The sequence below is a fragment of the Prunus mume genome, linkage group LG1 (assembly GCF_029339155.1).
Source record: "Prunus mume cultivar Tortuosa linkage group LG1, ASM2933915v1, whole genome shotgun sequence".
In the NCBI taxonomy this organism is placed as follows: domain Eukaryota; kingdom Viridiplantae; phylum Streptophyta; class Magnoliopsida; order Rosales; family Rosaceae; genus Prunus; species Prunus mume.
The window spans coordinates 7,918,724-7,988,140 of record NC_142698.1 but is presented as its reverse complement, the minus strand read 5'-3'; the positions used below and the strand labels follow the sequence as shown (position 1 = coordinate 7,988,140).

Below are 69,417 nucleotides of genomic sequence, written 5' to 3'. Positions count from 1 at the left end.
GAGTGCTCTGTTTTCAGTCCAGACATAGATTGGAAAATGAAAGCAGAGGCTGTGACATTGTTGTTGGTGAACCTAGCAAGTATTATGCAGAGAGCTGACGAGTCGTTGTTGCCAGGGGTGTACAAAGAGGTGGGGGCCAGTCTGCACACCGACCCAACTGGGTTGGGCTCACTCACTCTGTTCAGATCCATTGTCCAGTCTGCCTGCTACCCACTTGCGGCTTACCTTGCTATGCGCCACAACCGAGCCCATGTCATTGCTCTTGGTGCCTTTCTCTGGGCTGCTGCCACCTTCCTTGTTGGCTTTTCATCCACTTTCCTTCAGGTCTCTCTGTCTCTCTCTCTCTCTCTCTGGTTTCTTATTTTCTATGGTGTTTTCAACTTGCAACTTTCTTTTCGAAAATGAAATATAGTGTAATATGGAATAATTATTTTGGTCATCTTTGAGGATCTAAGAGAACCCATGATTTGGATTGGTTAGTTTAGTTAGGCAAGTGATTTTGTTAGTGTTTTATGTTGAGTTGATTCTCAAATGGGCAATACAAAATGCTGTTTCATGTCTTGTCAAATTATGTTTTTGGGCAACTGTGGAGTTCAATCTTTATTGGTGGCTCAATGGACAGGGATTTTATTGGTATCAATCAATGCTTCAAATTAAGGATTTGGGGGGAAAATCATTGAACTCGGCAAACTTTCAAGTTCTCGTTCAAATGGATTTCCTGTTTTGCAATAATGGGGATTCTGGATAGTTTACAATTAGAAAAGTTTTGAGGAATCAAGCACATTGATGTACGAGAGCATATAAAAGTAGGACACTTTTAAGGAATTCAAAGCAACAATCTAAATGGAAGATGATGCCATTGAAGATATAAGTTTGAAGATGTGTATACGTAACACTATGAACTTTAAGATATCTTAGGAAAAATGAAGAAGGATACAAGGTTAACATTGAAGTTGTCAATGTTCTCTTCCTGTTTTACATCAAAAGTCTAAAGTCACAAATGCAGTTGTCCTAAAACAGTAAGTTTAATGATAGTGCTTGACAACCCAGCTGTTTCTTTCCTTTTTAGCAAAATTTAATTTTTGCCCATCCATGACTTCTGAAGCTCATGCTGCATATTCATACCAATCAAATGTTGCTGCACATTTCATTGTTTTCAAGAGAAGTAATTGGTTCATGACTCATAAATTCAAAGCTATACTAAGATGCTGTGCTTGTCGTGGTGAGGAGGAAAGAGATGAGTGCATGTTTTATCATGAAGCTCGTAAGTCTTGATACGAGATAATAAGGCTTAAACAAATTAAAAAACATTTTTAACATAAACTTATAAGGTGTAATTGAAAATTGTAGGTAACAAATTCTTCCTGTGCAGTGAATTTCGTTGATTTGCAGTTTGACTTACCAGATTACAATTCAACACTTAGTTGTCTGATTTGGTTGATTAGGTGGCTGTTTCAAGAGGATTAAATGGAATTGGACTTGCCATTGTCACTCCTGCTATTCAGTCTCTTGTTGCGGACTCAACTGATGAGAGCAACCGGGGTACAGCGTTTGGATGGTTACAACTAACAGGAAACCTTGGCTCCATAATTGGTGGTCTTTGTTCTGTACTAATAGCGTCCACTACATTCATGGGTATACCTGGCTGGAGAATAGCATTCCATTTGGTTGGACTCATAAGTGTCATAGTCGGTATATTGGTTCGCCTCTTTGCCAATGATCCGCACTACTTAGAGAGCAATGGTAGAGCTAAAGATATAACTTCACATAAGCCTTTTTCATCAGAAGTGAAAGACCTGATTATAGAAGCAAAGTCAGTTATTAGAATCCCGTCTTTTCAAATACTAATTGCTCAGGGTGTCTTTGGATCATTCCCCTGGTCAGGTTTGTCATTTGCTCCATTGTGGTTAGAACTTATTGGTTTCTCCCACAAAGAAACGGCAGTTCTTTGGACCATATTTATAATTGGTGGCTCACTTGGAAGTGTCTTCGGAGGAATCATGGGCGATGTTCTTGCAAAACCCTTTCCCAATGCTGGGAGGATAGTTCTTTCACAGATAAGCGCAGGTTCAGCCATTCCTTTCGCTGCTATTTTGCTTCTGGTGTTGCCTGATGACCCATCCACAGGATTCGTGCATGGGCTGGTCTTGTTCATTATGGGATGGTTCACTTCCTGGAACGCTCCTGCAACTAACAAGTATGTATCCTTTCCCACTTTGTCCTTTTTCCTTGTCTTCTAGAGCTAACTAGGCAGAGTTATATATATATAACTTTCCTTGTGTTCTGGTGGGGTGGGGAAGAGGTTATTTGATACAATTGAATTGAAGATTGGATTGGTTGCTTTTCCTAGGATTGTCCGATGAAAGTTTCATACTTCTCTGAGTAACCAATTTATTTAGATTTGTCCTTGTTCACACATTCACACACTAATTAATAATTATTGGAGTCTCAAATAGCTTTCTTCAAGTCTTTCTCACATATGAAACTTGCAGAGGATATTTCTTTTCTGATAATGGGTCAGCTTTATATTGTTCCATTCACGTATGAACTCATGTAGTCCGTTAGATTTGGCCCTATGCTAGTTTGGTTAGTTCCTTCTGTATGTTCTCTAGTTTTCAGAGGTACTCTTGATTTCTTGATAATTAGTCAGCTTTAGAAAGTAACATTCAAAATCTTCTCAACTCATTTAGTTAGTCTGAATTGAGTCCTTAAGTTAGTTTGATTAGTTCTATATATGCGTTCGCTCGTCTGATAGGTTTGAACAAATACAAAGCTACCATGTCCCATCTTCGACTTAATTATTAATCTTTGACCTTTGCTTTCACTGTTTTTTTTCTCCTTTCCAACAAACAAAAACACACCCTTCAGTGCACCAACTTTGCATGACCAAGTAAGTTTCCACAATTTATGGTTGGTTAATTATGTCGACTAGAGTTACTTCATGAAGGGGTGATTCCTTTCCTACTATGAGTTATGGTTGGTGAGTCATCCTGACCAATGTTGCATGTTGTCAGTTCTCTGGTGCGATTAAACCTAAATTACTGGTAACGAAAGTTTCATATACATCAACCTTCTTGGAACTCTTCAATATGTAAACTTGTTCACAGTCCAATATTTGCAGAGATAGTGCCTGAGAGGTCTCGTACAAGCATCTATGCTCTGGATCAATCTTTCGAATCCATCCTATCATCATTTGCTCCACCGATAGTTGGGATTTTGGCTCAGCATGTTTATGGCTTTAAGCCAATTCCTAAAGGATCATCAAATTCTGTACAGATTGAAACAGATAGAGAAAATGCTGCATCACTTGCCAAGGCACTATACACAGCTTTGGGCATTCCGATGACACTCTGTGTCTTAATCTACTCCTTCCTTTACTGCACATACCCTAGAGACAGGGACCGGGCGAGAATGCAAGCTTTAGCTGAATCAGAAATGCAAGAGCTGGAAACAGATTGTTCCCATTTTTCAGGAGAAGAATACTCCAAAGTTCGTGTTTCAGAATCGAAAGTGCTGAATGGAAGTGAGAAAAGCAAAATTGACATAGAATATGGATTGGAGGAGAGCATTGACTTGGATGATAATGACGAGAAGTCCCTGCTTTCCTGTCAGCAGCCGTCGAATCTGAGAGAATAGAAGACCTATGAAGCAGAAGCTAGATTTTGTTCATTTGCTTCCTTTAAACCAACACAAATACAAAAAAGAAAGCTTCATCTGCTTGCTTCGGTAAAGACTGGATGCTCGTGAAGTCTCTTTTACTTTAACCCCAAGACAATGTTTGCAACACTGGCGGAGCCAATACATGCCTAGTGTGGGCAGGTTTCTTCACCCATCTAGCCAAACACTTTGCCAATAAAAATTAGACACTAGGCTAATATTTTGCATGCAAAATCCCCACTCAGCACCCTAAATAAGTCTTCAAAGTTTTAGCCCAAAACCTCTTCTATATTGAAAATATCAAGGCTCAAGACTTAATAAACGTATGGTAAAGCCTTAGATTTTGGCCCAAAATCATGTATTAAAAATTTATTTTAGATTTTGGCCCAAAATCATGTATTAAAAATTTATTGAAATAGATTATGTGTTATAATATAATATATATCGCATTGCTATGAAAACCTAGATTTTGTAGGAGTCAGCTGTGAAATTGTTTTTTATGCCCCCAGATGGAAAAAAAGTCTGGGTCCGCCACTGGTTTGCAATACCACATTTTGTTACTAATATGCATGATTTTACTTGTGAGACTTTCCACGACTACAGAGCAACTATATTGTAAGGTTACATATTGATTCTTGTTGTAATCGCAATTGTTCATTCTTGTATTAATAACAATATTGTAGTTAGCGGATTTATATAAGTTCCCCTTTTAGAAATGTGGCTGCAGTTATTTATGCAAATTTCTCGTACGTGAAAACCCCAACTTAGAAGTTTGGATGGGGCTTAGTTTGTCTGGGCCGCAACTAAAAGATTGATGGTTTCTTGCAAAGGTCTTAAGCCTATGCCCAGTCCTCAGAGAGTCGGCATATGATATCAGCCTCTAAAGTCTCAGAATTATAGTTTATGATGATTAAACACTAAGATTATGATGATAATTAAATGGTTAATCAATTTCCAATCTTGATTTTGATTTTGATATATATAAGTGATTTGTATCGTATTAAGTTACATGCTAATATGTATTTGAAAATTGATATGATTTTCAATTACATTCGTGTCAAAGCATCAAGGCAATTCTTCCATCATTCTTTTCTATTACATGGTTTGTGGTAATACACTAAACTTACACACAAAACACGGATACTAGGGCTTAAACCCAAAACCTTGCATAGTGAAGCAATTACTCCAAACCACTACACTAGTTACCCTTCTTACAAACAGTTATTTGTTAACTCTATCATTCCCTGCCTTATAGCCTACCACTCTTTTCTTTTTCCTAAATTTGTTTTTTAATCAAAAAATAATAATAATGATCATTCCATGCCTATTTATTTGATATTTAATATAAACCACAACAGAAAATAAGCATAAGCGTAACATATTAACCAATCAGCTCTAAATTATTTGCTGATCATCTGTTAACTTTGTATTGAGTAGAATCCAACCGGTCATCCATTTGGGCCCTTTGTGGTTCCTTCTCATCATGCTTGGGCCCTCCTTTGTTTTGGAACAAGGAGGAATAACAAACAAACTAAACGGGAAGAAAATGAGATGAGGGCAAGAAAACAAATTTTAAAAAAACCAAATTTAAACTAATTACTTGTATCAAATTCCAAGAACTCAAAAGTCTACTTCTCATCCGAAAACAATCATGACAATTGGCCCTTAGCTGCAACCTAGGTGTTTTATTTCCACTTTCTTTTTTGTGGGAGGGGTAGAGGGAATGGGGGCCCTGATTTAGCTTAGCCAGCTTTGTAGCTTATTGTCTGTGAATTTTTATTTTATTTATCATACGAGTGATATTCTAAATTAATTTAATTTACGAGAAAGTGAATTCGAATTTAAATGTAAAAAGACGAATTTACTGTCTTAATTAATTGACCTAACTCGCAATTTGTTTTCATTTTTGTTTTCTTTTTGGGTAGCGAGGTAGGGACATAGCTGAGTCAGTTGGCATGATTAATATGGGCTCAGGGAATTAGAATCATGAAGAGGGAGCAACCATGATGGAACAAAGGACGGTTGTATTTGGCAAAGGGCCCACACTCTATGCCATCTCTTTCTCTGTCTCCCTCTCTCTCTCATCGCTTTATCATGACTTGCTTTGTCCTTGTGCTTGTGCTTGTGCTTGTGCAGTGCATATTCTCGATGTCAATGGGCTTCTCTCTCTCTCTCTCTGCCTTGTGTTCCTGTCTGCGTGTATTTATCTTCTCTGAGCTTTTACTGGGGGGAGACAGTTGACAAATCTAATCAAAATTGATGGTGCACCAAACCAAGCTAAAAGTAGTGCCTGCTTCTGCTTCACTGCTTCAGCTGCTTTGGGCTTCAACCTTTGCCTTGCATGCCGCCAGTGCATCATCCGCGTGTGCTGCTCTCTTCTGTACGTACGTGCATCTAGGCAAAAGCTTGAGAGCCACATAATTGCCACTGACTTAACTATAATCAAAACCAATCCAATACAAAACACAAATAATTCCTCACGCCATTTAATTAATTAATTTTTTTTTAAAGAGAGGTAACCACATGCCATTTCAGTAGTGATGATCATTCCTCGTAAAAAAATAAATAAATAAATAAAAAAGAAGCGGAAGGTATATGATGGTATGTAACGACATGTCTTTGTGTAATAACTTTATTAGGGTTCTAGTTTATGAGTTTGAGGACGGCGAGTTGCTTTTAATCTTGAGAAATTATAATCAGGCCAATACATCGCAAATAGTCCTTCCATAATTATTTAGCTTTTATTGTGGGATAAAGGAAGCCATCAAAGTCTAATTATTTTGATTGTTGAAGATTTGGATGCTCGTGGGTAGTGAACAAAATTGTTATGGTTAAAGTCCAAAAGAGTAGGTAACTTTTGAGATCATGGTGAGGCAGCATTGATAAGTGGATATGCAGTCACAATCCCGATAATTTATTTTCCAATTGGTCCAGAAATTTATTGTAGAAATGAACAAATTATTCATTACTTTATAATCAAATTTGGAAAATTAAAGATGAATAAGATTCGAGAGAGGCTATTTCCACTTGATAAACTAAACCCTAAAGAATGAAAAGAAAAAAGAAAAAAAAAAGAAAAAAAAAAGAAATCTATGCTGAACTGTTGCAGCATGAGTGCCTCTGTGGGTTGTATTTTTCAGTACCTGTAAGAGTTTGTGGGAACTGGAGACATCATAATTTGAGGAGCTGGATGTTAGTAAATAATGGTGTTGGCAGACAATGTAGGGTTAATGAAAATCACCTCTGACCCACTAAAGCAGACACGAGATAATGTGAAAAATCTTATTATAAGCACTACTAGTACTGAAGTAGGAATTCTGCAACCAATCTCTATTACTTTCTGAAAATAGTTTACAGTGATTAGGCAATAATTTTTTTTGTTTAAAACTATTGAAGGACGATCCAAGGGAAAGAGGTGGAGGTGATGGTAGTGGAAGTGGTTGGAGGATGATAGTGGAAGTGGTTGGAGGTGGAGGTGATGGTAGTGGTGGTGGTGGTGGTGATGGAGGTGGAGGTGATGGTGGTGGTGGTAATGGTGGTGGAAGAGGTGATGGTAGGGGTGGAGATGGTGGTGGTGGTGGTGGTAAACGATGTCATTTAAAAAAATTAATGATTGTATTATACGAATTGAAAAAATACATCAAAGGCTTTTATCTGCTTCTTGTGAAAGCAACTTTCAAAATTAACATAGAGGTTCTTGTTAGGAGGCCATTGCTTTTAAAATATTCAAGATATTTTATTTTTACAAAACATCTTAAACTACTTAAGGTGCCTTTTTTTTCTCTAGCTGAACCTTCATGGTACGAGGATAAATTTTATTAAATAAAAATCAACGAGGGAGTCATAAAACCAAAATCTCGCAAGAAAAGAGAACCTGAAATAAAAGGACAACAATTAACGAAATCGATAATAAGTAAATGAAGAAATATCCTAAACGTAAGCATTGGCAGCACATGAAGGAACTTGTGACCAAAAATAATAAGCATCATGAGTCGCACCAAAATTAGCCAATGCATCAATCGTACAACCTCATGAAAAATATGGGAGAAAAAAAAAATTTCATCTTATGAAGTTTCCATAAACAATTATTCCAAGCAACCCGCAAAAACCAAGGAACATCTAAAGGAGATGAAAGATAATGAAGCACCAAATTAGTTGTGTTTGGGTTTTTTTTTTTTTTTTGGGTGAGAAATTCTAGGATTACATTCATAATTCAGCTAAAAAAAGCCACTAGCCACGAAGGGCTAATACAAACTAGCCACAAAGGGCTATTACAATACAAAGCGATCTAACATCAAATTTAAGACAATCTGGGGCATCTCGACTAAGAGTGCAAACTCAAAACAACCAAAATAGATAAAGCTCTTGAAAAAACCAAGTTATAACAATACAAATAAAACTATCACAAAGGAGAGGTGGAAATTTTTCACAAAGGATAGGTGAAAAACTCTCATAAAAGGAGAGGTGAAACCTACACAGAAAACTCAAAGAGTCTCTGTGACTTATTCCAAACATGAAGAAACCGCAAAAAAGATGGTGGTAGATATCTGACACTAAAACACAAGTGGAGATCCGATGCTGAGAAGCGGGTGGTATATTCCAAACAATGCTTTTATAGGTTGTTTCCCGTTTTACTTTCCTCATATGTGGGATTCATGGTATACGATAACATGGTGTCTTTTGTGTAACACCCCAGGTTTTGCTAGTGTGTTGAATCCCACATTGATAAACTACTGGGTCTATTTGTGCAAATATCTCTTGGGGGAATATTAGCGGATGAAACTTTTCTCACTTGATCGTCCTTCTTTTAGATTCCCTGCAAGATAAAAAAACAATTGGAAAACCACCGTTGTGGTTTTAGCCAATGGCCCTTTGATGCCTAAGTCAGTAAATAACATGGGATATTTTTTTAAGATATAGAGTTTTCTCTACGGGAGAGATGAGTGGCAGCATGAGAGCCAAGAGAGGGGGAGAGGCGGTAGCAACTAGGGTGGCCGGCCTCAAGTGTGAGTGGGAGAGAGTGAAGGTTGGCTAAGAGGGGGAGAGAGAGAGAGAGAGAGAGAGAGAGAGAGATTATGAAAAATTACCTTCTTTGTGTCTCCATTTAGCTTAAATAGCTTTCCCATTTTGTAACCTTCTCTTGTCCAATTAAGGAGGGAATAATTCTCTTTTATGGGAATTATTCATTTCCTTAAGTAATTGGGTGAAGAGGATCAAAGGGATTTAGTGCAATTCACTCCCTTGTCTAAATAAAATAACTCTTCTATTAATTATATTAATAAACCAGATTAATTGGTTTAACTAATATAATTTAGGGCAACCTTATTTTCCACATGGCTTCGCCGGATTGGACGTCGAATACTTTCGCTCCCACAGGGTCGATCTAGGCTCACAAGTTATGGCATGGAGCCTCATTAGTGACTAGTCCTTTTAGGATATAGCGCCGAGGTGGAATGCGTTTCCCCGAGTCGTGACAGATGATATCATACCAACCCCGTGGGTTGCATGAGGACACCAAGCATTTAAGTGGAAGAGAATGTAACACCACAAGTTCTACTAGCATGTTGAGTCTCATATCGGTAAAATACTCAATCGATTTGAGCATCAACCTCATCAGTGACTAATCATTTTGAAATAAAATACCCGATGTGGCGTGCTCTTCTTGAGTCATGACATTTTGAGTGGTTGGTTTCTAACCATTCAAAGTCTAGCAGATGCCTAGAACCAAATCACATTCATGTCCAAAAAAAACCTCTCACTTTTTAAACCCTGTTAGAAATTGTAAGAATCTCCTCCAAAATCTCATAACATGATTATTCTATATAGCAATATGATTATTCTATAAATACTAAACTTTTTGTCTTCATCTAGTGTTTGGCACTTGAATATATGCTTTCCAAGTGAGGGAATGGTTTCAAAGTAGAGAAAAGGGGGAAATGGTGCCAGCCTTTTGGTGCAGGGGATGCCAAAAGTTGAATATCTTTTTGAGTTTACAGGCTCAAAAATGTAGGGCAGTATTATTATAGAGTGAGAGATAACTTTTCCAGTTTGCCTTACTGTTTCTGCGTTTGACATTTCTTCCCTATGGGCTGAGATGAAACAAACAGCCATCATTGCAAATGAGCAAAGGTTTTATTCACAAGCATGGGCCACCATGATGCCAAAACAAGTGTCACCCTTTTCTCTCTCGAACGGCCTGGTCTGGCCCTTCAAAATCTCTCCAAAATCCCATGCCTAATCATTTTATGTTTATTTACTGCATTTATTTTGAAAATAAAAAAGATTTGATTTGTGAAAGAGAGTGAGAAAAGAGGAACCCCTTTTGAAAAGAGAGAATTCGAAATTTTTTGAAAGCGGTTTTGCATATCCCCCTCTCATCATTCCAAATTTAAACCAAGGGTGAAAAAACGATGCATAATTGAAGTGAAAAAGATCATGATCTATCAATCAACAAATGAAAAAAGATTATCGACTTTCACATGGATCACCGTTTCATGTTATCTTAATCATAACAATTCCAGAGGAGTGATTGAAAGTACTTCAACTTTTTCCCAATCCATAAATTTCAAAATTGAAGCACTCTTTTGGTCGGTTTTCAAATGTAAAGACAACCCTTTTGGCGGGAGATTAGGGAAATCTTTTGCCATAATACTGTTTGACAAAAAGTGTACCCGAACCAACCAATGAGAGTTGGCTTAGTTGGTAAGGTCTCTGCATTGTGTGTAGCCCCACTAATGTTCGAGTCCCACTGCCAGTAGTTCTCAATGGTGCACGATCTATAATTTCCTACATAAATCTATATCAATGGCAGTTAGCAATTGGGTGCCACGCTTAAGTCTAGCACTTGGGTGTCACGTGTAAGTCATTCCGGTTCGAGGTTGTGGGTATGCCCTGACGCTGGTAGTAGTGAGAGTAGCCAATCTCCCCCTAAACTTTTTTTCATTAAAAAAAATAAAATGTACACAACCCCCATTTACTATTTTACTATACGCTTGAGCAAGGAAGATTTGTTATATGAAAGACAAGGAGAGCTGAGACAAAAGAAGAAGAAAAAATAGTGTATGGGAGAGTTACAACGATGCATGGCTCGTACTATATATGAATTTTTTTGCACGTATTTGTGCAAAGCAAGATCTCACTAATATTCTTGATCACTGTGGTTGAAACGTTTCTAATCTTTCGAAAAAATAACTTTTAAAAATACGAAAATATTTACTAGATAGTAAATTTTATGTTTCTGTTTGATGGCGATTTTGGGTACTTTTATCAATTTTCAGTGGCTTAAATTTGTAGAATCACATTGCTATCACGTATGCATATCCCCAACTAAAGATGAAACTAATTGGATAATTATTAGATACAAGCGATAGTCTAAAATTACAAGGAGAACATGAATTTCTTATAATCTTTATTTAAGTAATGCAAAGATTTAAACTTGAAACAACTCGTCTGCAAGTCAAAGTTCTTCTTCAGAGCTGTTTGCAATTGCTTGGGTACTTTTTTGTTTTTAGCATGTGATGTGTAGCTCAGATTAGTTCAATGATGTCAGCACACATGCCCCATATATGTAATAAAATCTTTTGATTAAAAAGTAAAAATAGAGAGTTGAAAGTAACGTATATATACCCAAGGGAAAAACAAAAAGGTCACATATTTTTATGGTGTAATAATCTTAGGGTATGAAAAAGAAACTGCAAAACTTGGTGAATTTGCAATTAATTTTTGTGGTTGTACAAAAGAGACAATAATCGGAATTTGTGTGGCTACCTTGTCCCAGAAGTACATGCATCAAGTGTTTTATCGCATTTCTTTTTTCTTACTGTTTGAGTAAAAGCATGAAGACATTTACGTATGAAATGAACAAAAGTATTATGCGCATTCATGATTATCTAATGGGGTGCAACGTATGGACGATCCTCTATGGTTCTGTACAACGGGCATCTACAAGTAATTTATGTATGTTCCGAGCTGGTGTATCATCCAATACACACATAATATGTATTGGATGGTACACCACCAACTAATGCAGCCGGAAAATACAAAAATTTATTGGCATCTATATATCTCTTTAATTTAATAAAAATGAAAAGAACAAAAAAAGTTTGGAAACACAAGCACATGAAAGATATTTGATTCGTATAATAAGAGATTGCGGCGGCTAACTATACCCCAAATCTCGCCACCAATCACTCCTAGACATGATATAAAATATTCAGAAAAAAATTAAAAAAAATAAAAATGTTTGAAAGAATATTATGAAAATGGAGGGGTGGAGAATAATAAAGCAAGCAAGCAAGCAGACAAACCTCTCAGACCATTTGGTAGATTTTTCTTCTTTCTTCTTCTTCTTCTTCTTCTTCGTTTCAGATAAGATTGAAATCACATGGCACAAAAAAGAGAAGGTACGAGGAAAACTATTAAGCTGTTTATGGTTGGTGGGCTTATAATAAATATTCTATCTGAACCATCATAAATCGATCCAGAGATTCTGGTTTACACAGGACTTGAATTCAGACTTCGATGACATATATATATATATATATATAATCAAACTAACAGCATTTTAATTACTGTTCGAACCACAAATTGACAAAAGAAAAAACCCAAGATGGTTCGTGTATGGAAGTGTATGAAAATATATGAAAAAAGAAAGAGAGAGAGAGAGAGAGAGAGAGAGAGAGTCTATTATTTACATACAAATATTAACTAGAAAAGGAGAAACAAAAAAGAGAAGGAAGAAAAAAAAAAAAAAAGTGTTCAATTATGTTGGTCGTGGTCATGGTTAAGACAAACACAAAGATTCTGTGAAACTTTTCTCATGATTTGGGGTGTAAAAGCCTAATCTGAGGAGCAAATCCATGATTCTACCATACCTTCACTTCTTGCAGCAGCAGCAGCCACATTCTGATCCTGCGCCTTATCGCCATGGATAATATTATTGGACGAAGAACCAGCAGAGTAGTTTAGCTTCCCGTTGCCGTAATTCCCATTGATGGATCTCATCAGACCTTGATGATCAACATTGTTGTTGTCAATGTTGGTCTTGTTGTGGTTGCTGGGCCCTGTTCCGTTACCCCAGTTGGAATTACTGTCGTGCCTCGAGAGCGCGGCATCCGAGGAGGATACGATGTTGTTGGGAAGCACATTGAGCTGCTGCTGGGTCAAGCCAAAATGGTCCAAAGAGCCTTGGTGATGGTGGTGGTGAGGTGTCTTGGAGGCAAGGAGATCATTCGGAGAATTAATGGGCAGTGAGTATTTAGGCTGCTGCTGCTGATGTTGGGGTTGAAAGAGGGACTGGAAATTAAGAACTGAGGAGGAGGAGGGTGATGGGTTTTGCTGCATATTGAGGAGATTATTGTGGTGGTTAGTGGCACTTGAATTAGTTGAGGGTAAGTTTGGATGATCAAGAATGGAAGAAGAAGACGGTGGTTGGTGAGAGGCTTTGTGAGCAAAAGGCCTCAAAAGGTAAGAAGGAGGTGAAGGCTCCAAACCCAAACCCCCTCCTCCTCCTCCTCCTCCTCCTCCTCCTCCAGCTGATCTCATGAGGGCAGAGGCGGCAGCAGCTGAGCTAAAGAGATCCAGTCTGCTTCTCGGGAAAGGCGAGGAGGATGTAAATGGAGGAGCAGGGATACCTGTAAATTCCTGAACCATGGCTCTGAAATTTGTGGTGTCTGTTGTCAACACAGTCGTCGGTGCGCGCCTCGACGCTCTCGACCTCTTCTTCGGGTTCCGAACGACTCCGTTGCTGTTGCTGTTGCTGTTGTTGCTGTTATTGTTGATGTTGTGGGTTTGGTTGTTTGGAGCCGAAGAAGAAGCCGAAACGTTTTGGTGATCATGCGGGATCTGAAGAGCCGCAAAAGTAGACGAGCCGCCTCCGCCGCCGCCACCGCCTCTGCTTTGTCCTAATTGATTAATATTGGGGTTGGTCAAAAAGGGTTGGCTTAGGCCACCGAGATCGGTGGGATTCGGGTCGGATCTTAGGGTTTTGGACCACGCCATGTCGAAATTGAGAAGCGGGTTCGGGTTCGTGAGCCTGGAGGATAATGGATCGAACAGGTTTGATAGAGGGTCTAGGTGGTGATGGGTTTGTTGGTGGTGGTGGTGATGTGGCGGTGCGTGGCTAGACATGTGGCCGAGTTGACTCGGTGGGTTACTCAGTAGAGCGGAGATTGACTCGGCCCGCGAGTCGTACTCGTCATCGCCGCCGCTGGAGGACTGCATACTCCCACTGCCAGAATCCATGAGAGAGAGAGAGAGAGAGAGAGAGAGAGAGAAATGGAAAGACGTGAAGGGGGACAAAGATATGGAGGAGGTGAGAGATATTTGGTTACTTAAAATACAAAGCTCAATTAAGAAGAGGAGAGAGAGAGAGAGCTGAAACTGTGAGGTAAGCTGATGAGAAAGTACCAACTATGAGAAGCCATATATGAAAGCTAGCTCTGTGAGATCTGCAAAGCAAAGGAGTACAGTGGTTTGGTTTGCTTCTTGTGCTTTATCTGGGAGCTGCAAAAGGGTATGCGTGAAGAAGAGAATAAACAGCCTACGGAAATTAATGGTTGCAGAAAGAGACTGTTTCAAAAATACATATGAAAGCTTGCTAGCTCTTCTGCCCCTCTTCTTTTTTACTATTTTTGGGTTAAGATCAATTAGGGTTTCAAACAAAGGGTTGCTGCTGATAACAGAGATGCTAAAAGGGGAGAGAGAGAGAGAGAGAGAGAGAGAGAAGAAGAAAAAGGGATTGTTCTCTAGCCTTTTCTCTTCCCTAAAAGAGAAGCTACTTCTCTGCTTGAGGTTCCACTGAAAAGATCAGGGTGGGGTAGCAACTGGTCAAAGTAAGTGAGAGTTGTGGTTTTGATTCGCAGTGTGAAAGGAAGAAAAGAGATATGAGGTTTAGTAAGCTGTTAAAAATTATAATAATAATTAATTAGTTAAAAAATCAATTAATTCAGTGAATGTCATATTTTAATTTATTTGGAATATTATGAGGTGGGCAGGCAGGCAAGCAAGCAACCAAATCTGGGAAGATGGTTGTTGAATGGTATGTATAAAGGTCAGAGAACCCACCATCACCACCGTTACTTTTAAAAAGCCTTCCAAAAAACAAAAACCAAGTAAATTAATAAAAGCCCAAATCATTTTCCCTAATTATTGTTCTACATGTCAAACCTTTTCTAATTTCCGCTCACAATTAGGCTCAGTGTTAGGTTTAATTATGCCAAAGTAAGTTCATTAACTACCTAACTCTTCTCTGTTTCTTTTCCTAAATTTAAACCATGGAAAATATTTTACCCTGCAGCTTTGACTATGTCAGCAACTTGACATTAAAATATCAGTCCATCAGAGGAAGGAAAAAAAAATCTGGGTTATTATTGAAGAACCTCAGAGAATCTTTCAGTCTTCCTCTGCAGAAAACGTATAGATGGAAGTCATGATTTATCTCCCTGAATTTTTTATACTCGTTGCAAATTTTTCTTCCACTTTGTGTGTTTCTTTAATGGAAAAAAACTGTTTGGAAGAAAGAAGAAGAAAGAAATCTACAAATCTGTTTTTTTGGATAGATCAGTTCAACAACATCTAGGTTCGCTGCAACCATCAAAACTAAAAAAAACTAACAAATTTTAAATCCCACATTTATCATATCCTCTTTCACATAAAATAAACACAATTTGGGTTTTAGATGCATAAATGTCGTCATCGTTGTACTTCTATTTTATTTTATATACAAACGATAATTTACTTTCAACAAATCTAAACTGTGAAGAAGAGGATTCGAACTCAGATGCATAGTGGAGAGCATATCCGTTTTAGACAACTTGACTAAGCCTAAATCTGTCACATTATACTTTATAATTTTCAATATTTACATTGTTTCCATCATAAATTATTAATATTATTACTCACTTTTGGCAAACAAAACCCTACAGAACAAAACAAACCCTAACCCTAAAATTTGGACAGTTGCAGACTGTAATGTGCATGTCATTTTGCTCTTTCATGAGCTCATCATGTGGATCCACGTGGCGTTTATTAACCTCAAATCAATTACCTAATTATGTCTTATTTAAGTTACTTGAACCTGTGAAACTGCTTTTGTTTTTAACTGTAAGTGGGGCGCTATCTCCGCCAACTACAAAGATTAAGTAAGATCAAAATTTTGGGTTTGATGGGACCTCCATCATTTTCAATGAACCTGTACCTCACACAAGGAGACGCAAATGCATCCAAACCTTGTGATTGATCTGGACCGTTGGATTTGATGGGATCTTCCGCTTCCAAAAGTTTGTGTACGCACTTGATAAAGGCATATTAAGAATTCTACATAGGTCCCATAACGTGGCGTATTTGAATGTATTCTTTTCTTTTTCTTCAAGTATTTAAATGCAGGGAGAAATTTAGCAATGGAATCTCAACTTTCAATATGGCTTTAAAAGTTAGTCGTGCGCGTTGGACGCGATGGATACTAACGGAAAATTGTGATATAATTGATAGTTGGTGAGACATTGGGCATGAATTAATTAAAAGTTTATGGGGCTCAAAATTAAATTAAAAATTCAAAGGGCAAAGTAAAATTCAGGAGTCTTTAAATATAACTATGTTATATCATATCGTATTAGTTATTATGTGAGAGTATCCAAACATTTTAACTCGTACGATTTGAAAAATACTATCTATGGAGAAGCACTCGTGTTGATAAAATGTTGTAAAATTAAGAGTTAAAAATGAGAAGAGATAAATTGGAGGATTGGAAATAGTGCGTATAGAAGACTACATATATACATGATTAGGGTATAGTTGTAGTCAGCCATGATTTACAACTGTCCGTTATTGAGTGGATGAAAAATTTAGTTAAAAGATGACATGTGTTCAAATTTGATGATAAATCTTTAATTCATGTAATCTTTTAACTGGGTTATTTTCCTACTTAGAATGTATTTATCATGAAGAAAACACTCTCACATAAGTTTTTCTTCGTGAACCATGTATAATTTTACCATCCAAAATTTATTTTATTTTGTTCTATGTTTTATTGCATGTATAATCCAAAAGACATTATTGTCTTCGTGATTGATTGTGACGAATAAGTCGGTGAGTATAACATGATTTTTTGTTGTTGACAATGACGATATAAGTTCGAACTATTTTAATGTACGATGAGAGAGTTCAAACTCGAGTACAAAAAGACAGACACACTATCTTGTGCCAACTAACCTAACCCACATATACTAAACTTATATTTATAATAAAGTGAAGCAAATAAAATTAACACTGCCCCAAAAATATTCTCCAAATCAAAATTTCTTCAACACCACTAAGTAGAATATTTTCTTTTGTCTTATCTTTTTGCCTTTAAAAAAATAAAATAAAAAATATTTCTGGTGTGGTTTCCTCTCTGGTGTTATTGTATGCCTGCCTGCCGGACATCCAAAAGATATACGAATAGAAAGTTCACTTAGTTGTATATAATTTCTAACAGGAAAATTAAAAAGGAACTGAAAAGAAAGAAGAGAACACAAGAAAGTACGATATTTTATAAAGAAAATTTGGTCAGTAGTAATACAATCACCACATTTTATTATTGACTTTACAGAGTTTTTCTATTTGGACCCAACAAAGTTCCAAGCCCACCCGACAAAATGCTTCTGGACAATTTTGCTCTCCAAAAACTCACATACCCAATTCAAAATGAAACAGAGTCTCTCCTGCTGGTTTGGGTCAAACCCTTATAAAATTCAACAGGGTGGTCCTAAATGTTTGCAGAGAAGAAGATGTTTAGTGGGACATATGACTCTATTTATTAAACTAGTGGGATGAGTTTGACGGTTGACTTGTCCTGAGGATCTCCCGCACATGACCCGAGGCTCTGACCATCTACCTGAGCTTTGACAAACTGTACACATCACACTCAGAGAGCCATACATTTTTCAGACACCGAAAATTCAAAACATAAAAACATGCATGTGCACATTCTCAATCTGGAACAATTGAAAAAAAATTTGGTCATTAATTATCAAACAAGCTCTTATTCTTTTAACTTGATTTTTCGATCATTTTACACATTCGCATGATAGAATTTTTTCTAAAAAGATTGGAGAGCATTTGGTAAATCACTTGTTCAGTTTCTGGACTTCTAATTCAGTCCAAACTTAAGCACGAGACCGATTCAAGCCCAAGTCCAAGGCCAATTGAAACTTGTGACAGGATTTTTTATGGACATGTGTTCACTTGCATGGCCACAGATAATTGTATGTTCTGACACCTGTGATATATGCAAAGGCCTCAAATGTGCAAGCAAAATCTACAGCAGTTTCCTATGAGAAATAGATAAACATGTCAAAGAGCTGGATCCGCCATGGCTTCAACAGGGTAGCTCGAATTGTAGGCAGAGCTGCTGACCCAAAGGAGAACTTTCCTGTGTTAGAAGGCCACCCTGTTGCCCAGCAGCAGGCAGAAGTAGCTCTTGAGACCCATGACACAGTCAGAAAGAAAGACCAAGTGCTGAAGGAGTTCAAGATCTATAGATGGAGCCCTGACCATCCCAACAACAAGCCCTACCTTCACTCTTACTTTGTGGACCTCTCTAACTGCGGTCCTATGGTAAATTTATCTTCTCTACTTTTATTATTGCTCTTTTGCAACTGATTTTTCCTAGGTAGAATGTTTAGTTTGATATGTCTTTTTATATTCACTTTTTTGGTGCATGCAAATGTTTTCATAAACTCAGAAAGTGGGAGTAAGGCACTTGTTGCTCAAGAGCATTTACTTCTGCATCCGAGGTACTAGGTTTGATTTCCCTTCCCAATATCACTTATATAAAGAAAAATTGTGTGTACAAATAAAAGGCTGGTTGTAAGTACTTGAGTTGAATTTTCAATTTTAGGTTGAATATTTTGATAAAGTTTGGTCATTTAGGCTGGTCCAACTTCCAAGCAGGCCAATTTTCGTTGAACCAAACCAACCATATAATATCTAACTCTAACTTCTAGCAATTTTAGGTTTTGGATGCATTGCAGAAGATAAAAGCAGAGGATGACTCAAGCTTGAGTTATAGGAGGTCTTGCCGGGAAGGGATCTGTGGGTCATGCTCCATGAACATTGATGGGACAAATACTGTGGCCTGCCTCAGGCCCATAGATGCAGACACTTCCAAACCCACTACAATAACCCCTCTGCCTCACATGTTTGTGATCAAAGATCTGGTTGTTGACCTCACCAATTTCTACCAGCAGTACAAGTAAGATGAGCATTTCTAATTCTATTTAGGGTTCAGACCTAATTATTAAAGTTTCCAGCCCAATGTTTTGGAGTATATTTTTCTAAAATATTTTGCTTTCATCTTGCTAGCTCTTTCTGGTCGGTCTAGTGGTATTTCTCTTCTTAATATTAGAACTAATCTCAAGTTTGAATTCACAAAAGAGCGTTTTCGTTTGTTTTAAGGTAAGTTACGCATTTATTTAAATGCGCAAGATAAGCTTTATGATTCTTAAAGGGTATTAATTCTTTAGAATTTAGTTAACGAGAGTTAAACTTATCACTTTTTATTATGAACTAGTACAACGCATTCTCATGAGAGTTTCATTTCTTGTTATTACCTTGGCTAGGTTGATTGAGCCATGGCTGAAGACAAAGAAGCCACCAAAGGATGGCCGAGAGTACAGGCAATCACCCTCAGACAGGAAAAAGCTTGATGGCCTTTATGAGTGTATAGTTTGTGCTTGTTGTACTACCTCCTGCCCTGCCTACTGGTGGAATCCAGAGGAGTACCCTGGACCAGCGGCTTTGCTCCATGCTTATCGATGGATTGCCGATAGGTAACCTTACGAATGAGTTATCAAATTACTTTGTTTTGAGTGATTCAATCGAAATATTTTGAGTGAAATCACTAGAGACACCAAAACAAATTTCAAATTTTGAATCCTAACAGAGCTGGAAATATTTTAGTTGTATATTTCTATCTCCCACTATGAATCTCATTTATTTTGAACAAGTAAAAAATTGGGAATGAAATTTTGGTGCTTGAGTAGTATTGTCGTAGATTATGTATGTGATCAATTTGGTTCTGCTTTGACAGTCGGGACGAGTTCACAGAGCAACGATTGCAGGCATTGACAGAAGACAACACGAGGTTATATAGATGCAGGACTATAAAGAATTGCACAGCCAATTGCCCCAAAAGCCTCAATCCTGCTGATGCCATTAGCAAAATGAAGACCAGGCACCTCTTGTCTCAACCAGTCGAAAGGGTTGAGGACCAAGGATATGTTGTGTCAGGCAGACCAATGGGTTGAGAGCTTGTAAACTTGTATATCCTGGGCTTGTAGACATTAGAGAATATAGAGATGCAAGTAAGTCCATAAATGTATAACTCTAAAAGACCATGTAGTTTGTTTCCAACAAAGAACCATATATAAAAAAATGGAAGTGCTTGCCACAAGAAGTATTGATTTGAAAAAAAGGTACTGAAGAGATTTTTTAATATGAATATTTAGGAATCAAAAGTACTACATTGGTGCAATGTAGTGGACAAATTTTTCAACAACTCCACATCCTAATCCTGTCGTTCATCTAGCAGCAGTCATAGGGCTTCCTAATGTTAAAGTTCAGAAGATGGCAGTAATCCCGAGACTTTCTAAGATTTTTTTTAATACAGGCAATATTGAGAGAGAGGAAATTCGAACACATGATTTCGGGACACGAGTGACTGTTTTTAACTAATTGAACTATAGGCCCTTGTAAAAATGTTTTAAAGGATTACAATTTTTTTTTTTATCCGTTTAGTTTTTATTTATTTTATTATACAAGTGATATTGATGAAGACGGGAATTAAACTCAAGACATCGTGTGCATGGATAAATGCTCTTAATCATTAGAGCTACAAGGCCCTTGCGTACAAGAGAATAAATGTGACTCATATTCGTCTATGTTGGCACTTTAACAAACTTTATGTAACGGATGGGATTTTTTGTGAGTTTTAGTATAAGGCCCTATAAAATCGAGTACTAGTATGCAATGCAACCACAATTGAGAATTGAAAGAGAAATATAGTGTAACCACAAGGTGTGGTGCGGTTGGCAAACTGCCACCTACAATGGTGTGTTACCTAGTGCCTCAAAACCCATTGAAAGTACTTTATGGCCATGGGCAAGCCAAATCCAGAGCGGGGATTAATCTCACCATTCAGGTGTTGGGACACCTCGTGATATTTACCCAAAAAAAAGAAAAAAGAAGAGAAACGTGGTGTTGGTGGTCGATCTTGGAGTGCATTGCAAGACTTGCTTATTCAACGGAGCGGACAAAAATTTGAGGATGGATTGCTTCAGAAGGGGTTTATGGGCTTCCTAGCTTGTACTGATCCAAAAAGGAAAAATAGAAAAAAAGAAAAAATCTATGGAAATTCACATAAGGACAATGCTTGGCTCCTGATATATCGGGAGCCATTCCTCCTCAACAATGACGTGGGCTCCTTAAAAATCAAGTACTAGTATAAGGCCCTATAAAATCGAATACTAGTATGAAATGCACCCACAATTGAGAATTGAAAGAAAAATATGGTGTAACTTCAGGTGTGGTGCGGTTGTGAACTTACTTGGTGCCTCAATGGCAGAGGTTTGAAATTGAAAATACTTTATGGCCAGAGCGGGGAGTAATCCCACCCTTCGGGTATGGGGACACATCGTGATATTTACCCAAAAAATAAAAGAAGAGAAACGTGGTGTCGGTGGTCGATCTTGGAGTGCATTGCAAGAGTTGCTAATTCAACGGAGCAGACAAAATTTGAGGATGGATTGCTTCAGAATGGGTTTATGGGCTTTCCTAGCTTGTGCTAACCCAAAAAGGAAAAATAGAAAAAAAGTAAAAATTAATATTTCCATAGAAGGCAATTTACATAAGGTTGCTCCTGACATATCAAGAGCCATTCTTCCTCAACAATGACGTGGGCTCCTTAAAAAACAACACGTGTTTCCTTTCTTCTTCTTTTCTTTTCCCTTTTCTTTCAACACTTTTAACCAAGCATTTGGCTGGTTTTACTCAAGCCTCCCACGTCAACCTCCGGCCAATTTTGGAGCCCAAGACCCTGGATTGAAATCATTATGTGCTTTCAATTTTTGGTTTTTGAATTTGTAGCCAGAGCAGAAGTTTGATTGGCTAATTTGAATACCATATTCCGACGAAGTGAGGGAGGAGAGAGAGAGAGAGAGAAAGAAATGAAGATTAGTCATTGAAACCTTGAATCCCCCCGCCTTCGCTCACCTTAGATATGAAAATATAGACTATGGAGCATAGAAAGTCGCCGATCTCTATTTTTTCCAGCGTGAAGAGAGAGAAAGGGAGAGATAAGTGATGGAGAGAGAGAGAGAAGAAAAAAGAAAGTCGGTGGGTTGCCTGCTCGTCCTTATCGGTTCAGTGGCGAGGTTGGTGATGAGGGTGGATTCGAAACAGGGGCGGCGGTGGCTTTGTAGTGTCGGGTTGGGGAGGCTGCAATTAAAACCAGCCAAAAGGTTGGGTTAAAAACGCTGAGGGAAGAGGAAAAAAATAAAATATGTATTAATTTTTTAAGGAGCCCACGTCATGATTGAGGAGGAATATCATCCTAAGCCAAGCATTGTCCCCCAAAAAGACATGTACAATAGAGTGAAGATAAGTAACTATTTCAATTTTTTTTTTTAAATAGAAAAAAATATTATTCTTCTTTAACTTTATTGTTCGATCATTTTACATATTCACGTGACAGAAGACTAAACAACCGATTGAATTTTTTCTAAAAATATTGGAGAGCACTTGGTAAATTACTTGTTCAGACTTTAAGCATAAGACCAATTCAAGCCCAAGTCCAAGCCCAATTGAAACTTGTGACAGGTTTATTTATGGACATGTGTTCCGCTTGCATGGCTACAGATAGTTGTATGTTCTGACACCTGTGATATATGCAAAGGCCTCAAATGTGCAAGCAAAATCTGCAGCAGTTTCCTATGAGAAATAGATAAAGATGTCAAAGAGCTGGATCCGCCATGGCTTCAACAGGGTAGCTCGAATTGTAGGCAGAGCTGCTGACCCAAAGAAGGAGAACTTTCCTGTGTTAGAAGGCCACCCCGTTGCCCAGCAACATGCAGAAGTAGCTGTTGAGACCCATGACACAGTCAGAAAGAAAGACCAAGTGCTGAAGGAGTTCAAGATCTATAGATGGAGCCCTGAGCATCCCAACAAGCCCTACCTTCACTCTTACTTTGTGGACCTCTCCAACTGCGGTCCTATGGTAAATTTATCCTCTACTTTTATTATTATAATTTTTCTATTGATTTTTCCTTGGTAGAATGTTTAAGGGAATTAGAATTTATAGTTTGATATGTCTTTTTATATTCACTTTTTTGGTGCATGCAAATAGTTTCATAAACTTAGAAAGTGGTAGTAAGGGGCTTGTAGCTCAAAAGCATTTACTTATGCGTCTGATGTCCTAGATTTGATTCTCCCTTCTCCAATATCACTTGTATAAAGGAAAATTGTGTGTATAAAGAAAAGGCTGGATGAGCCCTTGTAAGTACTTGAGTTGAATTTTCAATTTTAGGTTGAATCTTATGATAAAATTTGGTCATTTAGGCTGGTCCAACTTCCAATCAGGCCAATTTCCGTTGAACCAAACCAACCATATAATATCTAACTCTAAACTCTAGCAATTTTAGGTTTTGGATGCATTGCGGAAGATAAAAGCAGAGGATGATTCAAGCCTGAGTTATAGGAGGTCTTGCCGGGAAGGGATATGTGGGTCATGCTCCATGAACATTGATGGGACAAATACTGTGGCCTGCCTCAGGCCCATAAATGCAGACACTTCCAAACCCACTACTATAACCCCTCTGCCTCACATGTTTGTGATCAAAGATCTGGTTGTTGACCTCACCAATTTCTACCAGCAGTACAAGTAAGATGAGCATTTCTAATTCTATTTAGGGGTCAGACCTAATTATTTATGTATTGTTATGTTGTAGATTAAAGTTTTCAGCCCAATGTTTTGCAGTATATTTTTCTAAAATATTTTGTTTTCATCTTGCTAGCTCTTTTTGGTCGGCCTAATGGTATTTCTCTTCTTAATATTAGAAATAATCTCAAGTTAGAATTCACAAAAGAGCGCTTTCATTTGTTTTAGGGCAAGTTATGCTTCCATTTAAATGCGCAAGATAAGCTTTATGATTCTTAAATATTAAGAAATGTTACTTCTTTAAAATTTAGTTAATGAGAGTTAAACTTATCACTTTTTATTATGAACAACGCATCTTCATGAGAGTTTCATTTCTTGATATTACCTTGGCTAGGTTGATTGAGCCATGGCTGAAGACGACGAAGCCACCAAAGGATGGCTGAGAGTACAGGCAATCACCCTCAGACAGGAAAAAGCTTGATGGGCTTTATGAGTGCATACTTTGTGCTTGTTGTACTACCTCCTGCCCTTCCTACTGGTGGAATCCAGAGGAGTTCCTTGGACCAGCGGCTTTGCTCCATGCTTATCGATGGATTGCCGATAGGTAACCTTACCAATAAGTTATCAAATCACTTTGTTTTGTTATTTGTTTTGAGTGATTCAATAAAAAATTTGAGTAATACTAGAGACACCAAAACAAATTTCAAATTTTGAATCCTAACAGAGCTGGAAATATTTTATACAAATTTATAAATAAACCCAATTCTAGACATGTATTTATAAAAAAACCCAAGCACTATTTAAACATAGAAACACACCCAAAATCAACCCCAAAGTCAACTTTTTGGGTGTGTTTATAAATGAGTTTTGAGTGTGTGTAATGATGGGTTTTGGGTGTGTTTATAAAGTGTTTTGGGTGTTGGGTTTTTTTATAATTTCAACCTCCATTTTGGGTGTTTTAGTAAAACTCCCAATATTTTACTTGTATATTCCTAACTCCCACTATGAATCTCATTTATTTTGAACATGTAAAAAACTGGGAATGAAATTTTGGTGCTCGAGTATTATTGTCATAGATTATGTATGTGTTGTGATCAATTGGGTTGTGCTTTGGCAGCCGGGATGAGTTCACAGAGCCACGATTGCAGGCATTGACAGATGACCACACGAGGTTATATAGATGCAGGACTATAAAGAATTGCACAGCCACTTGCCCCAAAAGCCTCAATCCTGCGGATGCCATTAACAAAATGAAGACCAGGCACCTCGTCTCAACCAGTCGAAAGGGTTGAGGACCAAGGATATGTTGTGTCAGGCAGACCAATTGGTTGAGAGCTTTTAAACTTGTATATCCTGGGCTCATAGACATTGGAGAATATGGAGATGCAAGTCCAGTAAATGTATGACTCTATAACTGAAAGGACCATGTAGTTTGTTTCCAACAAAGAACCATATATAAAAAAATGGAAGTGCTTCACACAAGAAGTATTAATTTGACAAAAGATACTGGAGATTTTTGAATACGAATATTTAGGAATCAAAAGTACTACATATGTGCAATATAGTGGACAGATTTTTCAACTACTCAACATCCTAATCTTGTATTTTTAATACAAGCGATAACTTCTACAAGCTCGGCTTACAAATTTTCTTTTGTATATTTTAGTTTGTATTTTATTTTTTTATACAAGCGATATTGATGAAGAAGGGAATTGAATTTAGGATGTGTGCGTAGATAAATGTTATTAATCACTTGAGCTATAAATTCCTTGCGTATAAGAGAATAAATGTGACTCATATTCGTCTATGTTAGCATTTTAGGTTTTTAGGTCAGACCCAAAAAAAAAAAGGAAAAAAAAGTAACGGATGGGATTTTTCGTGAGTTTTAGGATGGGTCTATAAGGCCCCATAAAATCGAGTACTAGTTTGAAATGCACCCACAATTGAGAAGTGAAAGAGAAACGTGGTGTTGGTCGTCGATCTTGGAGTGCACTGCAAGATTACTGATTCAACGGAGCAGACAAAATTTGAGGATGGATCGCTTCGGAATGGGCTTATGGGCTTTCCTAGCTTTTGCTAACCCAAAAAGGAAAAATAAAAAAAATAAAAAATAAATATTTCCATAGAAGGCAATTTACAGAATACGGAGGGAAAACGAGCGCGTGCATTGCTAGCTTGAGCTAGTCATACAAAACCCAATGGGTTTTGCTCAAAACAGCTATTCACAGAAAACTCACCCAAGAAATTTTCCTAGAAACCATGCCCTTTTCTCGTTTTCTTTTCTTTTCGGCCAAACAACGCTCAATAGAGGTTTTCAATCTACTACGGAGGTACACACTCTGAAGCCCTTTTTGAGAATTTTGGTTTCTTTTCTAGTGTTTTAACTCAGGGGACGTGCAATTCTGCTGGATCGCTGAAATTCAATCTTTATTTTGGAATTACTCGTTTCAAAGTTTTGGGTTTATGCTATTCAGATTATATTACATGTTCTTTGAGTTCATATTGATGTTTGTGTGCATACTTTATACATATTTGTATATTTGTTAAATGTCTTTATTATTCCCCACATGTATCTTGTTGAAAAGATAAAGTATCTTTTGAAATAGTGTATGTGCTCTTAGCACCGTTTTCTTGCAAGTTGATTTTGCAAGGGCAAATTCTATATTTGGTGGTAGAGCAGTTTTCACTGAATTAGTGTCCAATGGAAGTGTGATGGATACCACAATCCAAATTTCTCATTTTGAAAAATAAAGAAAAGAAATATCTTGTGGTAGCAAATGGTAATGTCAACTATGTGACATTTGGCTATGTTTTGGTACTCAGGATTTTTACCAGCAGGAGTTTGCATAGGATTTCTGAACATTAATTTGAAGTGGGTGTTTCGGGTTGTTTCGTTTGAAGTTTATTTGGGGGTTTGAATTTAAGGGATTAAGAAAATCCTAAATGGGGTTTTTCTCGCTTATATGTGAAACGGTGTTAAATGTTCATTCACCCTTTTGGCAAGCATAAGACATATTCTAAGCCCAATTGGGGGATACTGCTCAAAGTTCTGTTTCATGTTTCCTTTAGCATCTGAGTTTCTACTGAATCATTTGTGCCTGATATAGGTCTGGCCTCCCTAAGAGAATTCATTCGCGTAGTTATGCAAATTCATCGAAAAGTGCTAATGGGAAGACAGGTATTAGATCCCCGATGACAGTAGAAACACCACCGGCTTCTCGCTCTAGGGCTTCCTATGTTATTGTATGCAGCCTTCCCCTTTTTGTTCTCTTATCAGTTATATTATCTACATCTTCTTGCTTTCAAGATGCACATTTATGGATATATTAAACAATAAGCATTTGTTTCATGCTTTCCTGGATTGAGGTCCCTTCATTTGCTAATCAAATACTTTTTTCTCAGCCGGCTGCTGGTGTACTATTCTTTTCTGGGTTGGCAACTTTCATTCATTATAATGATGAGAGGAGAGTAACTTTAAAAGGTACTATTTCAACCTTTAGTACTGCTAGGGAACTGGTTTTGATTTGAAGTTGGTATCTGGAAAATGATGCTTGTGGATACTTTGACCCATTTATGTGGCCTTTCTCATATTAGTTTGGTCTTCTTGTTCTTCCTCCGTATTTTGTTAGCATTCAAACTAAATTGCCAATTTAATATAGCAAAGATGGCTCATTTCAGCGACTTTAGAATATTTTCTTCTGACTGTAAAGAAACATTTAGAGTTGTTAATAAATTCATTCGATGTTAGGCTTGATGTGTGAAGGGCAAGAGGTCTAATGATGAATTAAGTGGCTCGAGTCTGAAACCTCTAGGATATAATGGTTGTGGATACTTTCACTAATTTATGTGGCCTTTTTCATATTAATTTGGTCTTCTTGTTCTTCCTTCATATTTTGTTGCATTCAGTGGATTTTTTTTTGTATTTTTTGTTTGGATAACACAACATTCAAACTAAATAGCTAATTTTAGCTATCAAAGATAGTGCATTTTAGTGATTTAAGAATCTTTGCTTCTGACTGTAAAAAATGTTTGAATTGTTAAGAGATTCATTTGATGTTGGCCTTATGTGCGAGACAAGAGGTCTTATGATGATTTTAGTGGCTCCAGTCTGAAACCTCTAGGATATTGGCTGTCCAATTATTTGTTTAAAAGGATGCAATTGGACTATTTAATCGAAGTGTTACTGGGTTAGTCTTCATTACATTTTCTTATTGAGGTACTTCATTAATGTTAGTTTGTAGAATAGTGAAAATGTTTAATATGATTTTTAGCTTTATAATGTAACAAAATATTGCTGGCAGAAATGCTATGTTCGCCTCAATTTGGATTTACTTTGCGGGGTCAAATTGTTCTTAATGCAGGACTGCATCTTTTGTTCCTTTTCTAGCTTTTGTATGATGAATTGAGCAGGATAATCAATTAGTATGGTGAACTTATTGTTGTGCTTGGGCTATAGTCTATTCAAAATCAGTTGGAATGGAGACAATTATAATATCTTTTCATCGTAGGACAATGTGCATGCTAGCTGTTCAGTATATACCCATTGGTTTAAACTTCAATTTTTGTCTAAAATCTGCAGGGAAATTCATAACGAGCTTAGTCTTCCATCGAAACTCTGTTCTCCCATATTAATTGAACTACTAACTTAGGTATTTAGAATGTACTATGAATCTGCAAGTACATTTCCTGATTGAATGATGGAGAAATGACTTTGTTTTCTAAGACCAAGCAACATCCTTCTCTTACTTTTTCTCCATCTTAGCAGGTCAGGGTAACTGCCCATGCGTAAACAATCTCAGGGGCCCTATAATCGGTGGTCCCTTCACTTTAGTGGACACGGAGAACCACACTGTCACTGAACGAAATCTTTTAGGAAACTGGGTTCTTCTCCATTTTGGATATACTTCTTCTCCTGATGTTGGACCGGAACAACTCCAGATGATGGCCAAGGCCATAAACATGTTAGGTTGACACTTTATTAACATTTTATATTTGAATACTATTTTGTTGTTGGACCACTGACGTGCTACCAATTTTTTTTTTTCTCGGGTACAAGAATCGAGACATAACCTTAAGATTCTACCAGTATTTGTTACACTTGATCCACAACGTGATACCCCTTCTCATCTCCGTGCCTACCTTAAAGGTCTGAATTCTTTTACAGTGGAATATTTGTACTCTTTATGCTAATTATTTAAATACAGATGGTTTTGCTAATATCTCGTTTTGGCTTCCCCTATCACCTGACCCAACGTTTTTGTGGACAGAGTTTGAATCAAGGATTGTAGGGTTAACTGGACCTGTATCAGCTATAAGGCAGATGGCTCAGGAATACCGTGCTTATTTTAAGAAGGTTGAAGAAGAGGGCGATGACTATCTTGTTGAGTGTTCCCATAACATGTGAGCCACTTGCTAAAATCTTTCCCTTTTCAGCTTTCTGGTATATGAGCTCAAAGTGGCTTTAATGTGCATTGAAACAACCAGGTATTTGATGAACCCAAACATGGAAGTTGTGAGATGCTTTGGTGTAGAGTACAATGCAGATGAACTGTCAGAAGCAATTGTAAAAGAAGTGAAAAGAACCTCAACTGACAAGAGCTAGAAAGTTTTGTGAAGCGTAATGGAGATTTTTCATTCCACTTCCCCCCGTCTCTCTCTCTCTCTCTCTCTCTCTCTCTCTCTCTCTCTCTCAGGCATACATACGACAGAATTCAAATGTCGCTCTTGACTAAGCAGTAGTTTAGAGCTTTTGTAGAATGTGTTAAGTTTCTTGATTCGGAATAGTCATCCGACAAGAATATAGAAAAGTTGAGTAGCAATGTCATATTTGTTTTAAAGGCTACCTCAAATTCAATTCAGCTTAACTTCATTGGTTATAGACAAGAACATGTATTGCTTTTCAAATTGTTAGGATATCAAGACCTAATTTGTGAATCCATTAGGAATGAGAAACAATGGGTTACAACCGGATAGCGACCTTTTTTTTTTCTTCTTTTTTCTTTCTGAAAAAAACGAAATCAGTCCTAGACCTAAGTCATTGCTGCAATGTGCTATGCATCTACAGTTCATTGCAGGATGAGCAGCAGAGGCTTCAAGAAATTGGTTCTCCAGTTTTTTTTTTTTTTATTTTTAAAATTGTTATTTTTGTGGTCAACGTTTTCCAGCTTTACTCTAACTATCTTAACTAAATATTACTCTTATCCTCCTCTAAATATACAGTCTCTTTATATATAAATAAAGATTTTACGAAAGAACGTATATATTGCTGCAAAAGAAGTTTTTAGCTCGTTCTTCCATTTCTGCTATGCAATGCATGCTCTAAATGTTGATGGTCTCAGAGCCATGAACACCAAAAGGCTTGAAAAGGCTTCATACTTGAAGAATAATTCTTCAATCACAAGACAGCATTCTCCTATTTCAACTCAAAATTGAGCAGCATTTTCTTCCTGAATCCTTACCTTCATCTTCTTAATAGTGGCAATCTTAGCCCTTTATGCTTTCTCATACTGTCAACTAAAAGGATTCAGAAAAATACTTTTAACGACGATTATAGAACACCATCAAAAGTATGTCTCCCGGAATTTCCTTCTTTTTTTTTCAACACCTTGTTTTGACCTGGCTTCTTTTAAGTTTGCAGATTTAACATAGAAAAGCCACAACCATTCTACCAAAACTCAACCACTTCTCAATCAATTCAAGAAGCAGTTGGTGATTAGGTCAATAACTCAATTAGGTCTTAGTTTTTTTAATTTATAAATAGGGTATATTCCCAGTTCAAATATGAGATGTTCTGCAATTTCCATTTCTTGTTTTTTTTTTTTTTTGGGTATTTTAAACAAAAATGTATTTATACATGACTGTTATTAAACACAACTGGCTTCATACGTGGGATGTTGAAAACCAACAAAGACGTGCCCTCCTCAAAGAAAACAAGGGCCATGACAGATTGACAAGGCTGGGGTGAGTCAGTCTAAAATTCTAGAGATCATCATTTAACGCAAGACCGGGTCTTCTGCTTCCACACAAGAAACCCAAAGCAAAGACAATGAGAGAAAACCAAAAAAAAAATAAAAATGAAAATGAAAAATGAAAAATGAAAAACAGAACCAGAAACAGAAACCAGATATGAAAATTGAGAAAAAGATTCAGCACCAGCTATTACAGTTTTTTATAAAACAATAAACCCGTAATCTATTATTTTCTTTTCCTGCCATTTATTCCCATTTCTTTCCCTGCCCCTTGTTTTAATCATGCAATCCAATTTCACCTCTCTTGCACAGAGCAGAGAGAAATCCAGGAGGCATTGTCTCTAATTAATAATAATAATCAGAGCCACTCAAGCTCCAGGAGGAGGAGGCCATGCAAATAATCTCCTGGGTCCTCTCTCATTTTTTTCATTAATTCTTGATTTCTTTTCCTGTGCTTTTTTTTTTTTTTAATTCTTCTCCAAAATGTGATCTTGGGTTCAACTTGGTTTTCTCTCTTGAACTCTACCAATTCTCATACATCTTTTTCATTTCATGCACCTCATGCTCTTCCCTTGGTTTTGTTAATGGTACACAGAAAATCCCAATTGCTGTAACATCATCACACCATGCACAGAATTTGATCAGGGACTTGAAAGGGACATAAACAATAAAAGAAAAAAAATGGGAGAGTCGCCGGAGAAGAAATCAGGCTGTGGCATATTGAGTGCTGTTTTTGGGAGAAATAGTTTTTGGCCAAGAAGAACAACTTCTACAGGTTCTCTTCCTGTGGCCAATAATAACAATGCCACATTTGTCAAAACACCAAGCACTCCAAATTCGAAACGGCGGCGTGGTGGCTCTGATGAGGCTTCCTTCCTTGATTCATCAGCCAATCCATCAGATGCTCCTCCATCAAAACCTATCACAAAGCCTTCCCAATATAGTAACAGGGCACCTCCTATACAACAACAGCAACAGCAACAGCTGCAGCAAAATATTCAGGGTAGAAATGGTAGGCCACCTCAAGAAGCAGCAGCACAAGCAGGTCCAATGGTTTCCTCATCAGCCCCAAGCAAAATGGCCCCAAGCCAAGGTTATGTGAACCAAGGCAAAAGGGTGCCAAAGGAGGCAGTTGGTATATCTGGTGAGCTTGATAGCATGATTGCTGATCATCAAAAATCAAAAGGGAGCAATACACTTGTAAGGGCTTCCTCCAGCAATGTCATGCTTTTTGGCAATTTGGGTAATTTGAGACAACCTGGTGGAGGTGGTGGAAATGCAAACTCAAATAATGTTCTTGATTATCTTCCAAAGACAGCAAGAGAAGAAATCCCTATGATGAGTAATGTAAATGTGGGAAAGATGAGTGCTGCTAAAGAAGAGAAGAAACAGAGTGTCACAGAACCGCCTGCTTCCTTATGCCGGGCATTGTCGACTAGAATGGACCCCGAAACTTTGAAGATCATGGGCAATGAAGATTACAAGAATGGGAGGTTTGCAGAGGCTTTGGCTTTATACGATGCTGCAATTTCTATTGACCCCAATAAGGCTTCTTATAGGAGCAACAAGAGTGCTGCATTAACCGCTCTAGGTCAACTTCTCGAGGCAGTTTTTGAGTGCAGGGAAGCCATTCGGATTGAGCCCCAGTATCACAGGGCTCATCATCGTCTGGCAACATTATATTTTAGGTACAACTTAAACTGCATAAAGTTCCACATGTTAATGTTATTTGGGAGTTGCAATCTTTTTTGTAAAAGTTAATTTGTTGTGTGCTTGTAGGTTAGGGGAAGCAGATAAAGCTTTGTATCACTACAAACATTCTGGACCAGAGGCTGATCAAGAGGACCTTGCTAAAGTAAAATCTCTTCAGGCCCTTCTGAACAAGTGCACTGAGGCTCGTAGGTTAAGAGATTGGAACACCCTCATAAAGGCATCTGAAAACGTTATATTAGCTGGTGCAGATTCAGCACCACAGGTTAGCCATAGAATTATCAAATTCCAATCCCATCTTTATTAGATTTCCCTTTCTCTTATTCTCCATTAAACATCCTCTGGATACGAACTTGTTTCTCAACGCTATGAGGAGATGAGATGCACCTCAGAAGTCCATATCAAATTTAACGGTTGAGAAGCATTTATGTATTTGACAACAAAAATATATATGTAGATAAGCTCACTTATGTATACTAATATGAGTACATATTTTGTTTGTTACTCTACAAAGATATATGCTTTGCAAGCTGAGGCCTTACTGAAGCTCAATAGGCACCAAGAAGCAGATGAAGCACTATCCAGGGGTCCAAATTTTGAAGTAGATGCCTGCTCTAAATTTTTCGGTCCTATTGGTAATGCGAACTTGTTAACAACACGGGCTCAGGTGGATATGGTTGCTGGGAGGTACTGTGTTTTTTACTCTAAAAGTACCTATATTTATCATTGTGCATAGTGTCACACGATAAAGTTATAGAAAGCAAGAGCATAATTATGCAAATGCTTATGCACTACTCAAAAGGAAGAATATTGTTCAAATAGTTGGTTTATTGGTTTCCAATGGCTTGACAGATTGGATGATGCATTGGAGGCAGCTCAACGAGCATCCCGTCTTGACTCAAACAACAGGGAAGCAAACATGGTGGCGAGGAAGGCTCGAGCTGTTACGGTATCTCGATCAAAAGGCAATGAGCTTTTCAAGACAGCAAGATTCTCAGAGGCATGCGTTGCCTATGGGGAGGGACTTGAGCACGACCCTTATAATTCGGTGTTGTTATGCAACCGTGGTGCTTGTCGGTCAAAACTTGGTCAATTAGATAAAGCAATTGAGGACTGTACAGCTGCCCTCAATGTGCGCCCATCTTACTGCAAGGCTAGATTAAGAAGAGCAGATTGCAATGCCAAGGTGACCATATGTGCTCGCTCATTAATACATACACATCTTTCAAACAACAAAAAAAGAAAAATTCAAGTTGCTTTTGGTTGCTCTTTGATTATGTTATTTGTGACAATTGGTATGTTTCAATGATGATGTATCATGCAGTTGGAAAAATGGGAAGCTTCAATACAAGACTACGAGATTTTGCTTAAGGAAACACCCGGGGACGAGGAGGTAAGCCGCGCTTTGTCTGAAGCCCGGCAACAGCTCAAGAAACTGCGAGGTGAGGCATAGCCAGAGAGACCTTAGAGATGGAGAATGGAAAGAAGCCAATGCAGTATAATTAGGAGGCTGTTAGGAAAGAAGCTGCCCTTCCGCAATTGTATGGCTCTTGGAGCTCAAGAGGAGAAACACAAAAGTTCAAGTTGGAGAGGCAAAAGTAGATGATTTTTCAAAGAGGGGATGAAGGTGGCAACTGATATAACGTAACACAAATACATGACCCAATTTTTCTTTTTCATGTAAAGTTGTATTTGTGCAATTCTTTCTGGGAAATGTATTTGATACTGCTTATAAAAAAAATGTTAAAATATATTTGGAACAAATCTTGAATTCTTCGTTTCTGAAAGCCGCACATGTTTTTCGACCCTGTGCTATATTTAGGGATTTAAGTGCTTCACTGTCATGCAATGGTTGTTCATCGGAGCTATAAATCCTATAATTTTCCATCTTCGAAATGTTGAGTCTGAATGAACTTGGGGCAATTTCAAAGGCCACATCTGGTGGCATACATGTACGCATCACCTGCAATGTAACCTTTTAAACCCAATTAATTGATGATTATGAGGGCTTGGGAAGAACGGAAAGCTTTATGCTTAAGGGGTCCAATGTTAACACTTTTCTGTTCTTATTTCTTGTGCTAAAGCTCAACCAAATGTGCAAGTGTGAATGGAAACAAACAAAGACAAGTAAGAGATAAATAAACAAACCAAGCAAACCAACAAGAACACATAGATTTATACTTGTTCGGCTTTACGTCCAACTTAGAAATGACTAAGTATGGTTAATCACTCAAAATTTCAAGACACCAAATACACTGAAGCTCACACTCTCAAGAATAGACAGAGAAAAAGAGAATAAAACTTTTGTTCATGATCACTCTGCTGTGCAGCATCCACAGTAACCGAAGTACTATCTTTTTCTTGGTGTGATCGGTAGAAGAGCAGCTGTGTCTCTCTAACCCAAAATGGTGCAGCCAACACGAATCTCATATGGAATGCGGCAGGTAAGTGTTGGCGTGAATCATAATTCAAGGATTCAGTGATTCCTAATTTCCTGGTGTAATTCATGTTACCTAATTAGAATAGTTACCTAGTGAATTACACCTAATTAGAATAGTTAACCTAGTTAGGATTCCTTGTAATTAGCTAATTACTTTTCCTTGTAGGAAAAGTCAACTTGTACTTGTATATATATTCTCCGCTTGGAGAAATATAAAATCATTCACAATTATTCAATCCTTCTGTGTTTAGTTGGTATCAAAGCTGGCTAACCACGGTCTCTCAAACAAAAATACAAACACCTAGCCATTGGCACCCTCTACTGCCGACGGCAACCAAACACACAAAAATAAATAATAATAAAAAGCCGCAAAACAGTGACAACATCCTTGTCGTTACAAACCAAGTGCAACAAAAGACCCTAAAAACACAAACCCGCCGATCCTAGCCGGTGCAACCTACCCTCCGAAAACTTGTTCTCTCTCCATGGTTTTCAAAGATACCCTAGACACCCCCACCGCCGCTGCAAAATCCAGTGCTTCAGAAAACTTCAAAACTCTTCACATGGCGCAACCAATTGTTACAGTTTGCAATGATACTTCCGCTGCCTCATTCACCATAAGGTTGAATGGAAAGAATTATAGCACTTAGTCGAAGATGATGTTGCTTCATGTGTTAGGCCAAGGAAAAAGAGGTTATTTGACAGGGAAGGTGGCTCAAGTAGAGGAAGATGCTCTGAGCTTTGATTCGTGGTGTATTGAGGACTCCATTGTTAAAGGATGGTTGATAAAAACCATGGAACCTGATTTGGTAGAATTGTTCTTAGATCTATCAACAGCTAAAGATGTCTGGGAGAGTGCAGCCCAAATGTATTATGACACGTCTAATGATTGCAGATTTATGAATTACAATGTAAAGCAACTCGTAATACTTGAGGAGGTCGCGATATTACATCCTACTTTGCTGAGCTCAAGACCGTTTGATTGGAACTAGACCGTCGTCGTCCAATCAACATCAAGTGCCCTGATGATGTGAGATTCGATAGGCTGAGATACATAAATATTGTATTTATAGTTTTCTTGCACGTCTAGATGATGAGTTTGATAAAATTAGAGGAGATTTGTTGAGGTTGAGACCACTGCCAAAATTGGAGGAGTTGTTTGCTTTGGTTTGAAAAGAGGCCTAATATTGGGAAACGATGCTCAAGAATGATGGAAAGACTGAATCATCTGCTGTAGTGGTTTCCAAAGCCCCTACTACTAGTTTTTCTTTTCTTCGTCCAACCCCTAAGGAATAAAAAAAAACATGCATTGTACTTACTATAATGGGAACCGTCATACAAAGGCCAGGTGTTTTCATAAGAATGGGTTTTCTGAGTGGTTCCTTGAACACCAAAAGCAACGAAATGAGGCACATGAGAAGAAAAAAAGAATGGTGGGAGCGATGTAGCTGTTGTCATCACCGTCGGCCAATCTTCTGTCTGCCCGGTCGTTGGCGCTACCTTGGGTGTCTGAACCTCGCCCACGACAACTTCTTTAGTTGATGATTCTTTTACTCGTTCTTCTCGTTATCCATTCCAGAGCTTGCTGACTGCTAAGGTAACCAAGGAAAATCTTTAGTGCTTTTTGACTAACGAGATACATGTTGGATTATCGATTCTGGTACTACTGATCATATGACCTATGATAAATCCTTTTTTTCATTATATAACTACTCCTACCAAGACAAATGTGGTTGCTACCAACGGAGAATCTAACTTAGTCACTAGGGTTGGTTCCATCACTCTTACTCCTACCCTCTATTTACATAAAACTTTGCTTGTTCCTGCTTTGTACCATAATTTATTATCTGTTGAGGAAGTTATCGAGCAATTAGATTGCTGCATGCTTAAGTTCTCTTCCTTTTGTTTGCTTTAGGTTGTTTAGCCATGGGGATCATTGGGCGTGGTACTAAGAAAATGAGGCTTTACTATATGGATGACATTGCACCGGGTCGTGTTCATTAGGTTCGGGGCGTTGTCAAGGAGAAGCATAAGAAGATTTGGTTATGGCATCAGCGGTTGGGTCATGTTTCCTTTGGTTATTTGTAGTCTTTGGTTCCATCTCCATTTAGTGGAGTAAAAATTTCTGATTTTCAATGTGAGACTTGTATTCTTGCAAAAAGTCACCAGACTTTTTATCCACCTAGGTTGAATAAAAACACATCTCCTTTTGATTTAATCTATTCAGATGTTTGGGGTCTATCTTCGATTACTACTCTTTTTGGTATTCGGTAGTTTGTGATCTTCATTGATGATTGTACTTGGTTAAATTGCCTTTATGTTATGAAGCATAAAAGTGAAGTTGGTTTATTCAAAAAAGTTTACCAAATGATTCAAACTCAATATTCTTGTTCGATTAAAGTTGTTCATTCATATAATGGAGAGGAATTTGTTTACCATACACTCCCAGACTTCTCATTGAAAAAGGCATTCTCCATGAATCTATGTGTCCCCGGACTCCTGAACATAATGGTGTGGCTGAATGCAAAAATCGTCATATTCTTGAGATTTCCCCAGCTCTCTTTATTGGGGTGGGGCGCATGTTCCCCAAACCCTTTGGACTACAACTATTCAGTATGCTATCTACCTTCTTAATCGTATGTTTTCAAGTGTTTTAGGTTTTAAAACACTACACCAGACATTGGCTGCTCATGTTCCTATCTTAATCTCACTTCGCCCATTTTTAGTTGTGTGGCGTTTGCATCTCAACATAAGGGTTACCGATGTTACCATCCCTCCAGTCTCCGCTTTTATGTTACCATGGATGTTACGTTTGTAGAGAATGAGATTTTTTTTTTTCTGTAAGACATACCCAATTGTGTCTTTTAGTGGGAGAATACAGTAAAGGAAACACATAATTGGTTTGAGATAGAAATACAGGGAAAAGAAGCACAAAATAGTGCTCTCGAACCCGAACCGCTTAACTCAACCGAGTCGAGCCAACCAGCTGCTAAAAGCAGGCTGCTGACTAGTCTAGTCGAGTCGAGGCGAACATGACATCGCAATCCCAATCGGTCAGCAGTGAGCCCCTCTCTCGAACATACTGTTCATGCTCCACTGAACATCGTTGAGGTAAGTCCTTTATATCCCAATGTTTCTTAAAATATTGTTAAAATTGTGAGAAAAAAAAATTTACATGCACGAGCAAACAAGGGAATACCACCAGACATATTCTTACTAGAAGGCAAGGTGAAATATGCCATTGTTGATTATGTCTCCACACACATATTGTCTCCTCAAGCTAAAGCATTTGTGAGTCAGATGGAAGGAATTAAAATTCCTAATAGTTTGGAAGAAGCTTTTCAAGACCCAAAATGGGTGAAAGCAATGAATGTGGAGATGAAGGCCTTATAGAAGATGGGAGATAGTTTCGCAACCTGAAGGAAAGAAACTTGTTAGATGTCGATGGGTGTACACAGTTAAGCACAAAGCTGATAGCACAATAGATAGATATAAAGCAAGACTTGTGGCCAAAAGGTATACACAAACGTATAGAGTTGATTATTAGGATACGTTTACACCAGTGACAAAAATGAATATAGTGCGAGTTCTATTGTCCTTAGCAGCTAATTTAGATTGGTCTCTCAAGAAATTCGATGTGAAGAATGCCTTTATACATGGAGATCTAGAAGAAGAAGTGTACATAGACATGCCACCTGGTTATGGGTTGTCTAATAACAGTAGGAAGGTGTGTAGGCTTCGAAAGGCCCTTTATGGATTGAAGCAGTCTCCACGAGCATAGTTTGGGTTCACTGAAGCAATGAAGAAGTATGGATATCATCAAGGTAACTCGGATCATACCCTATTTATCAAATGTATGGATGGTAAGATTACTTTGTTGATAATCTATGTCGATGATATGGTAGTTACTGGTGATGATGTTGTTGAAATGGGCAAATTACAGAAGTACTTAGCCTTAGAGTTTGAGATGAAGGACTTGGGAGCTTTGAAGTATTTTCTGGGAATCGAAGTAACTCGCTCTGGTACTAGTTCTTGTCTCTTTCAAAGGAAGTATGTTCTAGACCTGTTGATAGACAATGGTATGTTAGGGTGTGCACCAGCTGAAACCTCTATTGTGTAGAATCATCACCTAGCAATCTATCCTGATCCAGTATCAACCAACAAGGAGAGATATCGTAGTTTAGTGGGAAGACTAATTTATCTTTTGCACAGACTAAATATCGCATATACAGTTAGTGTTATTAGTCAATTCATGCATTCACCTAGTGATGAACACTTAGCGCCAGTTATGAGGCTTGATATTCAGAAAACTGGGACATTTGGATGTCAAGGGTTATACAAATGCAGATTGGGCAGACAATATAACAGATAGACGTTCTACATCAGGTTACTTCACTTTCATTTAGGGTAATTTGTTTACATGGCGAAGTAAGAAGCAAAATGTAGTGGTTTGATCTTCAGTTGAGGTAGAATACAAGGGCATAACAGAGTTTGTGAGCTTCTTTGGCTAAGGATACTCTTGTCTGAAATTGGTTTTCCACCAAAGAAAGTCATGGAGCTTTACTTTGACAACCAAGCTGCAAGAGAGATAGCAAATAATCCAGTTCAATATGACATAACTAAGCATTTGAAGTGGATAAGCATTATATCAAGGAGAAGCTAGTAGATAAGCTAATCGATATACCATTTGTAAAGTCAGAAGAACAGCTGGCAAATGTCTTGATGCATGCAGTGTCAGCAAAGGTTTTTCATGACTCACTTGACAAGTTGGGCTTAGGAGATATCTACACACCAACTTGAGGAGGAGTGTTGGCATGAGCCATAATTCAGAGATCCGTGATCCGTGATTTCCTGGTGTAATTCATATTACCTAATTAGAATAGTTACCTAGTTAGGATTCCTTGTAATTAGTTAATTACTTTTCCTAATAGGAAAAGTCAACTTGTACTTGTGTGTGTATATATATATACACACACCAACTTGGAGAAATATAAAATCATTCACAATTATTCAATCCTTCATTATTTAGTGAAGTTCATAGATCTGAGACATACCAGATCCGTCATAGTATGTCTGAGCAATAATATACCAAACTACTTTAGCAGTAAGTATTTGGATAAATAGCCCCCATCCAGTTAATCATGACATCTTGTAACCATAGAATTCTCAGCTGTCCACCTAATGTAATTGATAGTGGTGGGCACCTTAAATCGATGAACCAAACTGAATCGATTTGGGAGAAAACGAAAAAATAAGTTTGTTTCTCGGTTTTTGCCACTTAAAAACCAAACTGGATCAGTTATATGATATTGGCAAATATATTGGTATATAACTCAATTTCCTATGAACTTAATACCAAAATCCTATCCTCCTCATCTCTCTCACCCTCCCTCATCTTCGTCACGATCTCAATCTCCATCGTCTTCCTCACGGTGTCAAAGACTCCATGCCTCCAATGCCATCCACTATCTCTTTGTTGTTTGTCTATGAGTTGTAGATGGATTCATGCAAGGGGAGTTGAGTCATGAAAGGATAAGCCCAACAAAAAAAGAAAAGAAAAAAAAATCTGTCCAGCCTAAACTAAATAAAATTGAACAGACTGAACCAAAATAAAAGAAAACTAGTTATTTTATTTGGTTGAATTTTTATTTTTAAAGTTAAAACAGACCAAACCGAACCGTACCCATCCCTTTTGGGGCCCTTGCTAGGAGCCCAAGGAGAAGAAACATTTCACTTTGGCAGGAAGGTCTCATTTCAATGTCTTTTTCACTCCGCTAGACTCCACTAACAATCAATGATATCTTAAAGGACTAATTATGCATATCCTTTGCATATTCCTTTTGATTTTTGATTTTTTTTTGGGTCGATTCCTTTTAATTAATCATAGTTGATATTTAGATGCCATTAATGACTATTTAAGACAACCACGACAAATTGCCAGAATATTTTTCTTCGCCAGATCCCATCGACACCCAAACACCCAATTATAAAATTTCCTGCAAATTCACAACCTGTCTCATTCTCATTACTAAACTTCACAGATCAGTGCTTATCCAAATTAATATGCTAATAAATAATAATAAACCCCATAACTAATTTTCTTTATTTGGCCAAATATAGTCTAGAAACTCAACGGCGCCACTCAGCTGAACAGCATGGATAATCCGATATCCCTACTGTACTAACCACCATAACAAGCACAACAGCCAGATTATGCTTACACAGATACTAATTAAACCCGCATCCAAACACACCCACTATTAAACAGCAGAAACCAAACCGCTCGAACCGGACCGGATCATGGGGTGAGTATGACGCCGTTTCTGGACACCGTCGTCATCCGAGTTACAGTAGTTCCTAACAGCGGTGAGCTCGTACGGGGACGTATCGGTGGCCAGCCACTGCTCGATCGTGAAGAGCTGTTGGCTGCAAGGAATGTGGGCCCCAGTGGAGGTGACCTCGACGTAGTTGACGTACCAGCCGTGGTGGGGGCCGGATCCGTCGGACGTGAGGTTCAGGGCGCAGATGGGGGCTTGGAGGCAGGGACCGCGGCCGCTGAAAATGTCCAAATTGCCCCTCTCGAAGTAGTTGTGACCGGGACCCATCAACCCGCCCCATGTCTCGAGGTTCCGGATCTCGATCCCGTAGCCATACGCGTCGTAGAGCCGGACGTTGGCGTTGGAGTCCGTCCCGCCCTTTAAGATCGACCCGGTCCTAACGTAGACCGTGTACACGCAATCCGGGTCCTGTGAAAAAAAATTAAATTAAATACCGCTTGTATACAAAATAAATTTAATTAGAAAACGACGAAAGGTGAAAGCAAAGGTGAAGGTGAATTACGTCGGAGAAAGCGAGGGTGAGGAAGAGGGAGAGAAGGAGGGAGAAGAAGAGAGTGTTGCTGGGGGATGTCATTTTTGCCATGAGTGAAGCTTTGCTGAGCCTGAGTGTGATGTATAGGGGAGGCTTTTTTATAGTAGAAATGATATCAGCTAATTTTCTTTTTTGGGGGGTGAAAAAATCACGTGCTATTTTTGTGTATTGGCCCAGGTCGATGTCTGTTGGGGATGATTTGGTCATTTGGTGTCCAGCACGGGTTGGCCCATATCTTCCTGTGTATTTTCACCACTTGCCACCTTGCAATGATGAGGATAAAAACAAAGCCAGGCTCGGTGTTCGTTTCAAGAAAATTTCATTTAACTACCTGGATGACGTATTAATTACATCTAAAAGTGGAGGCTTAAAATATTAAATATTTTTATGATTGTTAAAACTTAAAATAACATGAATATATTTTATACAAATTTAGTTATATATCAATCTTAGACATAATCTTATAAAGAAACTCTATACCACTTAAAAATTATAAACACATCGAAAAAAACCCCAAAAATCAACAACTATCGATTTTTTCAATTTAATAGCTATTTTTTAGTTTATTTGTGTGTGTAAAATACATATATTACCCTTGTACTATGGATTTGAGTTTGAAAGACCAGAGTTGCCAAAAAAAAAAAAAACTCAGTCTCAGGTCCAACTATATTATTCATCTTTGATCTACAATTTTCAATATTTCACCTTCGATTTCTTGTTCTAAAACCATGCTTCTATTCATATTTTTTTTCTTCGGATTGTTCGAAACCTCGAACGAATCTCGATAAGATACTTCTAGCTCTACTCCTCTTTCGCCATCATCGTTGTCGTCGTCATTTGGTTTGAACTTGAGATTATTGATCTTTTGCTTTAATTATGTGTTTCTCTTCGGATTTTAGTTCATTTTCGAAATGTATTTTAAGTTTTGATGATCAATTTATCTTTTGTTACTATTTCAGTTATGGATCTCATTTTTGTTTAACAATTACTTCTATGACAGATTATTAATAACATGACAGTAAACTAGCAGTGTTATTACCATAGACTAGAACATTACAAGGATAGATATGCATTAGAAATAGGATATCATAGGAAACTAGTAGTGTTATTACCCTAGAATGGAACATTACAACCATTAATCAACATGACAGTAAACTAACAGTGTTATTACCCAATATTGGAACATTACAGGTGTAGACATACATTATAAATAAGATGTCATAGGAAACTAGTAGTGTTATTACCCTAAACACATTAGAAGTGTAGACATGCATTAAAAATAGGATATCATAGGAAACTAATAGTGTTATTACCCTAAACACATTACTAGTGCAGACATGCATTAGAAATAGGATGTCATAGGAAACTAGCAGTGTTATTACTATAGATTGGAACATTACAAGGGTAGACATGCATTAGAAGTAGGATGTCATTGGAAACTGGAACATTATAGGGATAGACATGCATTATAAATAGGATGTCATAGAAAACTAGTAGTGTTATTACCTTAGACTGGAACATTACATCTATTAATCAACATGATAGTAAAGGTGTAGAACATTATAGTCATTAATCAACATGACGCGTTAATGAAGCTACGATTTTCAAGACAAAATCTTTTTTTATTTATAAAATCAGGTTGGGCTTGTTTTGGATGCTTTTTAAGTTTTTTGTGTTCAGCTTCTTTTAAGTTGATCAATGGCAGTCACGTAATTTATAGGAATTTCAACACCAATTTCTTATGTAGTAAATGAATTTTGGGTGTGTCTCTAAAGTGCATTTCATGCGAGGTTTTTAATTATTATATAATTTCAGCCCCTATTTTGTGTATATTAGTGAAGCTCCCAATATTTTATGCATAATCGATCCTTCCTTTCTATCAAGTTCATAACTGTTGCATACGAGTCTAGTACAGTAGAAAATTGCGTTGACTTGTAAACTAGATGTCTCAAGTTCGAATCCTCATGACATCATAGTTGTGTGTGTGTGTGTGTAAAATTCCCCTCTCTTATAGTTTAGATTATTGTTTGTATTAAAAAAAATGAAGTTCATAAATGTTGAAAATTCATCAATGAACTACCTCCAACCTTGACCCAAAAAAAAAAAAAAAAAGCTCCGGAAAAAAATAATAAGAAGGAAAGAAAATTGTTTCCTCAGTAATTAGGAGGGAAATTTTTTTTTTTTTTTGTCTACGGAGGATAAAATTGTTATTTCCTCAATCAAATGTGATGAAATAACAAAAATGATACTTTTTGTTAATAGTTACTAACAGAAAAGAATATTGGATTGTAACAAATCTAAATAAAGGAGGGTAACGATGCTAAGAATCCTATTAATGTTAAGAAGATAACCAATTAATTATTGTTTTTTTTATATACTATCATCTAAATTATTTCAAGTTAATCTACGAATATAAAAATTCAAACTTGGATCCAAGGAGGAGGCTCACTATGTCTAACTACTTCTCTTATAATTATCAATATTTCCAAGGAAAGCCAAAACAAATAATTGGAGTTTGATTTGCTTGACTTTAAATTTGATATTTCAGAGAGAGAAGAAGAGAAATTGCTCAAAGGTGCTGCAATTGGAGATTAAGTCGCAGGAAAGAAGATGCCATTTGAGAAAGTTTGGGTTTTTGGGTTTCAGGGTTGTGAAGAGAGTAACGACATTACCATCATTTGGAAAGAAAAAAAAAATCCTAGCTAGCTGATGCGGATTGATCTAAGTCATTAGATTATTTGGATGGTTTCAATATCACGAAATGCAGGTAAATGCATGAATTCTAAATGTAGAGATTCGGCATCCACCAAAACCATCTAATATACCAATGAGGTATAGTTCAATTGGTTAAACTCTCCCACCTTCACCAAGTGGCAGAGGTTCGAAAACCCCAGACGCCCAATGAATATTTGTGTAAACCCTCTACCTACCTAATCACTTGTACTTATAAATAAAATATATAAATAATAATAAAAAAAAACAATCCAATACAATCTACCTATGGTTTTATAAAAATTTAAAAAAAAAAAAAAAGGAAATATATTCATCAAATGGTGAATTTCTTCATGAAAATATAATAGTTGGAAAGAAAGGAAAAAACTTATTTGATTTCACTGTAGATTTTGTATAATTGTATTCGGTTCCCAAAAAGAAAAGAAAAAACTTATTTGATTCAAATTTTGGCCAATATTTGTTCTTGTCAAGATTATTGGGCATAGAGAAGAAATGAAGGAACATGGTTTTTAAAAAATTCATGAGTAATTTCTGCAAAAAAAAAAAAAAAAAAAAAAAAAAATTTGAATAGTTGGAAAGAATAAAATAAATTAAATTGGGGAAATATTTTTTTTTTCCCCCTCATCGCAACACGACCTCCAGTAACTCTTGACCTCACGCAGTCTTGTTGAAATGACTAGATTGGCCTTGATAACCTTTCAGCACGAAAGCAAAACCTACAATGTGAGTTTGGAAGTGCACCAGCTAAACGACGAGAAAGCGGACTTTCCTTGTACACTTTTATGTTTTTGGTCGCATCTCCATTATTAATTGGAGAGAGCTATTTACTTTTACAAAAGGCTCTGCAAGTTGCAACTTTGGACGGAGCTTTTCTTATTTATTTTTTGTATTTTTTATATATTTATACCGAAACGAAAATTACAAAACAAAACCTCTAAAGCAAGAAAGTCCAAAGAGGTCAAAATAGAAGGGAGATACAACAGAGAGAGGCAGCCGGTGCTCCCAAACAACAGAAGTTGAGAGGCCATGGCCCATATTAGTTACAAAATCTACAGTGAAATTGGCCTCCCTTAAAACACGTTGAAAACGAATAGAATCACCCATGGAACTCATCGGCCAAATATCTTAAACAATTTGTTGGATACTCCATGGAATCGAAACCTTCTTAAGCACACTGTCAATGATAAGCTTGGAATCCCCTTCAACAATGATCTTACACCACCCGCGGTGAAGGGCAAGAGCAAGACCATCCCTTAACGTCAAACATTCAGCCACATTAATGGTAGTCTCACCAATCTTGTTTGCACTAGCAAGTAAGACATGACCATCACTGTTGCGAATAACAAAACCAGTAGTGCCTCGCAGATTTTGAACTGATCCATCAAAGCTAATTTTGATCCAACCAACAGGGGGCATGCCATTTAATGGCCATGGGGCTTGAAGCCTTAGGTTTCACAACGTGGTTTTGTTGCCAATAATCCAGACCCACAACAGCAGCAGCATGAACACATCTAGTAGGGTGCGGTTGGGTACTATGGAAAATTAAGTTGTTTCTTGCCTCCCAAATTTGCCAGCAAATTAGGATAGCCTTGGAAAGATGATCGAACTCCTGATATTGAGCATTGCAAGGTAACTGAGACAACCACCCAATAAAATCATGGTTTGGCGCATGAAGAGAGGAAAAAGTAGATGAGCAACCCCAAACATTCCTAGCCAAAAAGCATTCAGCAAATAAATGTTGAACATATTCTGGATGTTCCTGACAAATAGCGCAGTCAAAGGCATAACTGAGGGAGAAATATATTCAATCTACTTTTGACTTGTAGTCTTTTTCTGATAAGCATCTAAGCAAAAATCTTCACTTTGGGAGGGATATTAAGTTCCCACATCTCCTTGAGAGCATGTCCAGTGCTTGTTTTGAGGGTGTGGTATTTTTTCTCTATAAATACCTATTTACTTTCCACACTAAAATCTTCATACAATTTCTTCTCCATCCCATACTTTTTACTCTTTACTCACATTATTCACTTTCCACACCAATTCTTCATACAAACTTTTCTCCTTCAAATTTTTTTGTTTATCTCCACTCACATTTTTCACTTCCACACCAATTATCCATACAAACTCTTCTCCTTCCAATAGTTTTTACTCTCTTTCTACTACTTTCCATTTGTATAAAAAAAAACGAATGTCATCTTCTATTGAAGTCGGAGGCTCGTGGTACAATTTGAGAAATGAAGGAATAGATAAGAGATGGTGTGAGAGGTTTGAAAATCAGGTCTAGTTTATTAGACGGATTTAGAAGATAGAGATGACACGTGGCACAATTTGAGAGGGTTTATCTTATCAAAAATCTGATATTAAAATTTCTTTAAAATATCTGAAAATGTTATCGACATTTGACACGTGGCACAATTGTAGAGGGTGAAAATCTAATCTGAAATCTGAGATTAAATTTTTTTAAAATATCTGAAAATGTTATCGACATTTGACACGTGGCACAATTGTAGAGGTGAAAATCTTATAAATCTGAGATTAAATTTTTTAAAATATCTGAAAATGTTATCGACATTTGACACGTGGCACAATTTTAAAAGGAATTTTCTTGGAATAATTTTTATTAAAATCTAAAATACCGAAAATTAACTATGAAACTTTAAATGCCGTTTTGGAAGGCCAAACGACCTCAAAATGCCAAAATCCATCATACGTCACAACAAAGTAGTGGGTTTGACTCGTATCGTTCCCTTTCCGAAATGGTATTTTGCGTCCTAATCAGCTCGGACAACAAATCTACAAATTCCCACTACGTCCTTTTTCTAGCTCAACCGCGATAAAATCTGTCATTTGTTCTACATCAGACGTGGCACAATTTTAGAGGGTGAAAATCTTATCCGAAAATTTAATTACAAAAGATTATCAAAATTAATGGTTTCAACTATTAAAAAATAGAAAATAAAGTACAATGAATAGTAATTGCCTTAGACTTGCCCTAGACTTTGCCCTTGTGGGTGGAACCACAAATGCAAAGGCTGACACTATTCACGTGAATAGTGGCAGCCCTTGCTTGCCCTTGCCTTAGACTTAGCCCTTGTGGGATGGATTCTCTTGAATTTGAACTTGTATGCACTTTTTATGGTGAAGACACCACTAGGATTTGGGCCCACACCATTTGATCCTGTAAAACAGAAATGGGTAAAGGAATTGATAAAATTTTGTCAATAACATCTTCATCTAAGATTTTGCATGAGCTTATTTCAGTCCCAAGAGTTGTTGGTAATTAAATATGAAACTTTGTTATTTAAGTCCAAGTAATATCTTTGGTGCTCTGGAATCAGGTAAAGTAGAGGGAAAGGGGATTGGATTTCTTTTTTAGGTTTAAGAAACTCTCTTTTCTTAGAGCACTTCCACCTACGGTGCTGAGTTAAAGGGCAATGGCAAGTAAGGGTAGACACTATTCATGTGAATAGAAATAGTGTCTGCCCTACCCTTTTTTATTTTGCTTTTCCACTCATTGCCATGGCAAGTAAATGCAAGCACCATTCACATAAAATATGAGGAGAGAAATTTGTATGAAGTTTTGGTGTGGGAAGTAAATAACATGGCTAGGTATTATAGAAAAAAAAAATTCTAAAATTTTTGGTATATATATATATATATTGTATTTACATTTGTTCTTGTCGACATCAAAGAAACTCAGGCAATTATTGCCTTTGGGCTTGCCTGGGTAAATGGGGCCTTTTTGCTTAAACCTAGCTTGGGCTCTTTTTTGACCTAGCAAAACTGCTGGAAGTGCTCTTAGGTAATTTGAGTTACAATTTTGACCCACCAATTAGAATGGTGAGTAAGGCATTTCCAACCAAGCTTAGCTAAAGCTGCAAGGTTAAAATGGTTAGTAATTCTGACTCCCACGGACCTTGGGGAAACACATATTTCCCAGAGATAGGTTTCAACCTATCATTGCCCCCAAAAACACTTCCTACAACTCTTATTCATTTCTTTCACTACTTGGGGAAGGCATTTAAAACATGAGAAAATGTGCTTAGGGATTCCAGAAACATTGGCTTTAATAAAGGTTAAATGCCTAGCCCTGGAGAGTGTGTTTGCCTTCCAACCTGCAAATTTAAAATGAATCCTATCAATTAACTCCTTGGCATTTTGGGAATCTTTTCAAAAAACAATATTATGGATCCCAAGGTATCTACCTATAATGGTTTTACGTTGGATTTGAAGGATGGTACTAATGTTATTCTTCACACTAGAGGGGAATTTGGGTGAGAAATATAAGGTAGACTACTTCTGGTATTTGATGTGTTGCCTTGAGGCCAGAGAGAAGGCCTCAAGCACTTTCTTAACATTTCTAGGAGCTAAAGGAGAGGCTTTAGTGAAGATCAAGCAATCATCAGTAAAAACTAGATTTGAAATACGATAATGAAAAGGAGAAGAAAGTAAACCAACCTAAGATTTAGTAGAAGCAATCAAACTATTAAGATGCATAATAAAAGGCTCCATACATAAAATGAAAAGGTATGGAAAAATGGGCCCCCTATCTAATACCTCTGGAAGGGGCAATAAAGCCTCCAGGGGTCCCATTAATGAGAAAAGAAAAGGAAACTATAGAAATACAGTTCATGTGATACGATCGCACCAAGTGCTATTATGGCTTGGGTTTGGAAAATTTTTGTGTCCTTGTCTCCAAAGTGGAGCCTATTTGCCCTAGCTTTTTGGCATAGAACAATTAATTCCTCCTTCTCAAGAAGATTTTTAAGAGTGTGGTTGAGGTCCTTGTCCTCAATAATAAGAAAAGTGGATGTAGGTGAAGTTGCTAACTGGGTTTGGATTGCTTCAAGATGTTCCTGAGTATCTTTTAGTTGCTAAAATAGATTACCAAACACCTCAGTGTTCCACCTTCTAAGATTCATTTGAAAAGATATGCAATAAGTGGAGATTTGCTGAGCAGAGTCTCCAACATAAAACTGAGACCAAACCCGATATCATTGACAACCTAGGAAAATCAACATGAGAAAGCCACATGGCTTCAAGCTTAAGGACTTTCCTTAAACTGTTTAGGATTCGAGCAAGACAGAATAATGGGCCCATGATTAGATCAGTTGGGGTACAAACTAAGCCAATTAGGATTAACAAGGACTCTGTCAAGTCTTTCAAAAATAATAAACTAATCTTGGTGACCATTTGACCAAGAGAAAGGCACTCCTTTGGCAGGTAATGAAATGGAACCACAATCATTAATAAACTTATTACAAACAGAAATAGCATTATGTTGTATTAATAATTGGCATAAACTAATGTGCTAATCAGAGTCTAAATTTGGTAAGTGTATGAATCTATTAGAGTCTAAATTTGTAAATACGGGATCGTTCCCACGAAAAATTGGAGGTTTATATGTAAATCCAGTACATATAGAATACTTATTTAACACAATCACAAAGGTAAGATATAAATTTTCGGACTTGGCGAACGAGCTCTTGCCGCGGGAGAGGAAAGCGGGGCCGGCTCAACTAGGAAAGAGTACAGAAATGTGAGAGAAATGAAACAAAAACAAGAAACCAAAAGAAAACACAATCATCATTTTGTATCACTCCTGTATCACCATTTTATCACCTGGGTACTATAGCAAAGTTCGATTGCTTTTGGAAAGCTAGCCATCGTTTTTGGCATAGGAGAGAAACGAATTTCCTCTGTTTTCCAGCTTTGACCTCTGTTCCGTTTTGGACCTGTAACTTTCCAACAGTTAATCATAATGTCACATTCTTTATATGGTTGGATTTAGCACGGAAAAATGAAGAACTTATCTTGAATGTCAAAAACAAACACAAAAGTGAGCATACTTCAATGGAAAGAACACTCAAGATTTCAAAAACACATACAAAACAAAAAGGGTGTTTTTGATTCAAGTGAACTAATTCAAATGCTTAAAATATAACCGAACTCTAATTTTAACAAGACCAATATAAATGATTATCAAAGTGTGAAATTAAAATGATAACAAACACTAGTATTTTCTGAATCCACCCTAAACAATCCTACTCATGTCCATGGACACTCAAGTTATGAACTCTAGATGCATTGATGAAGATGTTCGTAATCAAGACCAGATTTAGTGGCTCAAGACGCATGATTCTCTCTAAAATAAGTAAAATGCGTGTTTAGTGCTACAATCCTCTTGCTTTCCATACAATCAATCTAGGTGTACTTAATACTTCAATTTAATAATATGAAAAAACCCATTAAGATTGAAGAGAATATGAACATCACAAGAACCCTAATAGTATGGTATTTACATTAGGCATTCAAGAAATCAATTCACATGAATGATTCTTACTTCATCCATTAGTTGCTTAGGAAAACATGAAGGTATATATAATCCCAACAATCTCAAGAAGCATGCTTTATAGGGTGATTAATAAATATATAAAAATACATCAAGGATAGATTATTTTAGTGAGGAGGAATTCATCATTTGTTGTCAACAAACCAATTCACATGATGCTTACTTAGAAAACTTCTCAACTTTAGCTAGATGCATACAACCTAAGGTGATCAATCAAAGGAAGCAAACGCATAGCATATGATTAATTTAGTGAAAATGAATTCATCAACAACATCTGGAAATCCATTAACTCAAGCATCAAAACAATATAGTAATCATGTTTAGGGCTTCAACCTAAGCCCTAGCTATGGAGTTTAGTTCCTTATACTTATTACAAACACAAATTCAAAATATAAGTAGAAAGAGTTTACAAGAGTTTACAGATTTAGTAGAGATGAAGGCACAAAAGCCTTCAAAGGTGGAATGGTTTCTTCTCCTATTTGGTAGCCTCCTTTGCTTGGCTGCTCCTTGCTCTCCTCTCTCTCTCTTGTTTCAGAAATTGGAAGGATTGAATGATGAGTTGATTTCCTCCCCCTAGCTACCCTCTCTTTCTTACCAACTCATCAATCCATAGGATACTTAACCTTTTCCTAAAGCTAGGTAGGCTAATGTCCCCATTTCATCATTTCATTTTGCTTTTAATACACAAAGAGAGATTCTTATTTATTACCAATTAGAAAATCAAATCTTTACAATGTAATTAATTGTTACCAAGAGGTGTGGTAACAATTAGAAAGGGAGATGATACCAAAGGGGGGTAAAAGTGACTCAAAACAGACTTACAGAGTTATGATAAAATGCTAGATCGTTTGGCTAAGCTATACTTGTTCAATGGCTCTAAATTTCGGATATGTTGTAGTCAACACCCATTGGAACAAATTTTATGAAGACCTTTACTGCATCCTAGCACCAAAACATGGTGATCCAAAGCCAAGAATTTTACCTACGAAAATGAGCAAAACTAAAATTTATATTCAATAATGCACTTTTAGCTCATATTTCTTCCAAAACTTATTAAAACACAAAAAAGAAGTATAAAGTTATAAATTGTCAAGAACTAACTCAAAACATTGGGTGAATGACATAAATCATGTATAAAAATGAACCCAACAAACTTCCCAAACTTATCTTTTGCTAGTCCTTGAGCAAAACTAAAACTAAAACAAGACTCAAAACAATCTTTCTTAACATTTTCTAGAGAGAGAACAATTCATGCACATGATCATAAGAAAAGCTCAGTTTAGACATCATTCACAAGGTGGCAAAGTTCAAAACACAACATGCTCAAGTGTAGTAGTGTGATAGCCAAATGCAACTCATTCCCCAACCTCAATTTTCACACAACTTGGAAAATCATACCAAGCACAAAATAAACTTTAATTCTCACCGAAGTTGTCCTCTCACAAATGAATCACTCAGAAGAGGGCTACAATGCATCACTCAATATTAAATATGAGAATAAAGTCAAACCATAAGAGGCTTAACTCATAATAGAGAGATGAATAACATGCTTGAATGTGATCTCAAGAATGATGCCAAACACTTAAAAGCAATAAATAAGTACAATTCAACCACATGACAGTTAGGATCAATTTAGGTCTTTAACAAAGGTTGTAATAGGGCTAAGGATGTAAGGTGAGAAATGAAAGGTATGGATAATACAAAGTCCAAGGAACTCATAATGTGAGAGCATACAACAATTTATTACATGACTTCGAATCATCATGCTTAGATGTATATTCTATTTTTTTCACATGATCAATTAGACTATAAAGCCTTATAACTCCATTTATTTTGATTCACATTCCTCTCTTCCATTTGAACAACCATCAATTTACTTTTAAGGCCAATAAAGAAAACCCGAACTTGAATGCTATTAACCAATTGAAATTGGTACTTAGGTGAATGGGGTAAATTAAAACCCCAATGGGACAGATCTATGACAACAATGATTAACTGTTCTTAGTAGCAATATGACTAGTCAAATACTAGTCATAGACCTATGAACAAACAAGCAAAACGCAGACTCATCACAAATCAAATATAAGAATCTGCAAGCCTAGAAGATAACTATGTGATAACCTAGGCACTCAAAAATACTCGTCAATCTAGGCATCCCATGTGCTAGCAACAACTTTGATTGGCTTGAGACACAAGATAACATATTTTTAGGAAGGAGATTGAACTTCATACAATCGAAATATTTTCATCCTTGAATAAATGCACAAGAGAGGCAGTGAAAATATAATTGCTAAATCAAATGCTATAAGGGAAATTGGCATGGTACAGACCACGTGCAAGGTGGTTAAGTTTAATTGGCCAAATTTATGGCTAATGCTTACGAGAGCAAAGTTGCAGTTGGATACCAAATAAATATTCTATTTATTAGTAAATCAAATGCTATATTCAAGAGATATGAAGTGGTCAACTTGGTGATCAAGTAATACTACTCGCCAATAAGGTGAATCCCAATTGAGGTTAGGTCGACTCTCCTATATAAAGGAGATACATCAATTCTCTTTGACACACAACTTTTCAACAATAAATTCTAACCAAAAACCCTAGCTCTTTCATTCAAAGACTGGTTTCACTGTTTATTGCTTTGCCAAGCCACCTTGGTATTGATTGTCAACTGATTTCATGTTGAAGGCTATTCTGATTGCACTCTTGCACTGTTTCGATCCATCAGACTTCACACAGTTCTTATCTTTACTTGTTTGCCACTTGATCCTGAACTCTATCTTGAGCTAGAACTGATACAAGGTGGTGGCAACTTGTAGTTCTGATCGATCTGTTTATTTGCTTTCATTTGTTTTCACTGCTTCATTTGCTTTTATTTCCCTTTCAATTGTATTAGAGAAATATGAAGTCCTCACTTGTTTTCAGGCATAGAAAAGATCTTTCATTGAAGTAGTTTACCATTTCAATCATAATCTCTATTTTAGAATTTGGTGCGCAAGTTCTCTTATTTATTTATATTTCAGTCTATTAAATTAGTTAATTTCTAATAGTAGCATTCTCGCAACTCATATTTTCCCAAAGTCTGCTCTAGGGCTTTGTTTTGTCTCATCTTTCCTCTTCATTAGATTTTAAATTAAATAAAGATTTTTGTGAGGCTTTTGGCAAATCTACCCAATTACCATTTTTTGTTAACGAAATTCATGCCCTTCTCCTTTACTATGATGTATGGATGTTCCCTGTCACATCTAAAACCGATTTTAGGTATTATGTCTTATCTACTGATGAATATTCCTGATATACTTGGATTTAACCCATGCATCGCAAAAATGAGGTCTTATATTACATAACATCTTTAATTCTTCCATCAAATTCCTTCAAAGTGACAACGAAACTTAATATGTCAACTATTCTTTCACTCACATCTGTCACAATTTAGGCATTCAACAAAGGTTCTTATTCCCCACACCCCACAACAAAATGGCCGTGTAGAATGTAAACACTACCACATTGCCATAATAATATGTACTTTCCTCACCACGACCCATGCCCTCACACCTTTTTTGTCGAAAAGACACTCACAGTTGTTCACCTTATAAATCTCTTACCCACCCCCACCCTACACTGGCAAACTCCATACACCAAACTTTTTTATTTATTCTCACCTTTTGGTTTTTGGGTGTTCTTGTTACTTACATCTTGTACACAAAAAGTAAACTTGGCAATCGCGCCACTAAATATATGTTCCTTGGATACAGTACTCACCATAAAGGTTATCACTGCATGGAACCCTTCACTGGCTGTGTCTATACTTCTTGCCATGTTTTATTTAACGAAAATTGTTTTCCCTTTGAAAATTTGTAGGTCTCATCATCCCCGTATTATGTTGAACTGGACTTTCACCATGTGACCTCTCTATCCAGTCATTTTCACTTTGCACGCCAAGAACTTGTGGGCTCCCCATCTAGGTTTGACCATATATGTGCCTTTCCAAGCCTAGCTCTCGCCGAATCAGCCCATTGGCCTAGAATTCCTTCTACTAGCGCCTCTCTAGGCCAAACTATCTAGTCCAAACACTCAACGCCTAAGACTCTCCAATATCACATATCTCCCACTTTGACCTTGGTTCTAGCGATCCCCCCATTGTGCCATTCTTCGCATCTAATCCTCGCATGAATCCTACTCTTCTTATGTTTGCATCGGATCAGGTCCTTTCGGCCCCCATCTATGCTGCCACTAGGGTTACCTCCCTCTCCAGCCCATTCACATGTCGATGCACCACTCCATGACTCACCGATCGCTCCTCCTAACACCGAGGAACTAGCTTCACCACACTGTCTGCATGATGGCATCACTCAGTCTAAAAACCAAACCGATGACACTATTCACTACCCGGTTTCTCATGCTTTTTTAAATGTGCTTGATAATGTTGAACCCACTTGTTTTTCTCAGGCCTCCAAGAGTCCATAATGGCATTCTGCAATGTCTGAAGAAATCAATGCCTTGTTACAAAATGAGATTTTGTCTCTCATTCCTCCATCTCCCACACACCCTTATGTTGATTGTAAATGGGGTCTTCCATATCAAGCGTTACTCTGATGGAACTATTGAGTGTTTTTCATGTCAAAATATGTAGAATATGTTTATCAAAATGGGTTTTGGATCCTCTACTTGGATTTCCTCTACAATAATCTATTTGACTCCTTTTTTTTTTTTTTCTACATGCCAAGCATTTAAATATGATCTAATTAATAGCCAAGAAATATCAGTCACAATTTCACAATTAAGCTCTATTTGACTTCCCTGGCTTTGCATCTCGTAGTCCATGTTTGCCTACCTAAATACCCTATGCATCACCCTTCCCTTTAAGAAAAAGGGTCCCGGGTTTCATGTGAAATATTATGCGTATATATGAAGACTAATCTTGAATGGAATGTCATGAGAACATGAATTGAAATAGAACCAGTTATCATATCACCTGCAATCTCTCATTCCTTCCTTTCATATCTTTCTTTTTCTTTTTCCTCCTTAGTTTCTTCTCTCTCTTGTTGTTGGTTGTTTAATGGAATGTCTTTGGCTCAAAAAAAAGAAATACCCAGATTCAAAGCACGATGGTTTCTTTTTTGTTATAATTTTGTTTAGTTTTCTTTTTCTTTTTTTTTTAATTCTTAACGGGTGAAACATGTCGTGTCATGTGATTTTTGAATTGTAACTGTTGTGTCTACCCAAGTGCAAGTAGTCACACGTAGTAATAATCTTGGAAGTCCAAGTATCGTATCCTCAAGGAGCAGGTAGGCAAATATCTGCACACAAAGAAATAATTAAACGTATCACAATAAAAGTGACAAGCAAAATGGAAAAGTAATTTGATTTGATTGCTGTGAAAATTGAGTTTAAAAATGAAATATCAATAATGGAAATGCTAAGGCATCAAGGTTCAATTCTTTAAACAAAATATGTTTCATGCTATTTAATCCAAATTATAACTCTATTAAAATCATCATTGAGAAACTTTAATTGGAAGATAAAGAAATTAAAACCAGTTTAATTTTTCAATGTAATTTTTATTAATGATTGTTCAGAAATTGGAGTTGCTTAATATCTACTCTTTCAATTTAAAAGCATGCCAAGTCAGTTCTTAACAATGAGAAAAATATAATTGAACTCATGAAAAGATAATAGCACTTAACATCAATCAAAATAAAAGGATATGAAAATATTGAACAACCAAGAATAAAAGAATTTAGCAATTATACCGTATATTGGATTAAAGAACAATTCACAAACTTACTTAAAGAACATTCCCTTTAGCCTTAGCTAGAGTTTTAGCAACTCATTACAAAGGAAAACATAAACTAAATTGATAAAGAAATCTGTCGTAGGGGTGCCCTTGCCAAATAAGTTGATGGGTTATTTATAGTAGTCAATGAGGTGAGTGGGAAGTTAATACATTTGTGGTGAGTGATGAAGGGTTTAATTGATGGATTAATTGAATTAAACATGTGTTGATGGTGGAGAGTTAGTGGAAAAGAAATAACGGTGAGGTAAGTGGGCGTTAAATGGCTATGAATGACATGAAATAGGCTCTTTAGCTTCAATGGTTTGTCTTCTCTTCTCCCTCTTTACTTCTCTTTATAATCACAATAATCCCTCAATCAATTCTTCAATAAAATCCGCCAGCAATTCTCTTCACACCTAGCTTGAACTTGGACAAATGTATGTCTTTATCTTTTGGCTTTCCAACTTTCTACAGAAGATAAATTCACCTAATAAGTTCACCAAATTAATATAGAAAATTCATAAATCCAGTTGGTGAGAATAAAATGTAACAAGTGAAATTATATTTTATTAAGCCAAAATTATGTCATAAAGTCTCCAAAATAATATTTAAAATATGTAATTTGAGACTCTCATCAGTAACGGGTCAAGTTTTGATATTTTCCACCCATTTCTTAACAAGTCGTGTCGTGTCAACCCGTTAAGAAAAGCGAGTTGACACAAACATTGCAAACATGACACAAATGCCAGGTCTAGCAGAAGTTATATCTCTAAAATATTGTTGTTCTTTGTTGCAGTTTTGTTTATTAAGAATTATATATTATTCAATTTGCTCAATCTCTTCTTTCCATTGTTATTTTTTTTCATTGAGACATGGAATGGAAGTATGGTCTTAAAAATCAAAATGAAAAAGAAAAAGAAAAAAAGAAAAGAAGCCCATCATGAAGAAAAAGATGTTGATTTGGGGAAGAACTCATTGAAGAAAATGATTAGTTCCAATTTTAAGTTTTTTAAAAAGAAGAATGTGGTGTTAATTTTTTAACTGTTGGATTGCTAATTAAATAAGGTGGCATATAGAGAAGAGAAGTCGCGCATATCATAGAAAATCCAAATAGATGAGCCGAATCCTATTAAATAAATTGCATTGCATTGTAGTGTCATTCTATGCAATTTGTTGAAGGGTTGGAATTAGAGTTGATTATAAATCGCCATCCCAAATAAATTACTAATATAGCAAGGATTCCTAATTTAAGCTTCCCCCCGACCCCGTCATCCAATCCTTTCATTCCATGCATTTTGGACCTGGAATTCTCATTTGTCTAATGGCACCGGTAAACACGTTCAATAACTTCGTTTTTTATTCTGTTTTCGGATGGGATGTTGAGTTTGGGAGGTTAGATGGGACTTTCGCCATGAAAGTTGAGCTTAGTTTGTGAGATTAATTTCAATCCCAATACTAAGAAGTAAACACTAGCTGATATGGACGGATGAGATCACAAGTATATATATGGAGATATATTAATACCATCGATATAGGCTTGTCCTCCAGACTCACCGAGGCAACAATTAAGACATAAAATAGATTGCAAAACAACAACAATTTAGGGTAGGACTAGGATCATACCATACAAGGAATATGCAAAAATCATGGCAGCAACAAACACAAGGGTGTCATATCTTAAGTACCTTCTACATTGACCAAGTAAAACACCAAAAATAGGATGCAAAATTGGACGAATCATGGCTTTCTAAGAGGTGTACTCAATGTTTCACTAAGTTTTCTTTTCTTAGTTATGTAAGTTGTAACCTCCCACCCTCCTTTCTCACCCTCCAATTCTCCAATCAATCTTACATGCCACCTCCTCCCAATTCCCATGCATGCAATCAAACTTCTCTCTTATTATCAACCTTCTCCACACCACCTCTCCATTTGTGATCCGCTCCCCATTCTACAATGGAGGAGCGGGGCCAACCTGCCGCAGCAGCGGACGATGATGCCAACGAGGACCCACCCTTGTCAGAGCCACAGACACAGATAGTACCCCTCGCCCCACCTCCCTTCCCCGGAGCAGCAACCTACGTAATCCAAATCCCTAAAGACCAAATCTACCGTGTGCCACCCCCTGAAAATGCCCTAATTGTTGAGCGTCACCGCAAACCCGAAAAAAAGAAGCAGAAGTGTCCATGCTGCGGGACTCGTTGCTTGGTTATTGGAGCTATTTTGTTTTTCATATGCCTTGTAATTGGCATAACATTGCTTGCATTGTCCCTCACTAAGAAACCTAAAGAGCCTACTTTTTCGATTACGCATGTCCACGTGAAGAACCCCAAATCAAAATCATCTTCTGGCAAGAATTCCCATCCAGGATATGAGGTGTCCATGAAAGTGAAAAATCCAAATGGACATGGCATAGATTATGCAAATAGTGGAGGGGCTTCTCTTATGTACAAGGAAAAAACCCTAGGCAAAGGAAAATTTCCATTAAAGAACCAAGGAGGAGATGACTCCGCCGCTGTAAAGCTTGTTCTCGACGGATCAAAGGGGCCGTTGCCTCAGGACGTGAAGAAGAGCATGGAAGATACTGATTCAAAGGTGCGTGTGTCTTTGGCTTTGAAAATGGACCTTTCGGTGAAGGTGAAAGGGTTTATCAAGACGTGGAATATGGACACCGAAGTTGAATGCCATTTCAAGGTGAGTACATTGGGGAAGGGCACAAGGGTTCTGGACCAAAAATGTGAAGCTCAATTCAAGGGCTAAAGAAATGGTGATCATGGTAAAGGCCGTGGCGAAATAATTTCTTGTTCTTTTTTTCTTTTCTTTTTTTTTCGTTTTGTTAATCTTCATTTCCTTGTTTAATTGTGGTGGTGATATTAGTTGTTGAATGTGAAGGTTATCGATTATCATTTTAAATTCATTATTTTAATCAGAAAGGAAAGGCCTATGTTTTTATGCTTAAATATGCGTCTTTTCTGTTGTTTTTTAAGTGTTTGTTTGTAATTTTCTCTTACGGCTAAAGCATGTGCAGAAATAGCTGCCATGATACTGATCAAATTGTGAAAAGAAAAATGTTACATCAATTCAAGCCAAGTGCGGAAGCAGTGGCAGGAACTTTGTAACTATAGCTGCGGTAAACAATATTTTATATTTTTTTTCACACCAAATATCAGAGATCAAATTTCTTCCTCCCTTTTTACCTCCCTTGTGGAAAGAAAAAAAGAAGAAAAGTAAGTGCAGAAGCAACAGAATAATTTGTTTCTGTATGTAGACCTTGGGTTTGACATGCTCTATCAGGAACTCAATTTCACACATGGGGTGGCACCACAATGGAAAAGTGAGTCAAACTCTCCTCCTTCTCCGAAGTACATTCAGGTTCAATTCACATAGGAGACAATCTTGAGACAACCCAATATAATACTCTCCTCTCCCCCTCCCTAGCGAATGAACGGAAAATAAAAAAAACCAGGAACTCAATTTCATATTCAATGGTCTTCAATCTCAAATGTTAAGACAAATATTTTCGGTTTATTTAAAACCATTAGTTAACATACCAAATGAAAAAAAACAAACTTACAAAACTAGGCAGAAACCTAGGCCCAACCTTTCACCATATGAGGTGATTTTTTATCTTTTGTACGACATCAGACAGAATACCAATGGTCTAAAAACATGGCTCATCAGGCCTTCAACCTTTGAGCCCAATTTGATTCCAACACTAACGGTAATGCCAGCCTATATATTTCTCAACTTTTTTTTTTTTATGAGAAGCGGCAGTATTTCATGGATAAGGAGGAAACGAACAAATACCAAAAAAAAAAAAAAAAAAAATCAGGTAATAGCCTAGGTATTAGGCAAGTCTTTCTATGCATACAGGTCTGGTCGTCAGATTAACTGAGTAGATAGAGCAGCTCCTGAGTCCCCCATCCTCGTAGGTCTATGCCCGTAAAACCCTACTTGTTAAAAACGTTGTCAATGGTGGCAATTTAAGTTAATGGCCTTCAAATGATGCTTCAAAAAATGCGCTTGAAAAATTCTCTATTAGTTAGCTGTGAATTTTTATTTATTTTTTATTTTGATAAGACTAAGTTACAAGCAACTTAAAATATAGAGAACCAAGAGCATCTGCATCAAACTTTCTAAATGAGCTCTAGAAGACGGCAGATGGGAGAAAAATAAAGTTCTAGCAGACTTCCCATCCTCCTATGTATTTTAACCATTTTCTTAGCTTTCTACATATGGGGAGAGAAAGTGATGAACACACACAGCCGCTCTATATTTGTTATTTTATACTTTTTTTCATCCACACACACATGAGTTTGAACAAAATAATTATATCGTTATGTTTGGGGTTTAATAAATAATAAAAAATTCAGTCCAAAATTTGTATTGATTTTGGCATGAATGATCTGACTTTCCATGGAAGATCTGCCAAAGTTATTATATATGTATACATACAGAAGAAGATTATTTGTTGGCCACAAGAGAACATATTATTTTGTTGCATAATTAAAAAAGCTTTGAAGAGAGGCGGTGCTTTAAAAGACTAGTGTTGGACAAAAGGAGGGAAACTTTAGTTTGTGTTGAACAAGAGCAGGCCATTCTTCTTTTTCTCCTGAAAATATACTTTACAGCTTACTAATTACGTAGATCCCCAAAAGCCTCCCTCTCCCCCACCTCTTTCTTTTCTTTCCTGGACTTGCACTGCTGCACATGCTCACTTGGAGCCATGCTCGATGTCGATGCCCTCGGTGCTCCTTTATAATTATGGGATTTAATAAAGTTGTAATTGTCATTAGTTTGATGCTCTCTCTGTCTTTGTCATTAAGCAACGTTAATTCTTTAATCTCATTCTGAAATGCTTAATCTGTGCTTGCAGATCATATCCAACTTGTATAAACCCATAATTAGAACAAGATTCATTTCAGTAATCTCTGCCCATTAAATAATATTCCATACCCATCTTTACTGGTGTGAAGCTGACTCCAGCTACTTTTATATGTTCACTGTGTCTTTTAATTATTCTTAAAAACATAGTTAAAGGGAAGCTAGAGATGGTAAACATTTTCCAATACATATATGTATGTATGCTGCCTGGTTGGCTGCCTGGCTGTTCCAGTTAACATAGATCGAGTAAGCTTCACCAATAAAATTATTAACCCTTGGGGACTCGATGAAGATCTCTATCAACTTAGGAATTGATAGATTATTAAATTTATTTTAAAGTAGGGGATTTTTAGTTCATTCTGTTTATTTTCTTTTTTTAATTTCTAGTTTCCAAATAGTGCATTTTAATCTATACTTTAAATTACTTATTTATTCTGGAAAAAAAATTATTGCATCCATTCCTGCTTAATTAGTACCTACCAACCAATCACATTTTAACACGTGTAAATAAATTTATCTTTTTATACTTTTGAATTAGTTATTTATCCATACGTGTTTAGAGTGACAATATTATTTTGACTTGTTTAATTGTTCATATAATTATTATTTTTTTCCAAAGCGTCAATTTGCTAGCAAATGTGGGTTATAAAGCAATGTGCTTGTCGTATTGCACTTGAGTTCATACCTCCTTTGTGCATAGTAGAGTAATTTAAAATATCACGATTGTAACTCCAATTTACTACATGTGGCTTATTAATTGACTTAAAGTATTAATTTTATATGTATTGTCCATGTGGAGAGACAAAATGTTATTATTTCGACCAAGCTATTAATTTATCAAGATAGAACTCATAGCTAGGAGGAATCTAGGGAGAAGTGAGTGAATGGCCAAATCTCAATTGTCTACGTATACAAGCTCTAGACGTGACTGCTTTTTAGCCTGGCTGCTAAAAACCCTATTGATCCAATGCAATTGATCGACCATTGCTCTTTTTCACCAAGAACAATACAAAACCATTAATTATATCAATGTCATGGACTTCATGGTGTGTTCTTCGTCGTCTTTTTCTCTTTTGTTTTTAGGTTTTGCTTTCCCACATTTATTGAGACCACGAGTGAGGAGACGCTTCTTGACTCTTCCTTCCATATTCAATAATGTTAAAGAAAGAGAAAGCTTGGAGTTCAAATAATTCAATCATTGACTCTTCTACCAAGCAAAATGCATTATACTTACTATTTTTTTTAATGTAAGTGATAGTCTAAAGTACTACAAAAATGAAAAGAGATTTCTTTTCCACACACTACCAAGATAACATGAGAATTCGGATCTGAAACCACTGTTATGCAAGTCATGGCCTTTTGTTGGCAAGCAAAATGCATTATTGTTCATACGTCCTCTACTCAAAAAAGAATTGCACCCATTCATGCATGCAATCGGTACAATATTCGAACCACCAATGACAATAAACACAAACACACCAATTATTCATATATATTCCTTCCCCTCCTCCTCCATCAATCTCTTTCAAACCAGTCAAGAGCCTTCTGACAAGCTCGACCAATGACCTATATACACATAGGACCTCTTCATCTGCTTCCCCACGTCAATTACAGAGCAAAGGGCATCTGGCTCACATGTGAATCCATGTGACCAATGGGCTTGTCATGCCCGACCAATTACCATCCCCATCTCCATAACTTCGACATGTATATATATATATATGTTTATTTATAGTGTACTTCCAAGGCAGACCACAGCCTCTATGGCTCGACCTTCAATGCGGGGACCAATTCTCTAGGGCCAAACACGTGTAAAAAGCTCCATTCCAAGCACACAGAAGCTCCTATACACGTATCTACTCAGGACCATTGCTTAGCCAACATGAACACTGAGCCATAAGCTTCCTTCCCGTGCTATCTTATAAACTAATCCCATCGCATATTCTTATAAATAATGGCCACAATTTACATTAATTGGAACATCACTACACATGAACTGATTGGATGCAATATTATTATTATATTTGTGGTTTGGGTTGGTGGGAGCAAGAGGGATTTGTGCAGACCATATCTAATATATTGCATATATATATTTATTGTATAATATGAATGTAAGTGTAGCTACAAACAAGATCTAACCTAGGTTTCTTTTTCCCAAGACCTGAATGATGGAGGAGACTAAGAGAAAAGGAAGAGAGATTTTTTAGATAGAAAATGAGACACATTGGGGCTGGGGCTGGGGCTGGGGCTTGGGGAAGGGTCTTGCTTTGCTTTTTCTCTCATGACCAATAATTGAAGGCTTGCAAAGACTTTATATTTAATTCAGTTAAGGCAGCAATGATAGGGGGGTTTTGAATCAAGTGGACTTCATCTTTCCACGTATGAAAAAGGAGCCGAGGTTTTCAAAGGCCTTTGGAGCCATGTTCGTGTCTCTATTCGAAAATCTATGTGTTTTTTCTTCACATCAAAACCCTCTTTTAAGTGGATTCCAACTCCTCATTCAACCATATATATAGATTCCCGTACAAAGTTTGAGAGTGGTGGGTTTCACTTTCACATACCTAACCAAAAAGTGTAACGTCCTTCCTCATCAGTCTCCTTACAAAAGTAAAGAAAAAAAAAAGAAAAAAAAAATGGAAGCCCTTAAAATGAGACAGGTTCCATTCATCTCTATGCATGGTGGGGTTTCTTCAAATCTTGGTACCCAATAGGTAGTTTGTTAGCAATGGCTATATGCTTTCAACCTCTTATAGGTATAATAATTATATGACACCCCATGAAATATATATGTATATATATATATGCTTGTTTTCATATATAGGTAGGTATGTGGGGTTTGGTATGAGGATCGTGTATATACCACCTCCTCCAAGGACTTTTGATTTGAATATGTTTCTTCTTTCAACAACATTGGCACAGCTTTTCGGGTCATGAGAATAAAATAATATATAGTCAATTCATACATGATTAGTGCTTCAAATTACTATTATCTTAGTTCACATATGTATGTTTGCCAACTCATGTTTCTATTTATAATAATAAATTATTATATAAAAATAAGAGTTTGTTTCGTTTATTAGTTGGTATTTCCAAAAGCATCTGAAGTACGATTATCAGATATCTTTTCTCTTTCGTGTCTGAGAAAAGGTGGATAGATCTAATAGATCTATATATCTATATGGTATGCGAAAAAGGAAGCATGTATCCCCATGAATGAACTCTAGCATGTATCCCATGAGTGAATCATAGAATTTTCCTTTTAATATACAATTGAATTGTAAGGGACATAATATTAAAGAGAAGTGTTACAATCAATCGCCCATACATACATGCATGGAAAAATATCGTTGATCGATGCAGATCTCATATTGAGATTCTTAGTAATCAATTACTCACAGTTATCCACACATATCAGATGAGTTGTTTATTGAAAAAAAAATACTATAAATTAAAGAATTTATTTTGATATCTAAATGTTATATATAGGAAAGAAATGTCACCGTCAATTTCTTGTATATGTTGGCATGGAATGTCACCTGACATTGTTGATCGGTATGGATCTCATAATACGATCTTAAAAGCAATTAATGGTAAAAAGTTGCCCCGAATTATATTTATTGTTACTTTTAAGATTTCTATACATGGTACACCAATTATTGATCATGTGGAGATGGAAAAATAAAATTGATCTACTTGACCAATGTTTTGGAGGTGTTTAGGTCTTGAACATGGTACACCAATTATTGATAATGTGAAGTACGATCAACCAATGTTTTGGAGGTGTTTAGGTCTTGAACATCGTGACCATTTTGAACTTGATGCATGCATTATACATTTGTTTTTACATGATGAATTTTTCCAGATACTTTTTCAGTGCTATCTGTGGTCAACTAATCAAGATCAATAGAGCTTTGTTGTAGTTTGCGATTAAAACTGTAAATTTAAAAAAAATATTTAAAAAAGGGTCTGAAATAACCTTTTGCAAACCTTTAAAATCTATCTAATTGGATTTTATAAAATAGAAAAATAAAAACCAGAATATATATAGTTTATTAATCCTATCTTTAGACTTCTTTAAGTAAGTATCCTGCGCTGCTTTTCCCTTGAGCGAAGAACCGAAGTAATGAAAGCGTGCCGGTTCTGAAAGAAGGAGAGTGTTCTTTGACTGAGAATGACTCAGCATGACATGTACATGCGATTAAAAGGCAAGGAAGGATCTTGGATCATAGTCAATGAGGGCCCTCTCACAACCTGAATCTCTCCAATGATCCAATCACTAATATGGGGGTTTCGATGTGTAATCTTATCTTCAAATTATAGATACTTCAAAGGGTAACTAAGGCTAGAATCTAGCTGTCCCTAGGATTTGCATTATCTTGCCGCAGGTTAATTTGCACGCAAGATGTATCAATGTCTATCCACTAGGGATTGGTAAGCTTAATTACATACTGATATTTGTTGCAGAAATTAACCACAAAAGTGCATATTGGTACAATGAAGTAGGACTTCATTTAGATGAAAATCTCGCACTTAACCTTTAAACTCAAAGTGACATTGTTTTGGATATATTTAAGTAAAGATACAAGCACATGTGCTCCTTAAACTTTTTAAAATTCCTCATTTTAGTTATGAAATTGTCAAATCAAGCAATGATCATTTATCTTTCAGTCTACGCATTAATTTGGTCCATATTGTCGCATTTCAGCCGAACCTTCATTAAATTGGTCACTTGTAAATTGCATGACACCCTTTAAAAGAAATATTGTTATCAAAATATAGTTCATTTAAGTCATAAAACTTATGTTTTTGCTCAACCATGTCATATGCTCTCCAATTAAAGTTTCACATATGGGGTCCATAAATGAGAATGGATAACCTTGTTGAGCCAAATACGTGAGTTTTACTTTGTGACACGGTGTTGGATATGTTATATTTTGATGAAAATACCCCTTTAAAGTTGGTCAGGCAAATAATCTTAAAGAAGATTTTGACATAACACAAGGCGCACGACCAAATTGATCTGTTGTGGACCAAAAGATTAAGGATCACATTAATTGAAAAGTTCGTATACCATTTGTGATAAAAATCATATTTTACTCTTGTATGTGGTCATTTGATTTTCAACAAATAAATAAATAAAATTAGGCATCCCTCACATTACTAAATTTTTTTTTAATACGAGATTAAGAGAGGGTGAAAATAAACTTAAAACCTCAAGTATATGGATAAATATTGTTAACAACTTCAGCTACAATGACCTTACTCACGTCACGAAATCTTAAAACCATTGAGACATTGTTTTTGTGAGATTTAAATATTAATACTCCACCATTAAAATAATGTAGAACAACTTATTTGGTTTGTACTTTGCTTCGTATAATTAAAAACCAACAGCTTCGTTATCATTTTTCAATTGAATCCTTCAAAGGCGATGGTATGATGGATGACCATTTTCTCGGGAAAAGGGGGTTTGAAGAAAGGTGAAATTGCTGTGGTGAAGAATCATACTGAGTCAATCAGGTCCAATGAAAAGACAAGCAAATAGTATGCATTTATAAACTTGCAGAGTTACATACATACATACATATATATATATATATTTCCTTGTACAGGATAGTTACAAAATGTACAAGGCAGTGAAGCCAAGAAAAAGTTACAATTTTCTTTTTCCTTTTTCTTGTCTTTTCAAACTTAACCTCAACAGAAAATTACATTATCTGACTAAATTAACCACCCCTTTGAACAATTCTTGGAAGGGTGAATTAGGAATATATATATATATATATATATATATATCTTCTACTCTTTAGTCTTTACAGCATGGAATGGGCCCGAATTGACTGTCGTTTCCACTCAACCAAACGCTGGAGAAAGTCCATAACCTGGAAAATTTAACAAATAAAAAATCAGAATCAAGCCAAAAACCTGAAAATTTAATTTGGATCAAGTAAAGATACAAACAAGTTACAAGTACAACAAGGCATCTACAGTAGTACTAGACCCTCACCTCAGCTGGTTCCTGTAAAGAATACGTCGCGGTGGTTTCCTTTGGAATTTTTGAGACGAGAATGCCAAAACCTTGTCCTCTTTCCCTTAATATCTGATGACAGTTCAAAGTCATTAGTCTTTAATTAAAAGTATAATAACAACTTTTATCAAATTAAAAACAAAAACAAAAACCAGAAGTGGTTCTGTATATTCGATTGAGCATTGGATACCTTGAATGCATCTTCATCCGTTCGATCATCTCCGATATAAACAGGAAAGACATCGGTGCAGTTGGCATATCCTAGTGACTCTAGCAGAAATTCAAGAGCCTTGCCTTTGTCCCATTTGATGGTAGGACGGATTTCTAGCACCTGCGTCAGACGAGCAGCAACATTGAAAGTGAGACGCATATCTTACTTGCACCACATACTCACTTGACCCCAAAATTTTATGAATGGAAATGAAAATTTGAAGATTGACTGTAGGGCAAGTAATTAGATGCCATGACACACACGTTACACGTACCTTTCTTCCTTGGGTAAGTCTGAGCTTTGGGTACTCCTTCAAAACGGATCTAACTTGCAAGGCCAGTTCACTCCATTTCTGTCATATCATTGGTTCAAATCAGATATGTTAATGAACAGAACAGAACACATTTTGAGTCGAAAGAAGCACGTGTACACGATCTTCTCGTGGACTAGAGACAGTCGTTGAATGATTAAAAAAACAATTAAAAAAACGTGCGTATACCTTTTCATCAACGCAACGGAAATGAACAGAGAGGCAGAACTTGTTGTTCTCCACTTTGGCTCCAGGAGTTGATTTGGTCTTTTCAACAAGTAGTTTGTAAACCTCATCAATCATTGGGAGAAATTCACTTGCTGGTTGGCAAAGAACACCTTGACTGCCCTGAAGAGTGATCAAGGAGGCAGAGAAACAAGAATAAATTATTTGGAAAAATTGCAAAAAAGAAAAGTGACAAGGAGAGATTAGGTGACAGTGATAAAACAAGACACTTACTTTCTTGTATTTGGAACCTTTGGCTGGACCTTTAATGTCCATACCATGGCTACCAGCATAGTACAGCTCTGCCAACCTTACAAATTTATACACCTACAGTTCCACAATTTACAGAACCAAGAAAAAAATAAAAATTTATTCAAGAGAAATAAAAGGCAGGCAGTGACTAAAAACAGCTTGAAAATAAATGTACCTTATCTCTGCATCTTCCACTCACTATGGCAGTGGGAAAACATCTAGCCACTTTCTTCACTGTCTCTCGCATCTGTGTTTTTTACAGAAAAGTTCAGAAACAAAGACTGGGAAAAAAAGAAGAAGAAAGAAACTATATGGGGAAAAAAAAAGACCAAGATTGAAATTACTTACTGCATCAGACATGAAAGCTTGATCTGGGTCTTCAACTATGGGGGATAGTGTGCCATCGTAGTCCATGAACATGACGATTTGCTTGCCTTTGGAAGCATCAATAATCTGCTCAAACATGTCCAAGGCTGATGGGTGCTGAAGCTGTTCATCCATCAATAATATCACAAATTAAAACCCAATACTCTAAAATCTATATATTCTTGAACTGATTGCTAAAAGAGAGAGAGAGAAGCAATTTTAGCACTCACAATCCATGAGCTTTGGTCCTCTTTCAAAAAAGATGAGGACTTTAAGTGGGTGGGAGAAGAAGCTCTCATTGAGTCCACCCAAGAGTTGATTCTTTCAGCTCCATTGATGCTGTCAAGATTCTTCAAGTTCAAGAACCTCTTCCTGGAAATGGAGATGTACCCAGGCGGGCCCACGGGAGGCTTTTCGGCCACCGCCGTGAAAATGGAAGAGTTCGAAACGGCCACCGATATAGCCATGTTCATGATTTCGGCTTCAGCATCGGAAACTACCACATTCTGCTTCGTCATATCTAGTCAAAACACGCTGCAAACAACCAAAAATCACATTTGTCAATACAGATTACAATAAGTCTTTATCTTTAGGTCTTTTGGGTCCGGAAAGTTCAGCCCAAAACTAAAGCACCCATTTGAGAAATTTAAGGTTCTTTTGAAGAAGGTGTACCTTCAAAAGAAGAAACAAACAGATTCAGAAGAGTGAGAGAGCTCGTGTGCAAGA

General features: G+C 36.8%; 8 protein-coding genes, 1 long non-coding RNA gene and 1 pseudogene across 15 annotated transcripts in view; 6 read left to right on the top strand and 4 right to left on the bottom strand.

Annotated features, from left to right (window-relative positions):
• LOC148920907 (uncharacterized) overlaps window positions 1-3,738 on the top strand; it is a 3,990-nt gene extending 252 nt beyond the window's left edge. The window contains exons 1-3 of the mRNA XM_089041289.1: window positions 1-324; window positions 1,446-2,197; window positions 3,108-3,738. The exon at window positions 1-324 is cut by the window's left edge and continues 252 nt beyond it. Of these exons, the coding sequence (XP_088897415.1) occupies window positions 37-324; window positions 1,446-2,197; window positions 3,108-3,636 (1,569 nt within the window). The 5' untranslated portion in view covers window positions 1-36 and the 3' untranslated portion in view covers window positions 3,637-3,738. The remainder of the gene's footprint in view (window positions 325-1,445; window positions 2,198-3,107) is intronic.
• An 8,581-nt stretch (window positions 3,739-12,319) lies between these two features.
• On the bottom strand, window positions 12,320-14,423 carry LOC148920906 (uncharacterized). Of its 2 annotated transcripts, XM_089044004.1 has the most exons (2): window positions 14,065-14,423; window positions 12,320-13,885 (listed from the first exon to the last, which is right to left on the bottom strand). In XM_089044004.1, exons 1-2 carry the CDS (start codon window positions 14,079-14,081, stop codon window positions 12,496-12,498), a joined length of 1,407 nt encoding a protein of 468 aa, XP_088900130.1. In that variant the 5' UTR covers window positions 14,082-14,423; the 3' UTR covers window positions 12,320-12,495. The 2 variants fall into 2 exon arrangements, with proteins under 2 accessions (XP_088900130.1, XP_088900131.1); XM_089044005.1 differs by having other exon boundaries at window positions 12,320-14,422.
• Window positions 14,424-17,956: 3,533 nt separating this feature from the next.
• Window positions 17,957-20,085, top strand: LOC103332757 (succinate dehydrogenase [ubiquinone] iron-sulfur subunit 3, mitochondrial-like). The gene is made up of 4 exons (XM_008235513.2): window positions 17,957-18,252; window positions 18,651-18,889; window positions 19,257-19,466; window positions 19,727-20,085. Exons 1-4 carry the CDS (start codon window positions 17,986-17,988, stop codon window positions 19,941-19,943), a joined length of 933 nt encoding a protein of 310 aa, XP_008233735.2. The 5' UTR covers window positions 17,957-17,985; the 3' UTR covers window positions 19,944-20,085.
• Window positions 20,086-21,678: 1,593 nt separating this feature from the next.
• Window positions 21,679-25,071, top strand: LOC103332741 (succinate dehydrogenase [ubiquinone] iron-sulfur subunit 3, mitochondrial-like; annotated as a pseudogene). The gene is made up of 4 exons (XR_016123279.1): window positions 21,679-22,909; window positions 23,334-23,572; window positions 23,964-24,173; window positions 24,687-25,071. The product of XR_016123279.1 is annotated as a succinate dehydrogenase [ubiquinone] iron-sulfur subunit 3, mitochondrial-like (transcript).
• Window positions 25,072-25,725: 654 nt separating this feature from the next.
• HCC2 (Thioredoxin superfamily protein) lies at window positions 25,726-29,503 on the top strand. 4 transcript variants are annotated; one of them, XM_016794083.2, is made up of 7 exons: window positions 25,730-25,899; window positions 26,677-26,812; window positions 26,972-27,050; window positions 28,332-28,535; window positions 28,626-28,715; window positions 28,837-28,969; window positions 29,054-29,503. In XM_016794083.2, the coding sequence occupies exons 1-7, from the start codon at window positions 25,829-25,831 to the stop codon at window positions 29,169-29,171; spliced, it is 831 nt and encodes a 276-aa protein (XP_016649569.2). In that variant the 5' UTR covers window positions 25,730-25,828; the 3' UTR covers window positions 29,172-29,503. The 4 variants fall into 4 exon arrangements, with proteins under 4 accessions (XP_016649574.2, XP_088900318.1, XP_016649569.2 ...); XM_008235482.3 differs by having other exon boundaries at window positions 25,733-25,899; window positions 28,335-28,535; XM_016794088.2 differs by lacking the exon at window positions 26,677-26,812 and having other exon boundaries at window positions 25,726-25,899.
• A 986-nt stretch (window positions 29,504-30,489) lies between these two features.
• LOC103332722 (inactive TPR repeat-containing thioredoxin TTL3) lies at window positions 30,490-34,027 on the top strand. Its single transcript, XM_008235471.3, has 5 exons — window positions 30,490-32,225; window positions 32,317-32,512; window positions 32,762-32,934; window positions 33,100-33,433; window positions 33,572-34,027. Exons 1-5 carry the CDS (start codon window positions 31,219-31,221, stop codon window positions 33,698-33,700), a joined length of 1,839 nt encoding a protein of 612 aa, XP_008233693.2. The 5' UTR covers window positions 30,490-31,218; the 3' UTR covers window positions 33,701-34,027.
• A 6,663-nt stretch (window positions 34,028-40,690) lies between these two features.
• PLAT1 (Lipase/lipooxygenase, PLAT/LH2 family protein) lies at window positions 40,691-41,687 on the bottom strand. The gene is made up of 2 exons (XM_008235460.3): window positions 41,528-41,687; window positions 40,691-41,433 (listed from the first exon to the last, which is right to left on the bottom strand). The coding sequence occupies exons 1-2, from the start codon at window positions 41,606-41,608 to the stop codon at window positions 40,948-40,950; spliced, it is 567 nt and encodes a 188-aa protein (XP_008233682.2). The 5' UTR covers window positions 41,609-41,687; the 3' UTR covers window positions 40,691-40,947.
• A 7,924-nt stretch (window positions 41,688-49,611) lies between these two features.
• On the bottom strand, window positions 49,612-51,252 carry LOC148920905 (uncharacterized). The gene is made up of 3 exons (XR_016122638.1): window positions 51,063-51,252; window positions 49,913-50,025; window positions 49,612-49,809 (listed from the first exon to the last, which is right to left on the bottom strand). It is a non-coding gene; the product is annotated as an uncharacterized LOC148920905 (long non-coding RNA).
• Window positions 51,253-58,254: 7,002 nt separating this feature from the next.
• LOC103333518 (NDR1/HIN1-like protein 13) lies at window positions 58,255-59,540 on the top strand. Its single transcript, XM_008236369.3, has one exon. It carries the CDS (start codon window positions 58,372-58,374, stop codon window positions 59,173-59,175), a length of 804 nt encoding a protein of 267 aa, XP_008234591.1. The 5' UTR covers window positions 58,255-58,371; the 3' UTR covers window positions 59,176-59,540.
• A 7,280-nt stretch (window positions 59,541-66,820) lies between these two features.
• Window positions 66,821-69,417, bottom strand: part of LOC103333542 (putative trehalose-phosphate phosphatase J) — a 2,754-nt gene continuing 157 nt past the window's right edge. Inside the window, exons 1-10 of one of the 2 annotated variants that reach the window (XM_089044107.1) lie at window positions 69,364-69,417; window positions 68,922-69,225; window positions 68,674-68,814; window positions 68,501-68,572; window positions 68,308-68,400; window positions 68,038-68,196; window positions 67,813-67,890; window positions 67,518-67,658; window positions 67,307-67,399; window positions 66,821-67,181 (exon numbers count right to left, since the gene is read on the bottom strand). The exon at window positions 69,364-69,417 is cut by the window's right edge and continues 157 nt beyond it. In XM_089044107.1, the coding sequence (XP_088900233.1) occupies window positions 67,113-67,181; window positions 67,307-67,399; window positions 67,518-67,658; window positions 67,813-67,890; window positions 68,038-68,196; window positions 68,308-68,400; window positions 68,501-68,572; window positions 68,674-68,814; window positions 68,922-69,209 (1,134 nt within the window). In that variant the 5' untranslated portion in view covers window positions 69,210-69,225; window positions 69,364-69,417 and the 3' untranslated portion in view covers window positions 66,821-67,112. Of the gene's footprint in view, window positions 67,182-67,306; window positions 67,400-67,517; window positions 67,659-67,812; window positions 67,891-68,037; window positions 68,401-68,500; window positions 68,573-68,673; window positions 68,815-68,921; window positions 69,226-69,363 lie in introns of both variants that reach the window. The other variant, XM_089044106.1, reaches the window with a different exon arrangement.

What these genes read in the sequence shown, in the direction of transcription:
- LOC103332722 (XM_008235471.3), top strand. Translation starts at nt 31,219, where the DNA reads ATGGGAGAGTCGCCGGAGAAGAAATCAGGCTGTGGCATATTGAGTGCT. An exon ending in GTGCAGATTCAGCACCACAG is followed by an intron (nt 32,513 to 32,761) that starts GTTAGCCATAGA and finishes TACTCTACAAAG; the next exon opens with ATATATGCTTTGCAAGCTGA. An exon ending in GTGGATATGGTTGCTGGGAG is followed by an intron (nt 32,935 to 33,099) that starts GTACTGTGTTTT and finishes ATGGCTTGACAG; the next exon opens with ATTGGATGATGCATTGGAGG.
- LOC103333518 (XM_008236369.3), top strand. Translation starts at nt 58,372, where the DNA reads ATGGAGGAGCGGGGCCAACCTGCCGCAGCAGCGGACGATGATGCCAAC.
- PLAT1 (XM_008235460.3), bottom strand. Translation starts at nt 41,608, where the DNA reads ATGGCAAAAATGACATCCCCCAGCAACACTCTCTTCTTCTCCCTCCTT. An exon ending in TCACCCTCGCTTTCTCCGAC is followed by an intron (nt 41,434 to 41,527) that starts GTAATTCACCTT and finishes TTTTTTTCACAG; the next exon opens with GACCCGGATTGCGTGTACAC.
- LOC103332757 (XM_008235513.2), top strand. Translation starts at nt 17,986, where the DNA reads ATGTCAAAGAGCTGGATCCGCCATGGCTTCAACAGGGTAGCTCGAATT. An exon ending in TCTCTAACTGCGGTCCTATG is followed by an intron (nt 18,253 to 18,650) that starts GTAAATTTATCT and finishes TAGCAATTTTAG; the next exon opens with GTTTTGGATGCATTGCAGAA. An exon ending in TATCGATGGATTGCCGATAG is followed by an intron (nt 19,467 to 19,726) that starts GTAACCTTACGA and finishes CTGCTTTGACAG; the next exon opens with TCGGGACGAGTTCACAGAGC.
- HCC2 (XM_016794083.2), top strand. Translation starts at nt 25,829, where the DNA reads ATGCCCTTTTCTCGTTTTCTTTTCTTTTCGGCCAAACAACGCTCAATA. An exon ending in CAAGGCCATAAACATGTTAG is followed by an intron (nt 28,536 to 28,625) that starts GTTGACACTTTA and finishes CTCGGGTACAAG; the next exon opens with AATCGAGACATAACCTTAAG. An exon ending in TCTCCGTGCCTACCTTAAAG is followed by an intron (nt 28,716 to 28,836) that starts GTCTGAATTCTT and finishes TTTTGTGGACAG; the next exon opens with AGTTTGAATCAAGGATTGTA.